Genomic DNA, 69,333 nt, shown 5'->3' on the forward strand with positions numbered 1-69,333 from the left:
GGCCCCAGCAGCCGTCGAGCTACCGGCCCAGGCCCCAGCAGCCGTCAAGCTACCGGCCCAAGCCCCAGCAGCCGTCGAGCTACCGGCCCAAGCCCCAGCAGCCGTCGAGCTACCGGCCCAAGCCCCAGCAGCCGTCGAGCTACCGGCCCAAGCCCCAGCAGCCGTCGAGCTACCGGCCCCAGCAGCCGTCGAGCTACCGGCCCAAGCCCCAGCAGCCGTCGAGCTACCGGCCCAAGCCCCAGCAGCCGTCGAGCTACCGGCCCAAGCCCCAGCAGCCGTCGAGCTACCGGCCCAAGCCCCAGCAGCCGTCGAGCTACCGGCCCAAGCCCCAGCAGCCGTCGAGCTACAAGCCCCAGCAGCCGTCGAGCTACCAGCCGAAGCCCCAGCAGCCGTCGAGCTACCAGCCGAAGCCCCAGCAGCCGTCGAGCTACCAGCCGAAGCCCCAGCAGCCGTCGAGCTACCAGCCCCAGCAGCCGTCGAGCTACCAGCCCAAGCCCCAGCAGCCGTCGAGCTACCAGCCCAAGCCCCAGCAGCCGTCGAGCTACCAGCCCCAGCAGCCGTCGAGCTACCAGCCCAAGCCCCAGCAGCCGTCGAGCTACCAGCCCAAGCCCCAGAAGAAGTCTGGAACTCCAAGCACAGATGACATGTGGGACTTTGCGCTTTCCCATGATGTCGCTTTTGACCCATATGAGGAGTTGCCCACTTACCCTGAAGTGAATGTTGGGCCTAGAAATTTCAGACCAACTTATATGGTGGCACCAAACCATCCTGGATGGCAGCAGCGAGTGGCACGTTAGTGACTTCATTGAGTTTGACTACATGTAAGTTCACTTCAGTGTTTACCTCTTTGCAAGTGAATGTAAATGACTTGTTTTCTTGCTAATGGTGTTTCTGTTCACAGGCGACTCTTCAGGAGACTCAGGCATCTTTGAGAAATTCAATAAAATATTTGAACTACACTTGCTGCCTATGACTGTTATTTGAGTGGTGCTAAACAATCTTGGGAAGAATTGTCTTGAATATGATCTAAACTGTTAGATTCTGAACACTGATGATCTTTGGTACAAGGCCAACATTATGAAAACAAACTTCTATACTAAACGTTCTCCTTATAGAAGTGAATTGTCTGAAAGTAACTAAACTTTAAGCAGTCAGTGACACATTCTTGTATTTACTGACACAACACCAAGTTAAACTTGAAGGAACATGTACCTCAAACATAACTGTACAGCTTAGCATTTTTCAAGTTTTCTACTCTGCTGCAGAAACTACTTCAGATTGGGTCTAAAACAAGCAGATGCCCAACTAGAGATGAGGCGTTTTGCCAAGTGGGAGGTCGCACTGAGTCAAATTACAGAGGACGGACATCAAGAGTCTGAGTCTCTGCAATGGACTGAAAATCAGACGAGGACTGATCCTGGATCAAGCTATTGATCTGCAGTATCTATAGCACAATACATGGCTTCTCAATATTCATATGCAAGAATACAATTGCATTCTGTGTTTGAACTCTGACCTTTCCCTCAGCTCCAAATTTAAATTGTCCACAACTTAAGAAACACCAGCTAGTTCAAATCATTTAAACTACTGTAGCTATGGAGCCTACTTTCAGTTACAGGGATCACATTTTGTGTGTGCAGAGTAAGACGGGTGCGTTGGAGGGTCCTGAGGTCGATGGATTTGTCAAAGACATGATGGAGCTGGCGAAGGTAAAACTACAAGATGTTTGAATGAATCATAAAAATCTTTTACTTCAAAGTATTTAATGAAAATAAAATGTCAAAGGTATTATGTGTAACTTGTTTTGCGTTGACCTCCGACCTCTCACCCCCTCTTTCCTCTCCAGCCCAGCATCAGTGGCACAGACCTGGACCAGTTCAGGAAAGCTGTGCTCGGCCACTGTGACATCAACGGAGACGGAAAGATCCAGAAGAACGAGCTGGCTCTCTGCCTCGGCCTGAAGCTCAGCTAACGTTCACAGGCTTTTCTTTCTTTCCTCCATCTGTCTGTTACTTCCTCTCCTCTTCCCTACTCTTCCTCCTTCTCTTTCCTCCATCTCTCTGTTACTTCCTCTCCTCTTTCACTCTTCCTCCTTTCTTCCCCTTCCTCCCACAGTATCTCCTTATTTTACGCCCATGAGCAAAGTATATTCCAATAGTTTTACATATTTTTCTGTATTAAATATTTGAAGAGAAGTGATGACGATAATTAATATCGATCGATGTCATAACCTTGAGTCCTGATGTGCAGCTGGTGACTTGTGATGCACGACGTGATTTTCCTTTGTGATGTGGTTAATAAAATATATTTAATCTTTGTCACGTATGTCGTTCTTCAAATTTAATGCTTTTAACTAAACACATCATCCGCTAAGATAAAGTTCATGAGGAGGAAGCTGCTCCGACACTGCACCTCATGAGTGTGACACACATTATCTACATGTGTCACATTGTAAATATCTATCATTCATATTGCTAATTTCTTTCATCTCTATATACTTTACACTGCTCTCTATTTGTATTATTTATGCACAAACGCACCACAGCAAATCTCTATGTATGAACCTACTTGGCGATAAACCCAGATTGTGATGAGACTTGGTGCAGACTGGATGGAGCAGTTGGGTGTTGGTGGAGGTTTGAGCTCCAGAGTGAGGTTCTCATCTTCTTGTTGAAGCACCAGACTCTGTGTAAATACTGAATATATCCTTAAGGAAGTTTTTATTGCATTTCAAAATATAAAGTCACTCAAAGAGTTCAAACCTCTGCTGAGACGCAACGGTCTCCTTGTGAAAACACTTAAATTCACATGATACACATTTTATCTGTTTTTTAACCTTGTTATTTTTCATCAAGATCCACTAAATAGTAAAGTAAATTAAATAGGGAAGGGAAAGTAAAAATATACAAATTCAAAATGCTAAGATGTGAACAACCCCTGGAGTTTTCTTTTGAAGTTCCCTGTGTTCGTTGTTTTTAAGGAAAACTTCAACACAATACTTTGCATTATTTTCAGGCTCATATTCACAATCTGACCAGTTTTCAAGATTCTCCAGAGAAGCTGGATGTTGGAACTACTTTGTTAGTTCCACTGTTCTTATTGAAGAAATAGTCCGTATGACATATGACGACATGCTCTGTCCGAGCTTTGTGCGTCAGGAGATTCATTCATCGTCCTCCACAGACAAACTCCAACACAACATCTGAAATGTTTCAGTTGCAGCAGAAATCCCAGAGGTGGAGGAATCGAGCCTCATCACGACCCTTGAAACAGGCGGATGAAGCCACTTCAGAGATCTTTCTGCTGAGGCTTCAAACCTGAGTCCAATCATCTCATCAGTGTTCATGCAGCTCAGGCTCCTGCAGATAAAAGCACTGCGCTGGCTGCAGGCGTCAGAAAGCTGAATCGGAAGTTTCTTTTTCTGTTGTTTGATGTCAAGCAGCACAAGTTGTGTTGGTTGTTTGGCTTCAGCTTTCAGAAATGGCTTCTGGACTTTGTGTGAGGTACGATCAATTTGTTTTGTTAAGTCTTGAAAGTTCATTGTCTGTACCAAGTTGGTTTTCTTTAGTTCACATGTGAAATGATCTGCTTCCCAGGGTGCTCTTGCTCTCACTCTTAGCCTTTGGGCCACATGCTGAGGGTAAGTGAATTATTCTACACAAACCTCAGGTCCACTTCTGGTTATTTCTTAAATACTGACATGTTGTATCTCTCCAGCTCCGAGCTACAGAAGTGGAGGCTCCAGTGGAGTTGCACCGTACTTTAAGTCACCTAGTGCTTTGCTCGGAGACCAAAATCCAGGTTTAGCCTCTTCCAGTTACGAGAGCTCTGCACAGGCTGATGGATCTCAAGGTGGCTCTGGACCCAGTTACCCTGAAGGTGGCTCATCTGATGAACTGGAGCCTGCTGGTGCTGGTGGTGATACTGGTTATTATGGAAGGCAAGTAGATGGTAACAGTCAGGAAAGAAGTGTTTCTAGTTACAGGCCTGACCCAATAATTCCTTCAAAACCCAAAGAGAACCTGATGCAGCCCAGTCACCAAGCTATCCTTCAGACCAAAAAGGGCATGTGGAATTTATCTCCCAATAATGGAACCGCATTTCAGTTAGGCGAAGTTTCAAGTCCTGGAATAATGACAGACTATGCGCCGTCGAGCGACCAGCCCAAGCCCCAGCAGCCGTCGAGCTACCGGCCCAAGCCCCAGCAGCCGTCGAGCTACCAGCCGAAGCCCCAGCAGCCGTCGAGCTACCAGCCCCAGCAGCCGTCGAGCTACCAGCCCAGGCCCCAGCAGCCGTCGAGCTACCAGCCCAAGCCCGAGCAGCCGTCGAGCTACCAGCCCAAGCCCCAGCAGCCGTCGAGCTACCAGCCCAAGCCCGAGCAGCCGTCGAGCTACCAGCCCCAGCAGCCGTCGAGCTACCAGCCCAAGCCCCAGCAGGCGTCGAGCTCATCTGATGAACTGGAGCCTGCTAGTGCTGGCAGTTATACTGGTTATTATGGAAGGCAAGTAGATGGTAACAGTCAGGAAAGAAGTGTTTCTAGTTACAGGCCTGACCCAATAATTCCTTCAAAACCCAAAGAGAACCTGATGCAGCCAAGTCACCAAGCTATCCTTCAGACCAAAAAGGGCATGTGGAATTTGTTTTCCAATAATGGAAACCAGCCCAAGCCCCAGCAGCCGTCGAGCTACCAGCCCAAGCCCCAGCAGCCGTCGAGCTACCAGCCCAAGCCACAGCAGCCGTCGAGTTCCCAGCCGAAGCCCCAGCAGCCGTCGAGCTACCAGCCGAAGCCCCAGCAGCCGTCAAGCTATCTGCCCAGGCCCCAGCAGCCATCGAGCTACCAGCCCAAGCCCCAGCAGCCGTCGAGCTACCAGCCCAAGCCCCAGCAGCCGTCGAGCTACCAGCCCAACCCCCAGCAGCCGTCGAGCTACAAGCCCCAGCAGCTGTCGAGCTACCAGCCGAAGCCCCAGCAGCCGTCGAGCTACCAGCCCAAGCCCCAGCAGCCGTCGAGCTACCAGCCCAGGCCCCAGCAGCTGTCGAGCTACCAGCAGAAGCCCCAGCAGCTGTCGAGCCCATCTGATGAACTGGAGCCTGCTGGTGCTGGCAGTTATACTGATTATTATGGTAACAGTCAGGAAAGAAGTGTTTCTAGTTACAGGCCTGACCCAATAATTCCTTCAAAACCCAAAGAGAACCTGATGCAGCCAAGTCACCAAGCTATCCTTCAGACCAAAAAGGGCATGTGGAATTTGTTTTCCAATAATGGAAACGCATTTCAGTTAGGCGAAGTTTCAAGTCCTGGAATAATGACAGACTATGTGCCGTCGAGCGACCAGCCCAAGCCCCAGCAGCCGTCGAGCTACCAGCCCAAGCCCCAGCAGCCGTCGAGCTACAAGCCCCAGCAGCCGTCGAGCGACCAGCCCAAGCCCCAGCAGCCGTCGAGCTACCGGCCCAGGCCCCAGCAGCCGTCGAGCTACCAGCCCAAGCCCCAGCAGCCGTCGAGCTACCGGCCCAGTTCCCAGCAGCCGTCGAGCTACCGGCCCAGGCCCCAGCAGCCGTCGAGCTACCGGCCCAAGCCCCAGCAGCCGTCGAGCTACCAGCCCAAGCCCCAGCAGCCGTCGAGCTACCGGCCCAAGCCCCAGCAGCCGTCGAGCTACCGGCCCAAGCCCCAGCAGCCGTCGAGCTACCAGCCCCAGCAGCCGTCGAGCTACCGGCCCAAGCCCCAGCAGCCGTCGAGCTACCGGCCCAAGCCCCAGCAGCCGTCGAGCTACCGGCCCAAGCCCCAGCAGCCGTCGAGCTACCGGCCCAAGCCCCAGCAGCCGTCGAGCTACCGGCCCAAGCCCCAGCAGCCGTCGAGCTACCAGCCCCAGCAGCCGTCGAGCTACCAGCCGAAGCCCCAGCAGCCGTCGAGCTACCAGCCCAGGCCCCAGCAGCCGTCGAGCTACCAGCCGAAGCCCCAGCAGCCGTCGAGCTACCAGCCGAAGCCCCAGCAGCCGTCGAGCTACCAGCAGAAGCCCCAGCAGCCGTCGAGCTACCAGCCGAAGCCCCAGCAGCCGTCGAGCTACCAGCCGAAGCCCCAGCAGCCGTCGAGCTACCAGCCCCAGCAGCCGTCGAGCTACCAGCCCAAGCCCCAGCAGCCATCGAGCTACCAGCCCAAGCCCCAGAAGAAGCCTGGAACTCCAAGCACAGATGACATGTGGGACTTTGCGCTTTCCCATGATGTCGCTTTTGACCCATATGAGGAGTTGCCCACTTACCCTGAAGTGAATGTTGGGCCTAGAAATTTCAGACCAACTTATATGGTGGCACCAAACCATCCTGGATGGCAGCAGCGAGTGGCACGTTAGTGACTTCATTGAGTTTGACTACATGTAAGTTCACTTCAGTGTTTACCTCTTTGCAAGTGAATGTAAATGACTTGTTTTCTTGCTAATGGTGTTTCTGTTCACAGGCGACTCTTCAGGAGACTCAGGCATCTTTGAGAAATTCAATAAAATATTTGAACTACACTTGCTGCCTATGACTGTTATTTGAGTGGTGCTAAACAATCTTGGGAAGAATTGTCTTGAATATGATCTAAACTGTTAGATTCTGAACACTGATGATCTTTGGTACAAGGCCAACATTATGAAAACAAACTTCTATACTAAACGTTCTCCTTATAGAAGTGAATTGTCTGAAAGTAACTAAACTTTAAGCAGTCAGTGACACATTCTTGTATTTACTGACACAACACCAAGTTAAACTTGAAGGAACATGTACCTCAAACATAACTGTACAGCTTAGCATTTGTCAAGTTTTCTACTCTGCTGCAGAAACTACTTCAGATTGGGTCTAAAACAAGCAGATGCCCAACTAGAGATGAGACATTTTGCCAAGTGGGAGGTCGCACTGAGTCAAATTACAGAGGACGGACATCAAGAGTCTGAATCTCTGCAATGGACTGAAAATCAGACGAGGACTGATCCTGGATCAAGCTATTGATCTGCAGTATCTATAGCACAATACATGGCTTCTCAATATTCATATGCAAGAATACAATTGCATTCTGTGTTTAAACTCTGACCTTTCCCTCAGCTCCAAATTTAAATTGTCCAGAACTTAAGAAACACCAGCTAGTTCAAATCATTTAAACTACTGTAGCTATGGAGCCTACTTTCAGTTACAGGGATCACATTGTGTGTGCAGAGTAAGACGGGTGCGTTGGAGGGTCCTGAGGTCGATGGATTTGTCAAAGACATAATGGCGCTGGCGAAGGTAAAATTAAAGACGTTTGAATAAATCTTTAGAACTTTTACTTCAAAGTATTTAATGAAAATAAAATGTCAAAGGTATTATGTGTAACTTGTTTTGCGTTGACCTCCGACCTCTCACCCCCTCTTACCTCTCCAGCCCAGCATCAGTGGCACAGACCTGGACCAGTTCAGGAAAGCTGTGCTCGGCCACTGGGACATCAACGGAGACGGAAAGATCCAGAAGAACGAGCTGGCTCTCTGCCTCGGCCTGAAGCTCAGCTAACGTTCACAGGCTTTTCTTTCTTTCCTCCATCTCTCTGTTACTTCCTCTCCTCTTTCACTCTTCCTCCTTTCTTCCCCTTCCTCCCAGTGTATCTCCTTAGTTTACGCCCATGAGAAAAGTATATTCCAATAGTTTTACATATTTTTCTGTATCAAATATTTGAAGAGAAGTGATGACGATAATTAATATCGATCGATGTCATAACCTTGAGTCCTGATGTGCAGCTGGTGACTTGTGATGCACGACGTGATTTTCCTTTGTGATGTGATTAACGTGATGTGGTTAATAAAATATATTTATTCTTTGTCACGTATGTTGTTGTTCAAATTTAATGCTTTTAACTAAACACATCATCCGCTAAGATAAAGTTCATGAGGAGGAAGCTGCTCCGACACTGCACCTCATGAGTGTGACACACATTATCTACATGTGTCACATTGTAAATATCTATCATTCATATTGCTAATTTCTTTCATCTCTATACTTTACACTGCTCTCTATTTGTATTATTTATGCACAAACGCACCACAGCAAATCTCTATGTATGAACCTACTTGGCGATAAACCCAGATTGTGATGAGACTTGGTGCAGACTGGATGGAGCAGTTGGGTGTTGGTGGAGGTTTGAGCTCCAGAGTGAGGTTCTCATCTTCTTGTTGAAGCACCAGACTCTGTGTAAATACTGAATCTATCCTTAAGGAAGTTTTTATTGCATTTCAAAATATAAAGTCACTCAAAGAGTTCAAACCTCTGCTGAGACGCAACGGTCTCCTTGTGAAAACACTTAAATTCACTTGATACACATTTTATCTGTTATTTAACCTTGTTATTTTTCATCAAGATCCACTAAATAGTAAAGTAAATTAAATAGGGAAGGGAATGTAAAAATACACAAATTCAAAATGCTAAGATGTGAACAACCCCTGGAGTTTTCTTTTGAAGTTCCCTGTGTTCGTTGTCTTTAAGGAAAACTTCAACACAATACTTTGCATTATTTTCACGCTCATATTCACAATCTGACCAGTTTTCAAGATTCTCCAGAGAAGCTGGATGTTGGAACTACTTTGTTAGTTCCACTGTTCTTATTGAAGAAATAGTCCGTATGACATATGACGACATGCTCTGTCCGAGCTTTGTGCGTCAGGAGATTCATTCATCGTCCTCCACAGACAAACTCCAACGCAACATCTGAAATGTTTCAGTTGCAGCAGAAATCCCAGAGGTGGAGGAATCGAGCCTCATCACGACCCTTGAAACAGGCGGATGAAGCCACTTCAGAGATCTTTCTGCTGAGGCTTCAAACCTGAGTCCAATCATCTCATCAGTGTTCATGCAGCTCAGGCTCCTGCAGATAAAAGCACTGCGCTGGCTGCAGGCGTCAGAAAGCTGAATCGGAAGTTTCTTTTTCTGTTGTTTGATGTCAAGCAGCACAAGTTGTGTTGGTTGTTTGGCTTCAGCTTTCAGAAATGGCTTCTGGACTTTGTGTGAGGTACGATCCATTTGTTTTGTTAAGTCTTGAAAGTTCATTGTCTGTACCAAGTTGGTTTTCTTTAGTTCACATGTGAAATGATCTGCTTCCCAGGGTGCTCTTGCTCTCACTCTTAGCCTTTGGGCCACATGCTGAGGGTAAGTGAATTATTCTACACAAACCTCAGGTCCACTTCTGGTTATTTCTTAAATACTGACATGTTGTATCTCTCCAGCTCTGAGCTACAGAAGTGGAGGCTCCAGTGGAGTTGCACCGTACTTTAAGTCACCCAGTGCTTTGCTCGGAGACCAAAATCCAGGTTTAGCCTCTTCCAGTTACGAGAGCTCTGCACAGGCTGATGGATCTCAAGGTGGCTCTGGACCCAGTTACCCTGAAGGTGGCTCATCTGATGAACTGGAGCCTGCTGGTGCTGGCGGTGATACTGGTTATTATGGAAGGCAAGTAGATGGTAACAGTCAGGAAAGAAGTGTTTCTAGTTACAGGCCTGACCCAATAATTCCTTCAAAACCCAAAGAGAACCTGATGCAGCCCAGTCACCAAGCTATCCTTCAGACCAAAAAGGGCATGTGGAATTTATCTCCCAATAATGGAACCGCATTTCAGTTAGGCGAAGTTTCAAGTCCTGGAATAATGACAGACTATGCGCCGTCGAGCGACCAGCCCAAGCCCCAGCAGCCGTCGAGCTACCGGCCCAAGCCCCAGCAGCCGTCGAGCTACCAGCCCAACCCCCAGCAGCCGTCGAGCTACCAGCCGAAGCCCCAGCAGCCGTCGAGCTACCAGCCCAGGCCCCAGCAGCCGTCGAGCTACCCACCCAAGCCCCAGCAGCCGTCGAGCTACCAGCCCAAGCCCGAGCAGCCGTCGAGCTACCAGCCCAAGCCCGAGCAGCCGTCGAGCTACCAGCCCAAGCCCCAGCAGGCGTCGAGCTCATCTGATGAACTGGAGCCTGCTGGTGCTGGCAGTTATACTGGTTATTATGGAAGGCAAGTAGATGGTAACAGTCAGGAAAGAAGTGTTTCTAGTTACAGGCCTGACCCAATAATTCCTTCAAAACCCAAAGAGAACCTGATGCAGCCAAGTCACCAAGCTATCCTTCAGACCAAAAAGGGCATGTGGAATTTGTTTTCCAATAATGGAAACCAGCCCCAGCAGCCGTCGAGCTACCAGCCCAAGCCCCAGCAGCCGTCGAGCTACCAGCCCAAGCCACAGCAGCCGTCGAGCTACCAGCCGAAGCCCCAGCAGCCGTCGAGCTACCAGCCGAAGTCCCAGCAGCCGTCGAGCTACCAGCCGAAGCCCCAGCTGCCGTCGAGCTACCAGCCGAAGCCCCAGCAGCCGTCGAGCTACCAGCCGAAGCCCCAGCAGCCGTCGAGCTACCAGCCGAAGCCCCAGCAGCCGTCGAGCTACCAGCCGAAGCCCCAGCAGCCGTCGAGCTATCTGCCCAGGCCCCAGCAGCCGTCGAGCTACCAGCCCAAGCCCCAGCAGCCGTCGAGCTACCAGCCCAAGCCCCAGCAGCCGTCGAGCTACCAGCCCAACCCCCAGCAGCCGTCGAGCTACAAGCCCCAGCAGCCGTCGAGCTACCAGCCCAAGCCCCAGCAGCCGTCGAGCTATCTGCCCAGGCCCCAGCAGCCGTCGAGCTACCAGCCGAAGCCCCAGCAGCCGTCGAGCTACCAGCCCAAGCCCCAGCAGCCGTCGAGCTATCTGCCCAGGCCCCAGCAGCTGTCGAGCTACCAGCCCAGGCCCCAGCAGCCGTCGAGCCCATCTGATGAACTGGAGCCTGCTGGTGCTGGCAGTTATACTGATTATTATGGAAGGCAAGTAGATGGTAACAGTCAGGAAAGTGTTTCTAGTTACAGGCCTGACCCAATAATTCCTTCAAAACCCAAAGAGAACCTGATGCAGCCAAGTCACCAAGCTATCCTTCAGACCAAAAAGGGCATGTGGAATTTGTTTTCCAATAATGGAAACGCATTTCAGTTAGGCGAAGTTTCAAGTCCTGGAATAATGACAGACTATGTGCCGTCGAGCGACCAGCCCAAGCCCCAGCAGCCGTCGAGCGACCAGCCCCAGCAGCCGTCGAGCGACCAGCCCAAACCCCAGCAGCCGTCGAGCTACCAGCCCAAGCCCCAGCAGCCGTCGAGCTACAAGCCCCAGCAGCCGTCAAGCTACCAACCCAAGCCCCAGCAGCCGTCGAGCTACCGGCCCAGGCCCCAGCAGCCGTCGAGCTACCGGCCCAGGCCCCAGCAGCCGTCGAGCTACCGGCCCAAGCCCCAGCAGCCGTCGAGCTACCGGCCCAAGCCCCAGCAGCCGTCGAGCTACCGGCCCAAGCCCCAGCAGCCGTCGAGCTACCGGCCCAAGCCCCAGCAGCCGTCGAGCTACCGGCCCAAGCCCCAGCAGCCGTCGAGCTACCGGCCCAAGCCCCAGCAGCCGTCGAGCTACCGGCCCAAGCCCCAGCAGCCGTCGAGCTACCGGCCCAAGCCCCAGCAGCCGTCGAGCTACCGGCCCAAGCCCCAGCAGCCGTCGAGCTACAAGCCCCAGCAGCCGTCGAGCTACAAGCCCCAGCAGCCGTCGAGCTACCAGCCGAAGCCCCAGCAGCCGTCGAGCTACCAGCCGAAGCCCCAGCAGCCGTCGAGCTACCAGCCCCAGCAGCCGTCGAGCTACCAGCCCCAGCAGCCGTCGAGCTACCAGCCCAAGCCCCAGCAGCCGTCGAGCTACCAGCCCCAGCAGCCGTCGAGCTACCAGCCCAAGCCCCAGCAGCCATCGAGCTACCAGCCCAAGCCCCAGAAGAAGCCTGGAACTCCAAGCACAGATGACATGTGGGACTTTGCGCTTTCCCATGATGTCGCTTTTGACCCATATGAGGAGTTGCCCACTTACCCTGAAGTGAATGTTGGGCCTAGAAATTTCAGACCAACTTATATGGTGGCACCAAACCATCCTGGATGGCAGCAGCGAGTGGCACGTTAGTGACTTCATTGAGTTTGACTACATGTAAGTTCACTTCAGTGTTTACCTCTTTGCAAGTGAATGTAAATGACTTGTTTTCTTGCTAATGGTGTTTCTGTTCACAGGCGACTCTTCAGGAGACTCAGGCATCTTTGAGAAATTCAATAAAATATTTGAACTACACTTGCTGCCTATGACTGTTATTTGAGTGGTGCTAAACAATCTTGGGAAGAATTGTCTTGAATATGATCTAAACTGTTAGATTCTGAACACTGATGATCTTTGGTACAAGGCCAACATTATGAAAACAAACTTCTATACTAAACGTTCTCCTTATAGAAGTGAATTGTCTGAAAGTAACTAAACTTTAAGCAGTCAGTGACACATTCTTGTATTTACTGACACAACACCAAGTTAAACTTGAAGGAACATGTACCTCAAACATAACTGTACAGCTTAGCATTTTTCAAGTTTTCTACTCTGCTGCAGAAACTACTTCAGATTGGGTCTAAAACAAGCAGATGCCCAACTAGAGATGAGGCGTTTTGCCAAGTGGGAGGTCGCACTGAGTCAAATTACAGAGGACGGACATCAAGAGTCTGAATCTCTGCAATGGACTGAAAATCAGACGAGGACTGATCCTGGATCAAGCTATTGATCTGCAGTATCTATAGCACAATACATGGCTTCTCAATATTCATATGCAAGAATACAATTGCATTCTGTGTTTGAACTCTGACCTTTCCCTCAGCTCCAAATTTAAATTGTCCACAACTTAAGAAACACCAGCTAGTTCAAATCATTTAAACTACTGTAGCTATGGAGCCTACTTTCAGTTACAGGGATCACATTGTGTGTGTGCAGAGTAAGACGGGTGCGTTGGAGGGTCCTGAGGTCAATGGATTTGTCAAAGACATGATGGAGCTGGCGAAGGTAAAACTACAAGATGTTTGAATGAATAATAAAAATCTTTTACTTCAAAGTATTTAATGAAAATAAAATGTCAAAGGTATTATGTGTAACTTGTTTTGCGTTGACCTCCGACCTCTCACCCCCTCTTCCCTCTCCAGCCCAGCATCAGTGGCACAGACCTGGACCAGTTCAGGAAAGCTGTGCTCGGCCACTGTGACATCAACGGAGACGGAAAGATCCAGAAGAACGAGCTGGCTCTCTGCCTCGGCCTGAAGCTCAGCTAACGTTCACAGCCTTTTCTTTCTTTCCTCCATCTGTCTGTTACTTCCTCTCCTCTTCCCTCCTCTAACCTCCTCTTTTCTTTCCTCCATCTGTCTGTTACTTCCTCTCCTCTTCCCTACTCTTCCTCCTTCTCTTTCCTCCATCTGTCTGTTACTTCCTCTCCTCTTCCCTACTCTTCCTCCTCTTTCCTCCATCTGTCTGTTACTTCCTCTCCTCTTCCCTCCTCTTCCTCCTCTTTTCTTTCCTCCATCTGTTACTTCCTCTCCTCTTTCACTCTTCCTCCTTTCTTCCCCTTCCTCCCAGTGTATCTCCTTATTTTACGCCCATGAGCAAAGTATATTCCAACAGTTTTATATATTTTTCTGTATTAAATACTTTAAGAGAAGTGATGAAGATAATAAATATCGATCGATGTCATAACCTTGAGTCCTGATGTGCAGCTGGTGACTTGTGATGCATGACGTGATTTTCCTTTGTGATGTGATTAACGTGAAGTGGTTAATAAAATATATTTATTCTTTGTCACGTATGTTGTTCTTCAAATTTAATGCTTTTAACTAAACACATCATCCGCTGAGATAAAGTTCATGAGGAGGAAGCTGCTCCGACACTGCACCTCATGAGTGTGACACACATTATCTACATGTGTCACATTGTAAATATCTATCATTCATATTGCTAATTTCTTTAATCTCTATATACTTTATACTGCTCTATTTTCATATTTATGCACAAACGCACCACAGCAAATCTCTATGTATGAACCTACTTGGCGATAAACCCAGATTGTGATGAGACTTGGTGCAGACTGGATGGAGCAGTTGGGTGTTGGTGGAGGTTTGAGCTCCAGAGTGAGGTTCTCATCTTCTTGTTGAAGCACCAGACTCTGTGTAAATACTGAATATATCCTCAAGGAAGTTTTTATTGCATTTCAAAATATAAGGTCACTTAAAGAGTTCAAACCTCTGCTGAGACGCAACGGTCTCCTTGTGAAAACACTTAAATTCACTAGATACACATTTTATCTGTTTTTTAACCTTGTTATTTTTCATCAAGATCCACTAAATAGTAAAGTAAATTAAATAGGGCAGGGAAAGTAAAAATATACAAATTCAAAATGCTAAGATGTGAACAACCCCTGGAGTTTTCTTTTGAAGTTCCCTGTGTTCGTTGTTTTTAAGGAAAACTTCAACACAATACTTTGCATTATTTTCAGGCTCATATTCACAATCTGACCAGTTTTCAAGATTCTCCAGAGAAGCTGGATGTTGGAACTACTTTGTTAGTTCCACTGTTCTTATTGAAGAAATAGTCCGTATGACATATGACGACATGCTCTGTCCGAGCTTTGTGCGTCAGGAGATTCATTCATCGTCCTCCACAGACAAACTCCAACGCAACATCTGAAATGTTTCAGTTGCAGCAGAAATCCCAGAGGTGGAGGAATCGAGCCTCATCACGACCCTTGAAACAGGCGGATGAAGCCACTTCAGAGATCTTTCTGCTGAGGCTTCAAACCTGAGTCCAATCATCTCATCAGTGTTCATGCAGCTCAGGCTCCTGCAGATAAAAGCACTGCGCTGGCTGCAGGCGTCAGAAAGCTGAATCGGAAGTTTCTTTTTCTGTTGTTTGATGTCAAGCAGCACAAGTTGTGTTGGTTGTTTGGCTTCAGCTTTCAAAAATGGCTTCTGGACTTTGTGTGAGGTACGATCCATTTGTTTTGTTAAGTCTTGAAAGTTCATTGTCTGTACCAAGTTGGTTTTCTTTAGTTCACATGTGAAATGATCTGCTTCCCAGGGTGCTCTTGCTCTCACTCTTAGCCTTTGGGCCACATGCTGAGGGTAAGTGAATCACTCTACACAAACCTCAGGTCCACTTCTGGTTATTTCTTAAATACTGACATGTTGTATCTCTCCAGCTCTGAGCTACAGAAGTGGAGGCTCCAGTGGAGTTACACCGTACTTTAAGTCACCCAGTGCTTTGCTCGGAGACCAAAATCCAGGTTTAGCCTCTTCCAGTTACGAGAGCTCTGCACAGGCTGGAGGATCTCAAGGTGGCTCTGGACCCAGTTACCCTGAAGGTGGCTCATCTGATGAACTGGAGCCTGCTGGTGCTGGCAGTTATACTGGTTATTATGGAAGGCAAGTAGATGGTAACAGTCAGGAAAGAAGTGTTTCTAGTTACAGTCCTGACCCAATAATTCCTTCAAAACCCAAAGAGAACCTGATGCAGCCCAGTCACCAAGCTATCCTTCAGACCAAAAAGGGCATGTGGAATTTATCTCCCAATAATGGAACCGCATTTCAGTTAGGCGAAGTTTCAAGTCCTGGAATAATGATGGACTATGCGCCGTCGAGCGACCAGCCCAAGCCCCAGCAGCCTTCGAGCTACCAGCCCCAGCAGCCGTCGAGCTACCAGCCCAAGCCCCAGCAGCCGTCGAGCTACCAGCCCAGGCCCCAGCAGCCGTCGAGCTACCAGCCCAGGCCCCAGCAGCCGTCGAGCTACCAGCCCAGGCCCCAGCAGCCGTCGAGCTACCAGCCCAAGCCCCAGCAGCCGTCGAGCTACAAGCCCAGGCCCCAGCAGCCGTCGAGCTACAAGCCCCAGCAGCCGTCGAGCTACCAGCCCCAGCAGCCATCGAGCTACCTTCCGAAGCCCCAGCAGCCGTCGAGCTACAAGCCCCAGCACCCGTCGAGCTATCTGCCCAGTCCCCAGCAGCCATCGAGCTACCTTCCGAAGCCCCAGCAGCCGTCGAGCTACCTTCCGAAGCCCCAGAAGCCGTCGAGCTACCTTCCGAAGCCCCAGCAGCCGTCGAGCTACCTTCCGAAGCCCCAGCAGCCGTCAAGCTACCTTCCGAAGCCCCAGCAGCCGTCGAGCTACCTTCCGAAGCCCCAGCAGCCGTCGAGCTACCTTCCGAAGCCCCAGCAGCCGTCGAGCTACCTTCCGAAGCCCCAGCAGCCGTCGAGCTACCAGCCCAGGCCCCAGCAGCCGTCGAGCTACCAGCCCAGGCCCCAGCAGCCGTCGAGCTACCAGCCCAGGCCCCAGCAGCCGTCGAGCTACCAGCCCAGGCCCCAGCAGCCGTCGAGCTACCAGCCCAGGCCCCAGCAGCCGTCGAGCTACCAGCCGAAGCCCCAGCAGCCGTCGAGCTACCAGCCGAAGCCCCAGCAGCCGTCGAGCTACCTGCCCAGGCCCCAGCAGCCGTCGAGCTACCTTCCGAAGCCCCAGCAGCCGTCGAGCTACAAGCCCCAGCAGCCGTCGATCTATCTGCCCAGGCCCCAGCAGCCGTCGAGCTACCTTCCGAAGCCCCAGCAGCCGTCGAGCTACAAGCCCCAGCAGCCGTCGAGCTACAAGCCCCAGCAGCCGTCGAGCTACCGGCCCAAGCCCCAGCAGCCGTCGAGCTACCGGCCCAAGCCCCAGCAGCCGTCGAGCTACCAGCCCCAGCAGCCGTCGACCTACCTGCCCAAGCCCCAGCAGCCGTCGAGCTACCTGCCCAAGCCCCAGCAGCCGTCGAGCTACCAGCCCAAGCCCCAGCAGCCGTCGAGCTACCAGCCCAAGCCCCAGAAGAAGCCTGGAACTCCAAGCACAGATGACATGTGGGACTTTGCGCTTTCCCATGATGTTGCTTTTGACCCATATGAGGAGTTGCCCACTTACCCTGAAGTGAATGTTGGGCCTAGAAATTTCAGACCAACTTATATGGTGGCACCAAACCATCCTGGATGGCAGCAGCGAGTGGCACGTTAGTGACTTCATTGAGTTTGACTACATGTAAGTTCACTTCAGTGTTTACCTCTTTGCAAGTGAATGTAAATGACTTGTTTTCTTGCTAATGGTGTTTCTGTTCACAGGCGACTCTTCAGGAGACTCGGGCATCTTTGAGAAATTCAATAAAATATTTGAACTACACTTGCTGCCTATGACTGTTATTTGAGTGGTGCTAAACAATCTTGGGAAGAATTGTCTTGAATATGATCTAAACTGTTAGATTCTGAACACTGATGATCTTTGGTACAAGGCCAACATTATGAAAACAAACTTCTATACTAAACGTTCTCCTTATAGAAGTGAATTGTCTGGAAGTAACTAAACTTTAAGCAGTCAGTGACACATTCTTGTATTTACTGACACAACACCAAGTTAAACTTGAAGGAACATGTACCTCAAACAAAACTGTACAGCTTAGCATTTTTCAAGTTTTCTACTCTGCTGCAGAAACTACTTCAGATTGGGTCTAAAACAAGCAGATGCCCAACTAGAGATGAGGCGTTTTGCCAAGTGGGAGGTCGCACTGAGTCAAATTACAGAGGACGGACATCAAGAGTCTGAATCTCTGCAATGGACTGAATCAGCAGTATCTATAGCACAATACATGGCTTAATATTCATTTGCAAGAATACAATTGCATTGTGTTTGAACTCTGACCTTTCCCTCAACTCCAAATTTAAATTATCCAGAACTTAAGAAACACCAGCTAGTTCAAATCATTTAAACTACTGTAGCTATGGAGCCTACTTTCAGTTACAGGGATCACATTTTGTGTGTGTGCGGAGTAAGACGGGTGCGTTGGAGGGTCCTGAGGTCGATGGATTTGTCAAAGACATGATGGAGCTGGCGAAGGTAAAACTACAAGATGTTTGAATGAATCATAAAAATCTTTAGAACTTTTACTTCAAAGTATTTAATGAAAATAAAATGTCAAAGGTATTATGTGTAACTTGTTTTGCGTTGACCTCCGACCTCTCACCCCCTCTTCCCTCTCCAGCCCAGCATCAGTGGCACAGACCTGGACCAGTTCAGGAAAGCTGTGCTCGGCCACTGTGACATCAACGGAGACGGAAAGATCCAGAAGAACGAGCTGGCTCTCTGCCTCGGCCTGAAGCTCAGCTAACGTTCACAGCCTTTTCTTTCTTTCCTCATCTGTCTGTTACTTCCTCTCCTCTTCCCTACTCTTCCTCCTCCTCTTTTCTTTCCTCCATCCGTCTGTTACTTCCTCTCCTCTTTCACTCTTCCTCCTTTCTTCCCCTTCCTCCCAGTGTATCTCCTTATTTTATGCCCATGAGCAAAGTATATTCCAACAGTTTTATATATTTTTCTGTATTAAATACTTTAAGAGAAGTGATGAAGATAATAAATATCGATCGATGTCATAACCTTGAGTCCTGATGTGCAGCTGGTGACTTGTGATGCATGACGTGATTTTCCTTTGTGATGTGATTAACGTGAAGTGGTTAATGAAATATATTTATTCTTTGTCACATATGTTGTTCTTCAAATTTAATGCTTTTAACTAAACACATCATCCACTGAGATAAAGTTCATGAGGAGGAAGCTGCTCCGACACTGCACCTCATGAGTGTGACACACATTATCTACATGTGTCACATTGTAAATATCTATCATTCATATTGCTAATTTATTTAATCTCTATACTTTACACTGCTCTCTATTTGTATTATTTATGCACAAACGCACCACAGCAAATCTCTATGTATGAACCTACTTGGCGATAAACCCAGATTGTGATGAGACTTGGTGCAGACTGGATGGAGCAGTTGGGTGTTGGTGGAGGTTTGAGCTCCAGAGTGAGGTTCTCATCTTCTTGTTGAAGCACCAGACTCTGTGTAAATACTGAATATATCCTTAAGGAAGTTTTTATTGCATTTCAAAATATAAAGTCACTCAAAGAGTTCAAACCTCTGCTGAGACGCAACGGTCTCCTTGTGAAAACACTTAAATTCACTTGATACACATTTTATCTGTTTTTTAACCTTGTTATTTTTCATCAAGATCCACTAAATAGTAAAGTAAATTAAATAGGGAAGGGAAAGTAAAAATATACAAATTCAAAATGCTAAGATGTGAACAACCCCTGGAGTTTTCTTTTGAAGTTCCCTGTGTTCGTTGTTTTTAAGGAAAACTTCTACACAATACTTTGCATTATTTTCACGCTCATATTCACAATCTGACCAGTTTTCAAGATTCTCCAGAGAAGCTGGATGTTGGAACTACTTTGTTAGTTCCACTGTTCTTATTGAAGAAATAGTCCGTATGACATATGACGACATGCTCTGTCCGAGCTTTGTGCGTCAGGAGATTCATTCATCGTCCTCCACAGACAAACTCCAACGCAACATCTGAAATGTTTCAGTTGCAGCAGAAATCCCAGAGGTGGAGGAATCGAGCCTCATCACGACCCTTGAAACAGGCGGATGAAGCCACTTCAGAGATCTTTCTGCTGAGGCTTCAAACCTGAGTCCAATCATCTCATCAGTGTTCATGCAGCTCAGGCTCCTGCAGATAAAAGCACTGCGCTGGCTGCAGGCGTCAGAAAGCTGAATCTGAAGTTTCTTTTTCTGTTGTTTGATGTCAAGCAGCACAAGTTGTGTTGGTTGTTTGGCTTCAGCTTTCAGAAATGGCTTCTGGACTTTGTGTGAGGTACGATCAATTTGTTTTGTTAAGTCTTGAAAGTTCATTGTCTGTACCAAGTTGGTTTTCTTTAGTTCACATGTGAAATGATCTGCTTCCCAGGGTGCTCTTGCTCTCACTCTTAGCCTTTGGGCCACATGCTGAGGGTAAGTGAATTATTCTACACAAACCTCAGGTCCAGTTCTGGTTATTTCTTAAATACTGACATGTTGTATCTCTCCAGCTCCGAGCTACAGAAGTGGAGGCTCCAGTGGAGTTACACCGTACTTTAAGTCACCCAGTGCTTTGCTGGGAGACCAAAATCCAGGTTTAGCCTCTTCCAGTTATGAGAGCTCTGCACAGGCTGATGGATCTCAAGGTGGCTCTGGACCCAGTTACCCTGAAGGTGGCTCATCTGATGAACTGGAGCCTGCTGGTGCTGGCGGTGATACTGGTTATTATGGAAGGCAAGTAGATGGTAACAGTCAGGAAAGAAGTGTTTCTAGTTACAGGCCTGACCCAATAATTCCTTCAAAACCCAAAGAGAACCTGATGCAGCCCAGTCACCAAGCTATCCTTCAGACCAAAAAGGGCATGTGGAATTTGTTTTCCAATAATGGAAACCAGCCCAAGCCCCAGCAGCCGTCGAGCTACCAGCCCAAGCCCCAGCAGCCGTCGAGCTACCAGCCGAAGCCCCAGCAGCCGTCGAGTTACCAGCCGAAGCCCCAGCAGCCGTCGAGCTACCAGCCGAAGCCCCAGCAGCCGTCGAGCTATCTGCCCAACCCCCAGCAGCCGTCGAGCTACAAGCCCCAGCAGCCGTCGAGCTACCAGCCGAAGCCCCAGCAGCCGTCGAGCTACCAGCCCAAGCCCCAGCAGCCGTCGAGCTACCAGCCCAAGCCCCAGCAGCCGTCGAGCTACCAGCCCAAGCCCCAGCAGCCGTCGAGCTACCAGCCCAACCCCCAGCAGCCGTCGAGCTACAAGCCCCAGCAGCCGTCGAGCTACCAGCCGAAGCCCCAGCAGCCGTCGAGCTACCAGCCGAAGCCCCAGCAGCCGTCGAGCTATCTGCCCAAGCCCCAGCAACCGTCGAGCCCATCTGATGAACTGGAGCCTGCTGGTGCTGGCAGTTATACTGATTATTATGGAAGGCAAGTAGATGGTAACAGTCAGGAAAGAAGTGTTTCTAGTTACAGGCCTGACCCAATAATTCCTTCAAAACCCAAAGAGAACCTGATGCAGCCAAGTCACCAAGCTATCCTTCAGACCAAAAAGGGCATGTGGAATTTGTTTTCCAATAATGGAAACGCATTTCAGTTAGGCGAAGTTTCAAGTCCTGGAATAATGACAGACTATGCGCCGTCGAGCGACCAGCCCAAGCCCCAGCAGCCGTCGAGCTACCAGCCCAAGCCCCAGCAGCCGTCGAGCTACCAGCCCAAGCCCCAGCAGCCGTCGAGCGACCAGCCGAAGCCCCAGCAGCGGTCGAGCTACAAGCCGAAGCCCCAGCAGCCGTCGAGCTACAAGCCCCAGCAGCCGTCGAGCTACCTTCCGAAGCCCCAGCAGCCGTCGAGCTACAAGCCCCAGCAGCCGTCGAGCTACCTTCCGAAGCCCCAGCAGCCGTCGAGCTACAAGCCCCAGCAGCCGTCGAGCTATCTGCCCAAGCCCCAGCAGCCGTCGAGCTACCTTCCGAAGCCCCAGCAGCCGTCAAGCTACCTGCCCAGGCCCCAGCAGCCGTCGAGCTACAAGCCCCAGCAGCCGTCGAGCTATCTGCCCAAGCCCCAGCAGCCGTCGAGCTACAAGCCCCAGCAGCCGTCGAGCTATCTGCCCAAGCCCCAGCAGCCGTCGAGCTACAAGCCCCAGCAGCCGTCGAGCTATCTGCCCAAGCCCCAGCAGCCGTCGAGCTATCTGCCCAAGCCCCAGCAGCCGTCGAGCTACAAGCCCCAGCAGCCGTCGAGCTATCTGCCCAAGCCCCAGCAGCCGTCGAGCTACCTTCCGAAGCCCCAGCAGCCGTCAAGCTACAAGCCCCAGCAGCCGTCGAGCTACCTGCCCAGGCCCCAGCAGCCATCGAGCTACCTTCCGAAGCCCCAGCAGCCGTCGAGCTATCTGCCCAGGCCCCAGCAACTGTCGAGCTACCAGCCCAAGCCCCAGCAACTGTCGAGCTACCAGCCCAAGCCCCAGCAGCCGTCGAGCTACCAGCCCAAGCCCCAGCAGCCGTCGAGCTACCAGCTCAAGCCCCAGCAGCTGTGGAGCTACAAGCCCCAGCAGCCGTCGAGCTACCAGCTCAAGCCCCAGCAGCCGTCGAGCTACCAGCAGAAGCCCCAGCAGCCGTCGAGCTACCAGCCCAAGCCCCAGCAGCCGTCGAGCTACCAGCCCAAGCCCCAGCAGCCGTCGAGCTACCAGCCCAAGCCCCAGCAGCCGTCGAGCTACCAGCCCAAGCCCCAGCAGCCGTCGAGCTACCAGCCCAAGCCCCAGCAGCCGTCGAGCTACCAGCCCAAGCCCCAGCAGCCGTCGAGCTACCAGCCCAAGCCCCAGCAGCCGTCGAGCTACCAGCCCAAGCCCCAGCAGCCGTCGAGCTACCAGCCCAAGCCGCAGCAGCCGTCGAGCTACCAGCCCAAGCCCCAGCAGCCGTCGAGCTACCAGCCCAAGCCCCAGAAGAAGCCTGGAACTCCAAGCACAGATTTCATGTGGGACTTTGCGCTTTCCCATGATGTCGCTTTTGACCCATATGAGGAGTTGCCCACTTACCCTGAAGTGAATGTTGGGCCTAGAAATTTCAGACCAACTTATATGGTGGCACCAAACCATCCTGGATGGCAGCAGCGAGTGGCACGTTAGTGACTTCATTGAGTTTGACTACATGTAAGTTCACTTCAGTGTTTACCTCTTTGCAAGTGAATGTAAATGACTTGTTTTCTTGCTAATGGTGTTTCTGTTCACAGGCGACTCTTCAGGAGACTCGGGCATCTTTGAGAAATTCAATAAAATATTTGAACTACACTTGCTGCCTATGACTGTTATTTGAGTGGTGCTAAACAATCTTGGGAAGAATTGTCTTGAATATGATCTAAACTGTTAGATTCTGAACACTGATGATCTTTGGTACAAGGCCAACATTATGAAAACAAACTTCTATACTAAACGTTCTCCTTATAGAAGTGAATTGTCTGAAAGTAACTAAACTTTAAGCAGTCAGTGACACATTCTTGTATTTACTGACACAACACCAAGTTAAACTTGAAGGAACATGTACCTCAAACATAACTGTACAGCTTAGCATTTTTCAAGTTTTCTACTCTGCTGCAGAAACTACTTCAGATTGGGTCTAAAACAAGCAGATGCCCAACTAGAGATGAGACGTTTTGCCAAGTGGGAGGTCGCACTGAGTCAAATTACAGAGGACGGACATCAAGAGTCTGAATCTCTGCAATGGACTGAAATTCAGACGAGGACTGATCCTGGATCAAGCTATTGATCTGCAGTATCTATAGCACAATACATGGCTTCTCAATATTCATATGCAAGAATACAATTGCATTCTGTGTTTGAACTCTGACCTTTCCCTCAGCTCCAAATTTAAATTGTCCACAACTTAAGAAACACCAGCTAGTTCAAATCATTTAAACTACTGTAGCTATGGAGCCTACTTTCAGTTACAGGGATCACATTGTGTGTGCAGAGTAAGACGGGTGCGTTGGAGGGTCCTGAGGTCAATGGATTTGTCTAAGACATGATGGAGCTGGCGAAGGTAAAACTACAAGATGTTTGAATAAATATTTAGAACATTTACTTCAAAGTATTTAATGAAAATAAAATGTCAAAGGTATTATGTGTAACTTGTTTTGCGTTGACCTCCGACCGCTCACCCCCTCTTCCCTCTCCAGCCCAGCATCAGTGGCACAGACCTGGACCAGTTCAGGAAAGCTGTGCTCGGCCACTGGGACATCAACGGAGACGGAAAGATCCAGAAGAACGAGCTGGCTCTCTGCCTCGGCCTGAAGCTCAGCTAACGTTCACAGCCTTTTCTTTCTTTCCTCCATCTGTCTGTTACTTCCTCTCCTCTTCCCTACTCTTCCTCCTCCTCTTTTCTTTCCTCCATCCGTCTGTTACTTCCTCTCCTCTTTCACTCTTCCTCCTTTCTTCCCCTTCCTCCCAGTGTATCTCCTTATTTTATGCCCATGAGCAAAGTATATTCCAACAGTTTTATATATTTTTCTGTATTAAATACTTTAAGAGAAGTGATGAAGATAATAAATATCGATCGATGTCATAACCTTGAGTCCTGATGTGCAGCTGGTGACTTGTGATGCATGACGTGATTTTCCTTTGTGATGTGATTAACGTGAAGTGGTTAATAAAATATATTTATTCTTTGTCACATATGTTGTTCTTCAAATTTAATGCTTTTAACTGAACACATCATCCGCTGAGATAAAGTTCATGAGGAGGAAGCTGCTCCGACACTGCACCTCATGAGTGTGACACACATTATCTACATGTGTCACATTGTAAATATCTATCATTCATATTGCTAATTTCTTTCATCTCTATATACTTTACACTGCTCTCTATTTGTATTATTTATGCACAAACGCACCACAGCAAATCTCTATGTATGAACCTACTTGGCGATAAACCCAGATTGTGATGAGACTTGGTGCAGACTGGATGGAGCAGTTGGGTGTTGGTGGAGGTTTGAGCTCCAGAGTGAGGTTCTCATCTTCTTGTTGAAGCACCAGACTCTGTGTAAATACTGAATATATCCTTAAGGAAGTTTTTATTGCATTTCAAAATATAAAGTCACTCAAAGAGTTCAAACCTCTGCTGAGACGCAACGGTCTCCTTGTGAAAACACTTAAATTCACTAGATACACATTTTATTTAACCTTGTTATTTTTCATCAAGATCCACTAAATAGTAAAGTAAATTAAATAGGGAAGGGAAAGTAAAAATACACAAATTCAAAATGCTAAGATGTGAACAACCCCTGGAGTTTTCTTTTGAAGTTCCCTGTGTTCGTTGTTTTTAAGGAAAACTTCAACACAATACTTTGCATTATTTTCAGGCTCATATTCACAATCTGACCAGTTTTCAAGATTCTCCAGAGAAGCTGGATGTTGGAACTACTTTGTTAGTTCCACTGTTCTTATTGAAGAAATAGTCCGTATGACATATGACGACATGCTCTGTCCGAGCTTTGTGCGTCAGGAGATTCATTCATCGTCCTCCACAGACAAACTCCAACGCAACATCTGAAATGTTTCAGTTGCAGCAGAAATCCCAGAGGTGGAGGAATCGAGCCTCATCACGACCCTTGAAACAGGCGGATGAAGCCACTTCAGAGATCTTTCTGCTGAGGCTTCAAACCTGAGTCCAATCATCTCATCAGTGTTCATGCAGCTCAGGCTCCTGCAGATAAAAGCACTGCGCTGGCTGCAGGCGTCAGAAAGCTGAATCGGAAGTTTCTTTTTCTGTTGTTTGATGTCAAGCAGCACAAGTTGTGTTGGTTGTTTGGCTTCAGCTTTCAGAAATGGCTTCTGGACTTTGTGTGAGGTACGATCAGTTTGTTTTGATAAGTCTTGAAAGTTCATTGTCTGTACCAAGTTGGTTTTCTTTAGTTCACATGTGAAATGATCTGCTTCCCAGGGTGCTCTTGCTCTCACTCTTAGCCTTTGGGCCACATGCTGAGGGTAAGTGAATTATTCTACACAAACCTCAGGTCCAGTTCTGGTTATTTCTTATATACTGACATGTTGTATCTCTCCAGCTCTGAGCTACAGAAGTGGAGGCTCCAGTGGAGTTACACCGTACTTTAAGTCACCCAGTGCTTTGCTCGGAGACCAAAATCCAGGTTTAGCCTCTTCCAGTTACGAGAGCTCTGCACAGGCTGATGGATCTCAAGGTGGCTCTGGACCCAGTTACCCTGAAGGTGGCTCATCTGATGAACTGGAGCCTGCTGGTGCTGGCAGTTATACTGGTTATTATGGAAGGCAAGTAGATGGTAACAATCAGGAAAGAAGTGTTTCTAGTTACAGGCCTGACCCAATAATTCCTTCAAAACCCAAAGAGAACCCGATGCAGCCCAGTCACCAAGCTAACCTTCAGACCAAAAAGGGCATGTGGAATTTATTTCCCAATAATGGAAACGCATTTCAGTTAGGCACAGTTTCAAGTTCTGGAATAATGATGGAATATGCGCCGTCGAGCGACCAGCCCAAGCCCCAGCAGCCGTCGAGCTACCAGCCCAAGCCCCAGCAGCCGTCGAGCTACCAGCCCAGACCCCAGCAGCCGTCGAGCTACCAGCCCAGACCCCAGCAGCCGTCGAGCTACCAGCCCAGGCCCCAGCAGCCGTCGAGCTACCAGCCCAAGCCCCAGCAGCCGTCGAGCTACCAGCCCCAGCAGCCGTCGAGCTACCAGCCCCAGCAGCCGTCGAGCTACCAGCCCCAGCAGCCGTCGAGCTACCAGCCCCAGCAGCCGTCGAGCTACCAGCCCAAGCCCCAGCAGCCGTCGAGCTACCAGCCCCAGCAGCCGTCGAGCTACCAGCCCCAGCCCCAGCAGCCGTCGAGCTACCAGCCCAAGCCCCAGCAGCCGTCGAGCTACCAGCCCAAGCCCCAGCAGCCGTCGAGCTACCAGCCGAAGCCCCAGCAGCCGTCGAGCTACCAGCCGAAGCCCCAGCAGCCGTCGAGCTACAAGCCGAAGCCCCAGCAGCCGTCGAGCTACAATCCCCAGCAGCCGTCGAGCTATCTGCCCAAGCCCCAGCAGCCGTCGAGCTACAAGCCCCAGCAGCCGTCGAGCTACCTTCCGAAGCCCCAGCAGCCGTCAAGCTACAAGCCCCAGCAGCCGTCGAGCTACCTGCCCAGGCCCCAGCAGCCATCGAGCTACCAGCCCAAGCCCCAGCAGCCGTCGAGCTACCTGCCCAGGCCCCAGCAGCCATCGAGCTACCAGCTCAAGCCCCAGCAGCCGTCGAGCTACCTGCCCAGGCCCCAGCAGCCGTCGAGCTACCAGCCCAAGCCCCAGCAGCCGTCGAGCTACCTGCCCAGGCCCCAGCAGCCATCGAGCTACCAGCTCAAGCCCCAGCAGCCGTCGACCTACCAGCCCAGGCCCCAGCAGCCATCGAGCTACCAGCCCAAGCCCCAGCAGCCGTCGAGCTACCAGCCCAAGCCCCAGCAGCCGTCGAGCTACCAGCCCAAGCCCCAGCAGCCGTCGAGCTACCAGCCCAAGCCCCAGCAGCCGTCGAGCTACCAGCCCAAGCCGCAGCAGCCGTCGAGCTACCAGCCCAAGCCCCAGCAGCCGTCGAGCTACCAGCCCAAGCCCCAGAAGAAGTCTGGAACTCCAAGCACAGATGACATGTGGGACTTTGCTCTTTCCCATGATGTCGCTTTTGACCCATATGAGGAGTTGCCCACTTACCCTGAAGTGAATGTTGGGCCTAGAAATTTCAGACCAACTTATATGGTGGCACCAAACCATCCTGGATGGCAGCAGCGAGTGGCACGTTAGTGACTTCATTGAGTTTGACTACATGTAAGTTCACTTCAGTGTTTACCTCTTTGCAAGTGAATGTAAATGACTTGTTTTCTTGCTAATGGTGTTTCTGTTCACAGGCGACTCTTCAGGAGACTCGGGCATCTTTGAGAAATTCAATAAAATATTTGAACTACACTTGCTGCCTATGACTGTTATTTGAGTGGTGCTAAACAATCTTGGGAAGAATTGTCTTGAATATGATCTAAACTGTTAGATTCTGAACACTGATGATCTTTGGTACAAGGCCAACATTATGAAAACAAACTTCTATACTAAACGTTCTCCTTATAGAAGTGAATTGTCTGGAAGTAACTAAACTTTAAGCAGTCAGTGACACATTCTTGTATTTACTGACACAACACCAAGTTAAACTTGAAGGACCATGTACCTCAAACATAACTGTACAGCTTAGCATTTTTCAAGTTTTCTACTCTGCTGCAGAAACTACTTCAGATTGGGTCTAAAACAAGCAGATGCCCAACTAGAGATGAGATGTTTTGCCAAGTGGGAGGTCGCACTGAGTCAAATTACAGAGGACGGACATCAAGAGTCTGAATCTCTGCAATGGACTGATAATCAGACGAGGACTGATCCTGGATCAAGCTATTGATCTGCAGTATCTATAGCACAATACATGGCTTCTCAATATTCATATGCAAGAATACAATTGCATTCTGTGTTTGAACTCTGACCTTTCCCTCAGCTCCAAATTTAAATTGTCCACAACTTAAGAAACACCAGCTAGTTCAAATCATTTAAACTACTGTAGCTATGGAGCCTACTTTCAGTTACAGGGATCACATTGTGTGTGCAGAGTAAGACGGGTGCGTTGGAGGGTCCTGAGGTCAATGGATTTGTCTAAGACATGATGGAGCTGGCGAAGGTAAAACTACAAGATGTTTGAATAAATATTTAGAACATTTACTTCAAAGTATTTAATGAAAATAAAATGTCAAAGGTATTATGTGTAACTTGTTTTGCGTTGACCTCCGACCGCTCACCCCCTCTTCCCTCTCCAGCCCAGCATCAGTGGCACAGACCTGGACCAGTTCAGGAAAGCTGTGCTCGGCCACTGGGACATCAACGGAGACGGAAAGATCCAGAAGAACGAGCTGGCTCTCTGCCTCGGCCTGAAGCTCAGCTAACGTTCACAGCCTTTTCTTTCTTTCCTCATCTGTCTGTTACTTCCTCTCCTCTTCCCTACTCTTCCTCCTCCTCTTTTCTTTCCTCCATCCGTCTGTTACTTCCTCTCCTCTTTCACTCTTCCTCCTTTCTTCCCCTTCCTCCCAGTGTATCTCCTTATTTTATGCCCATGAGCAAAGTATATTCCAACAGTTTTATATATTTTTCTGTATTAAATACTTTAAGAGAAGTGATGAAGATAATAAATATCGATCGATGTCATAACCTTGAGTCCTGATGTGCAGCTGGTGACTTGTGATGCATGACGTGATTTTCCTTTGTGATGTGATTAACGTGAAGTGGTTAATAAAATATATTTATTCTTTGTCACATATGTTGTTCTTCAAATTTAATGCTTTTAACTGAACACATCATCCGCTGAGATAAAGTTCATGAGGAGGAAGCTGCTCCGACACTGCACCTCATGAGTGTGACACACATTATCTACATGTGTCACATTGTAAATATCTATCATTCATATTGCTAATTTCTTTCATCTCTATATACTTTACACTGCTCTCTATTTGTATTATTTATGCACAAACGCACCACAGCAAATCTCTATGTATGAACCTACTTGGCGATAAACCCAGATTGTGATGAGACTTGGTGCAGACTGGATGGAGCAGTTGGGTGTTGGTGGAGGTTTGAGCTCCAGAGTGAGGTTCTCATCTTCTTGTTGAAGCACCAGACTCTGTGTAAATACTGAATATATCCTTAAGGAAGTTTTTATTGCATTTCAAAATATAAAGTCACTCAAAGAGTTCAAACCTCTGCTGAGACGCAACGGTCTCCTTGTGAAAACACTTAAATTCACTAGATACACATTTTATTTAACCTTGTTATTTTTCATCAAGATCCACTAAATAGTAAAGTAAATTAAATAGGGAAGGGAAAGTAAAAATACACAAATTCAAAATGCTAAGATGTGAACAACCCCTGGAGTTTTCTTTTGAAGTTCCCTGTGTTCGTTGTTTTTAAGGAAAACTTCAACACAATACTTTGCATTATTTTCAGGCTCATATTCACAATCTGACCAGTTTTCAAGATTCTCCAGAGAAGCTGGATGTTGGAACTACTTTGTTAGTTCCACTGTTCTTATTGAAGAAATAGTCCGTATGACATATGACGACATGCTCTGTCCGAGCTTTGTGCGTCAGGAGATTCATTCATCGTCCTCCACAGACAAACTCCAACGCAACATCTGAAATGTTTCAGTTGCAGCAGAAATCCCAGAGGTGGAGGAATCGAGCCTCATCACGACCCTTGAAACAGGCGGATGAAGCCACTTCAGAGATCTTTCTGCTGAGGCTTCAAACCTGAGTCCAATCATCTCATCAGTGTTCATGCAGCTCAGGCTCCTGCAGATAAAAGCACTGCGCTGGCTGCAGGCGTCAGAAAGCTGAATCGGAAGTTTCTTTTTCTGTTGTTTGATGTCAAGCAGCACAAGTTGTGTTGGTTGTTTGGCTTCAGCTTTCAGAAATGGCTTCTGGACTTTGTGTGAGGTACGATCAGTTTGTTTTGATAAGTCTTGAAAGTTCATTGTCTGTACCAAGTTGGTTTTCTTTAGTTCACATGTGAAATGATCTGCTTCCCAGGGTGCTCTTGCTCTCACTCTTAGCCTTTGGGCCACATGCTGAGGGTAAGTGAATTATTCTACACAAACCTCAGGTCCAGTTCTGGTTATTTCTTATATACTGACATGTTGTATCTCTCCAGCTCTGAGCTACAGAAGTGGAGGCTCCAGTGGAGTTACACCGTACTTTAAGTCACCCAGTGCTTTGCTCGGAGACCAAAATCCAGGTTTAGCCTCTTCCAGTTACGAGAGCTCTGCACAGGCTGATGGATCTCAAGGTGGCTCTGGACCCAGTTACCCTGAAGGTGGCTCATCTGATGAACTGGAGCCTGCTGGTGCTGGCAGTTATACTGGTTATTATGGAAGGCAAGTAGATGGTAACAATCAGGAAAGAAGTGTTTCTAGTTACAGGCCTGACCCAATAATTCCTTCAAAACCCAAAGAGAACCCGATGCAGCCCAGTCACCAAGCTAACCTTCAGACCAAAAAGGGCATGTGGAATTTATTTCCCAATAATGGAAACGCATTTCAGTTAGGCACAGTTTCAAGTTCTGGAATAATGATGGAATATGCGCCGTCGAGCGACCAGCCCAAGCCCCAGCAGCCGTCGAGCTACCAGCCCAAGCCCCAGCAGCCGTCGAGCTACCAGCCCAGACCCCAGCAGCCGTCGAGCTACCAGCCCAGACCCCAGCAGCCGTCGAGCTACCAGCCCAGGCCCCAGCAGCCGTCGAGCTACCAGCCCAAGCCCCAGCAGCCGTCGAGCTACCAGCCCCAGCAGCCGTCGAGCTACCAGCCCCAGCAGCCGTCGAGCTACCAGCCCCAGCAGCCGTCGAGCTACCAGCCCCAGCAGCCGTCGAGCTACCAGCCCAAGCCCCAGCAGCCGTCGAGCTACCAGCCCCAGCAGCCGTCGAGCTACCAGCCCCAGCCCCAGCAGCCGTCGAGCTACCAGCCCAAGCCCCAGCAGCCGTCGAGCTACCAGCCCAAGCCCCAGCAGCCGTCGAGCTACCAGCCCAAGCCCCAGCAGCCGTCGAGCTACCAGCCGAAGCCCCAGCAGCCGTCGAGCTACAAGCCGAAGCCCCAGCAGCCGTCGAGCTACAATCCCCAGCAGCCGTCGAGCTATCTGCCCAAGCCCCAGCAGCCGTCGAGCTACAAGCCCCAGCAGCCGTCAAGCTACAAGCCCCAGCAGCCGTCGAGCTACCTGCCCAGGCCCCAGCAGCCATCGAGCTACCAGCCCAAGCCCCAGCAGCCGTCGAGCTACCTGCCCAGGCCCCAGCAGCCATCGAGCTACCAGCTCAAGCCCCAGCAGCCGTCGAGCTACCTGCCCAGGCCCCAGCAGCCGTCGAGCTACCAGCCCAAGCCCCAGCAGCCGTCGAGCTACCTGCCCAGGCCCCAGCAGCCATCGAGCTACCAGCTCAAGCCCCAGCAGCCGTCGACCTACCAGCCCAGGCCCCAGCAGCCATCGAGCTACCAGCCCAAGCCCCAGCAGCCGTCGAGCTACCAGCCCAAGCCCCAGCAGCCGTCGAGCTACCAGCCCAAGCCCCAGCAGCCGTCGAGCTACCAGCCCAAGCCCCAGCAGCCGTCGAGCTACCAGCCCAAGCCGCAGCAGCCGTCGAGCTACCAGCCCAAGCCCCAGCAGCCGTCGAGCTACCAGCCCAAGCCCCAGCAGCCGTCGAGCTACCAGCCCAAGCCCCAGAAGAAGTCTGGAACTCCAAGCACAGATGACATGTGGGACTTTGCTCTTTCCCATGATGTCGCTTTTGACCCATATGAGGAGTTGCCCACTTACCCTGAAGTGAATGTTGGGCCTAGAAATTTCAGACCAACTTATATGGTGGCACCAAACCATCCTGGATGGCAGCAGCGAGTGGCACGTTAGTGACTTCATTGAGTTTGACTACATGTAAGTTCACTTCAGTGTTTACCTCTTTGCAAGTGAATGTAAATGACTTGTTTTCTTGCTAATGGTGTTTCTGTTCACAGGCGACTCTTCAGGAGACTCGGGCATCTTTGAGAAATTCAATAAAATATTTGAACTACACTTGCTGCCTATGACTGTTATTTGAGTGGTGCTAAACAATCTTGGGAAGAATTGTCTTGAATATGATCTAAACTGTTAGATTCTGAACACTGATGATCTTTGGTACAAGGCCAACATTATGAAAACAAACTTCTATACTAAACATTCTCCTTATAGAAGTGAATTGTCTGGAAGTAACTAAACTTTAAGCAGTCAGTGACACATTCTTGTATTTACTGACACAACACCAAGTTAAACTTGAAGGAACATGTACCTCAAACATAACTGTACAGCTTAGCATTTTTCAAGTTTTCTACTCTGCTGCAGAAACTACTTCAGATTGGGTCTAAAACAAGCAGATGCCCAACTAGAGATGAGATGTTTTGCCAAGTGGGAGGTCGCACTGAGTCAAATTACAGAGGACGGACATCAAGAGTCTGAATCTCTGCAATGGACTGATAATCAGACGAGGACTGATCCTGGATCAAGCTATTGATCTGCAGTATCTATAGCACAATACATGGCTTCTCAATATTCATATGCAAGAATACAATTGCATTCTGTGTTTGAACTCTGACCTTTCCCTCAGCTCCAAATTTAAATTGTCCACAACTTAAGAAACACCAGCTAGTTCAAATCATTTAAACTACTGTAGCTATGGAGCCTACTTTCAGTTACAGGGATCACATTTTAAATCATTTGTTCCAAATATTTGTGTTCATTTTGCTCTCCTCCCTCAGACTGTACTTCATTGGAGCTTCAGGACAAACTGAAGCTCAAACGTTGTTTTAAGAGACCTGAGACGATGACGACCTCATGTATGATCTGAAGACACAGACTTCATGATGCTGTGAATCTCCAGCTTCTCGTCTTTCCTCCCACTGCCTCCCTCTCCCCCCCTCTCTCTGATAGCTGTTATTAGTTTAGTCTCCTGTTTTTGGGGGAGATAATAACAGACTGTTGTTGCTGCCTGTCATTACACACTGAGTCTCTGTGGTTAAAATGACTCGGCTCTGCCAGCTTCACCATCTGATCCCTCGGCGAGCTGGTCGGCCTCAGTCCAGCCGCCGACGCCTCAGCAGAGCAACACGTCTGCAGCTTCTCAGTCTGCACATCAACGTTCACGACACCAAAGTCCCAATGAATTTCTTTATTTATGATTCCATGTCTGAACAATCCTCTAAACTCAACCTGTATTTGCACCAGGATCCAAAATCGTCATCACATTATAAAAGCAAACAAGTAAAATGCTGTAAAAAATAATTATCTTAGTGTTCAAATGTTTTTACTATATATATTTTCTGTTTTAATTGTTTATGGTCCAAAATTAATTTGATTTTTAGCATTGTGATAGAAATGTTCAACCTTTCCAGCTGTGCCACGAAAATCTCTTAAATAAACTAACTTAAAAATATATATGTAATATATACTTTAAGGGAATTTGTTTCCTTTAGTTTGATTCCTCATCAAGGACAAATCATTCAATTAAGGTTTGATGGTCTCAGTAAAGTTATTCATTACCAGGAGTCACTTTAATTTATATATTTGACAAATGTATTAACAGTTATAATAATGAAACTAAAACAATACAGAAATAAATAAGTGCTTGGGGGATTTATCTCCTGAGGATACAACTGGAGGTTTACTGACTAGATTTTGCCACAAGGTGTCGTCACACTCACACAATCTTCACATGAATTCCCATGAATCCAGAGTGAAGAGATGAAACGTGCTGTTCCACCTGAATTTATCAGGTGCAGATAACAAGACAAAACCGAGGAGGCGTTCAGGAGTGAAACTTGAGAAAACACTCTTCTTCCAATAGACAGCATGGGAATGTGCGCGTGGCAGCAGTGCTCACAGTTTGCACACAGACCAAAGTGTCAGGATCAGATCGAGTAGCTTGTCTACAAATGTGCAGTGAAAATACAACTTTATATAACTGTTTTGTTCTTGTGTTAAACTGCAGGGGACCCGACGGAGCGTTCACATATGTTGTTCACATGATGAGTCTCTGCAGGATTACACTCACTAGGTGGCGCTGCAGTTTTAAATATGAGAGTGAGCAGCTCTTTGTCTCTTTATAAACTGACAACAGGTTCAGTAATGAAGCCTGTTGATGTCCAGGGAAATAAAATACTACTACTACTACTACTACTACTAGTACTACTACTAATAATAATAATTCAATTTGTAAAGTTGCAGTGAGAGGAAGAAGCTCAGGACAAACCTCATCTATAACACATTGACACATTCTGCATGAACATTTGATTTCAATAACTTTGAAATACTTTTTAATTATAAGTTTGATGAATACTTAGTTTTCACAAATTATATTTCTCTTATATTTATTTTTCAATTACTTTATCATGATTTTGAAACATTTGTGATCATAAGTGTCATTTTAACAATCATACAACCTTTATCATTGATCTTATTTGTCATACAGTTATGCCAGAATCCTTAATTTCATTTCATTTCATTTATTATATTTTATTAGCAGTATTTAAACTCCACCTTTGTCCATTAACAAAAAACCGCTCCCTCAGCTGAGGGCGGGGCCAGGCGAACCTGCGCGTAAACGCCCCTGTGAAGCGCGCTCCCGTGTCCTGTGTGTGTGTGTGTGTGTTTCAGTGTCAGTGGTTCTGTGCGCAAAGTTGGTTCCTGCGGTTCTCCTGGTTCTGCTGGGTCTCCTGGTTCTGCTGGTTCTTCCTCCTCCTCCTCCTCCTCTTCCTCCTCCAACATGCGGTCGTGGGCTCCACCTGCCCGGGCGGGGGTCTGAGCGGCTCTGCTGCAGCGTGTGTCCGCCCTGTGGTGCGTGTGAGCCGGGGGAACTCAGCAGCGACCCCCTGAGGCGCGTCTCCTCTTCTCCTTTGTCAATCATCGTCCTTCTCTCTTTTCCTGTCGCGTCATTTATGGAACCGACGCGCTCTGGCTGAGCCCGTCGCTGTTTTCCGTGCACACGCAGCCGAAGATGGAGACGGTGATGGAGCGGGAGTGCAGCGCGCTGGGGGGGCTCTTCCAGACCGTCATAGGAGACATGAAGGTAACGTCCCCTCGCTGTATTACCATCGGTACTTCAGGTTATTGTGTTCCTGCTCCCATTGAACCTGCCTCCTGCGGGAAGAAGCGGTTTGCTCATGAGCAGCGATGAAGAGGGCAGGGCAGCTGCTGCATCACACCCTGCAGCTCCTCTTCATCAAATCTGTTGCACAAAGCTCTGCTGGAGGAGACGCGTCTTCACTGGATCATCCATCACTACCATTACTGTTATTATTATTGTTATGGATGAGGAAGAGGAGGATGAGGGTGAGTGTGTCCAGGAGGAAGATGAACAACCACCACACACACACACACACACACACACACACACACACACACAGGAAAGGCAGTGATGCAGTGACACAGCAGGAGGTGAAGAGCAGATTCAGCAGAGTCATGATCTTCACTGACAAACTGAGAGACTCAGACTCAGAGCTTCAAGAGACAACCTCCAACAGTTCTTCATCACAACGTGTAAGAGCAACGAGACCTGAGAGTCGGGTTCTGTCCACTTGTGCTCGTCCACGGTCCAAACGCAGGGAAATGTCCTCATGTCTTTTAACAGGCAACTTTTAATTTGAAAAAACAAAACACTAACGCGTTGCTCAGTTAGTTGAGCAAACGTCTGGTTTCTTCCTACAGACAGATACTGGATGTATTATGATATGTTATGATATATTATGTTATATTATGCAACATCACGAGGACTTGAGAGGACGCAGCAGATGTAGTTGAGTTCTGGTCTGTGGTGGCTCCTCCTCTGTCTCACGGGCCTAAAGTTAAAGTAAAGTTTACAAACAGCTTTGTTCGTTAATTTGTGAGATTTCTAAACCTGAAAATCGTCCATACTCCGCTTGTGTCGTGGCTTTGGTGTCGGGACTGTCTGCTCAGGATGTCTCTGCTTGCTAGCATCCTCCGTATTTCGTAGCAAAACAACGTAGCATTACATGTGACAAGCTACTTCAGAGCTGACTGTGTGTATTTTTTATTTAAAACAGGAAATTTCAGGTAGAATATGAACGTTTCTTCAAATTAAAGCTCTAGTACACGTTAAATAAAAATGAAAACCGTCCAAAAGGCCTCATGCCACTAACGCCTTTTGGTCTGGGGCCCCCCAGGTCCATTTGCCCGGGGTCCCTGAAGAACCTTGATACACTCCTGATCCAACCCCAGCCTGCTGGTTTTGTGTTCGCTTCTTTCTTCACTTTTGTATTTTGTATCATCAGTGATTAAAAACTGAACGGCAGGAAAACAGAGAGTAGTTGTTTTCGTCTTCTTCTTGCTGACTGGATAATGGTGACGATACAAAGCCGCTGATGTCTGATTGATGTTTGAACGTGTAGAGATTTGACGGAGTCACGGAGGAGGAGGAGGAGGAGGAGGAGGAGGCTGCTGCCACATGTGTTTGATTCCTCAGCCTCAGGTGACAGACGCCTGCTTTCACCCTCTAATCCGTCAGATTCATTAAAGCAGCTCAATGAGACGTTTACAACCTCTGGATTAATGAAGTCAGGACGAAATGTCCACTCAGAAACAATCGTTTTTATGAGACGTTGAAGTCTCTGAGTGTTTATCCACAGCGGGAACATGTGGGAACCTGTCGACTTCACCACCAGGAACTTCCCTGACTCCCACTGTGTCTTACAGGCGGCAACATTTTCAATAATGTCTCCTGCTGCCTCCAGGAAAACTCTGACTATGACGGGTTTCCAGACATGTCTTCATATGAGAGGATCTGGAACCAGAGAATCTAACTTTCATTGCTCAATAAACAACACAAACAAATGAATCCACTAATTCAGAAATAAATACGTGTTGGCTCTTAACAGTCGTTGGTTTTGTCGTCCGTCCGTGAGGATTGTGTGTGTGCAGAAAGCAAAACATGACAATATGAAATATGTGTTGACGGAACAAACTGGAACAGAACCTGCAGATGAATCATGGGAAAAGATGATGGATGAGTGGAAATATTAATAAGTCTTAACTACCGTTTAACCCTCTTGTTTCTATTCTGTGTGTGCGTGCCTGCGTGTGTGTGTGTGTGTGTGTGCGTCGTTAGGCCATTGAGTGTGTTAGCTGAATGCTAATCACCATTTATCTTGGACTGAGCCGTTGTCCTAATCACCTCTGAGCTAAAATAATCCTGCCCTCATTGTGTGTGTGTGTGTGTGTGTGTGTGTGTGTGTGTGTGTGTGTGTGTGTGTGTGTGTGTGTGTGTGTGTGTGTGTGTGTGTGTGTGTGTGTGTGTGTGTGTGTGTGTGTGTGTGTGTGTGTGTGTGTGTGGCTCTGTCAACTGGTTTATCACTATCGATATCACCATGGAAACATCACGGTCAGAGGTGTTGCGTTGGCTTTGGTCCGACAGCCAAATGGGTCACTGTGTTGTTGTTTGTGGAGATCAGCTGACGTGCATCGCTTCCTGTTGTGACGTCAGCTGACGGTGAACTGGTTCTGTTCTGGTTCTGTTCTGATGTCAGATTAACTCAGAGCTGAAGGTCGGTTCAGTTTGAGAAGGCGGAGTTTTAGCAATTATTCCTGTTTTTGTGAAATCGTACGAAGTTGTTGATTTGATGACGTACAAACAGGCGGAGGCGTCGTGATTGACAGCTGAGACTCAGGTTACTGAACAGACTCTCGCTCCAAATCACTTCATCGGCGCAAATGGCCTCATTTTTATCCGAGATATTTCGACGTCATTTCTGTAAAGTGCGAGGAGGAGGAGATGTGTCTGGGATGAAGCCTAACGACTTGATTATTGTGTACGTGTCAGCACAGTGTGACCTTTGTGTTTCATTCTGACACTGAAAGAGGGTTCGACGGTTCGGAGCTGGTGAAACGCTCCAGACCTCGATGCTCGGAGAAGAGAAGAAGTTCATGTAAATATTCATTAATTTCCTCCGTTTTCTTCCCAGTAGCTTTAACGTCACATTAAAAGCTGAGAGGAGTCGGGTCTGTGTTGTTTCATGTGATCAGAGGAAGAAACAAACAGGGATTCCTCCGTTTAAATCCTGGGATTCTTCACTAAGTCCAACAGAGCCGAGGATTCCTGAAGGACCGGCTGCCGCTGCCGCTGCCGCTGCTGCAGCTGCCGCCGCCTCTGGTTGTTGCCACGGTGACAATTCATGTCCTCTGTGACTGATGGATGCAGTAGCCCTGCCGTGTGTGTGTGTGTGTGTGTGGCTGCACATGTGACCCCGCCCCCCCCACACAAATCCTTCTCTGTCTGAAGCCTCTCTGCAGCAGCAGCAGCAGCGTTACCGTAGCAACGGTAGCCAGGCGATGACGCTGGGCTGAACACACCCGGCTGCAGAGGGACCACGGTGACGACGCCCACAAAGAGACGTCACATGATCGTGGTTCTTCCCACATTTAGCTCGAGGGACTGAGAACATTCTCTCAACGACAATTTAGATTTTACTTTTCACAGCTAATAGAAACATATTAATAGAAACATATTCTGCTCATATTCAGGTTGATAATGTCAATCAGTGTTATGACTGTAAAATGTTTTCATGTTCAGAAAGTGTGTGTGTGTGTGTGTGTGTGTGTGTGTGTGTGTGTGTGTGTGTGTGTGTGTGTGTGTGTGTGTGTGTGTGTGTGTGTGTGTGTGTGTGTGTGTGTGTGTGTGTGTGTGTGTGTGTGTGTGTGTTGGCTCGCTGCAGCGTCTGATCCTCAGGATTTATGTGTTTTGGCCGAGCGGCCGAACACGAGCAAACTTTTTATGGAGTGGAATTTATTGTGTGTGTGTTTTGTGTCTGACCGCACACAGTGTGTATTCAGTGTGAATCAAAGTTGAACAAAATGACGAGTGTGAGTCTGTTGGAGGACATATTGATGGAGACGATCAGTCATCGAACTTGTGCTGTTGGTTTTTGTAAGATCACATTTCTCTCTGATCCACATTGAATGTGTCCCTGCAACTTGAGATTCAACATGGTCACACAACAGTAGAGCCCATCGGTGCTTTGTGTTGTAAATTGTGTCATTCAAATATTTGTCGTCTTCTCATCTCTTCTCTCTCAGGGAAGTTACCCTGTGTGGGACGACTTCATCAGCAAGGCCAGCAAACTGCAGTCCCAGCTCAGGTAACACACACACACTAACACACACACACACACACACACACACACACACACACACACACTAACACACACACACACACACTAACACACACACACACACACACACACACACACACTCCTGCTGCTTTCTTCATCTGTGAAAGACACACTCTGGACCCAATTCTCATCACTAGCTCTGGAGATCATGTCTGAAAAGGGCTTCAGGTTAAACTCCACCATAAAAGACTTTACACAGACACACAGACACACACAGACACACACAGACACACACACACAGACACACACAGACACACACACACTGAGACTGTGAACAACCTGAGCTTGAGAAAATCCAATCAGTCGGCTTCATTAAGTGTTTAAATGTCAAGCTCACCTCGTCCCCGACGCTGTGGTTCACTGGGTCTACAGACACACACACACACACACACACACACACACACTCACGTGCACACCTCGATGGCAGAGATTAATGACATTATCAGTGAGACGGATCCGCAGCAGCCTCCAGAGTCTCTGCAGCGGCCCAGAGGTCACCAGAGGTCAACACTGATTACAAACATTAGGTATAGATTCATGAATATTGTTGTGCTTCCTGTTTCCAGGTCGACGGTCGTGGCGGTGGCGGCCTTCCTGGACGCCTTCCAGAAAGTGGCCGACCTGGCAACAAACAGCCGAGGTAGGACGCTGCTCGTTTGTGTGTCTGTGTGTCGTGTTGGGTTCTTTGTCCACATGAATATTGTGTCGCGCACTGATGAGAAGAGACTGAAGCAGTTTACTGTCACAGCTCCGGGACGTCTCAGGGCTTTCTAGCCGTTTGCACTTTCTCTATTGATTATGTACTTTTCCGTTATTGACAAATGATCAGAGGTGTCGATCAGCGAACTGGATCCTCGACGGAGGGGGAGGAGCTCACGTCCTGGAGGGAGGAGCTAAAGCAGAGAGTTCGGCTGCAAGTGTTTGATTCTCTGATTTTATTTATCTCATCGGTGAAGAGCTTCAGTTAATCCTGTGTGTGTGTGTGTGTGTGTGTGTGTGTGTGTGTGTGTGTGTGTGTGTGTGTGTGTGTGTGTGTGTGTGTGTGTGTGTGTGTGTGTGTGTGTGTGTGTGTGTGTGTGTGTGTGTGTGTGTGTGTGTGTGTGTGTGTGTGTGTGTGTGTGTGTGTTGGTTACACACCTGGAACATGTGTAACCCTAACCCTGTCTGTCGACCTGTTTGGACAATCACAGGTTTGTTTTCTCCTGGAAACCAAACTAAAAAACTATATATTTGTATTCACAGAATATGTGTCAATGTGTTTTTGAGCTGTAAACTGGTTTTAATTTCACATTTATAAAAAAATCTACATTCATGGGTTTCAACATGGCTCATAGCGCCACCTAGAGTTTCAAACCGCGTTGGAGCTAATGTATATAAATATGAAAACATTAACACTCTCTAATCAAAGGTGCCAGCGACCACTCGTGAATCTGAAAAGCTCGTCTTCACACTAACCCCCTGAATAAAGGAAGTGAGACAGAGAGAAGCAGCGTTTCAGAATATGGGGAAATGTTTTTGGGCAGATTGGATGAAAAACAACACGAGGGAGGAATATGTAGCTGGGAAAGGAGAGGGGGGGGGGAGGGGGAGGATGGAGGGCAGATGGTGATGGAGGGGGGGGTTACCGTTGGCTGTCATGTCCAGTCGACTGCTCCTGGTGGTCATAGCAACAAGACGGAAATCACTGCAGGAAGATTCAGTGTGAGCAACGAGATGGATGATGGATGAATAGATGGATGGATGATGAATTGATGGATGAATAGATGGATGAATAGATGGATGAATAGATGGATGAATAGATGGATGATGGATGAATAGATGGATGAATAGATGGATGAATAGATGGATGAATAGATGGATGAATAGATGGATGAATAGATGGATGAATAGATGGATGATGGATGGAGACAAAAACGATTGGTGTGTGATTCTTTTTGCAGCCGTGCCACAGGAAGTTCCCGTGTTGGTAGAGGAAGTGGAAACAGTCGGAGCAGATGCTAACGTTGTGTTTGTGGTGGAGAGTTTTATCTGATCGTATCCAACACAGTGTGGAGATAAAACACAGCAGGGGGTCCTCCTTTCTCTATCTGTTAGTGTGTGTCTGTGTGTGTGTGTGTGCGCGCACTGGGCCGTGGTTGCCGTAGTAACCTGCTGCCGGGGGGGGGGGGGGGATTTGGTTCCCTCTTAAAGGGCCGGCGAGGGCCACCGCTTTGACGGGGCCTCGTCAATATGTCAACATCTGGTAACAGGAAGCAAAGGTGGAGGAGGAAAGTAGAGAGAAGGATGAAGAGGGGATGAGAAGGGGAAATGGGAAGAGAGAGAGAGGAGGTGTGATGGAGGAGAAGAAAAGAGGAAGAGAATAGTGTGAGACGAAGAGGGAGAGATGGAAGAGGGCAAGAGGAAACATGAGGCTCTCACTCATTTCATTCTCACATATGTGGACAAATCCTTGAAACTCGCCTCCTGGTCGAGAGTGAAACCGTTTCTGCAGTAAACTGAAGCGGCTTCTTGATTCTTCACATGTTCTCGGAGCTTCTGTTTCCATCTGCAGGCAACATCTGGCTGTAAAAGCTCTGGTAGCCAGATGTTGTTTGTGGAGTTAAAACGCGGTGTTTGTGTTGAGCTGCAGCATCTGGAGCTGATATAAAAACTCCCGCTGGTCACTTGAGCTGCAAATTAAAACCGTTTTCATACAACAAAATCATTTAGTGTTACAATGAATGAAACGTTTCATCATAACGATTTGAGCTTTAATCCGCTGCAGAAGCTGACTTCACTGAGTCAGTTTGTCTTGTCTTCGACTTCACTATCTGACTCCCAGTTCCTGTCGGCACAGAGCCTTCTTCAGACTTCAGTTTGTGGGACCATCAGCGGCTGTGTGGACATTTCTCTCAAAGGTCAAAGGTCATCTACAGTTGTTGATCCTAACTCAATAATTAATCTATTTAGATAAAACGATGAAGTGATGCTAGAACACTTTTTCTGGACGTTATTGAAAAAGGAGTCAGTGTCTCTGGACATTTTCTGGAACTTTTCCAGCTGCCAGTCTGAAAACATCTTCACTGCCACTTCATATTATGTTTGGAATAAAAGTGACATTTTAGTGACGTTCACAAAACAACGTGAACTTTAAAGAAATAGTAACAATAAATGTGTACCTGTGTGATTGTGCACAGACTGTGAGGTGAACGTATGTGACGGTAGTGAAGTGAATCCCTGTGGAGGCTGCTGCAGTGTGTGTGTGTGTGTGTGTGTGTGTGTGTGTGTGTGTGTGTGTGTGTGTGTGTGTGTGTGTGTGTGTGTGTGTGTGTGTGTGTGTGTGTGTGTGTGTGTGTGTGTGTGTGTGTGTGTGTGTGTGTGTGTGTGTGTGTGTGTGTGTGTTCAGTCACAGATGGCCTCCTTTGGCAGCTCCTCATTTAATGATATCATCTCAGGCGCAGGGTTGTGATGTCATATCTGCAGTGTCCACACGCCAGCGTTTTTTAGGATTTTCATCAAGGTCAGATCGAGTTGCAGCGTCCAGACACTAAAACAACACACTCAGCTTTTTGAGCAGGGGACTGTTGCATCTTGGGTAATGTAGGCACCAGGTTGTGGCGTTTAAGAAGAGAGTGTGGAATTAGAAGAGATGAAAACTCTGCTGCATCAGTTTTAGATAAACTGCTCATTTCTAATGATTCCAGACATTAAAAGGAAACGTTAAAACTTAGAAGCAGCTTCTACTTTCCAGCCGTGGAAAGAAACATCTGACCTCACGTGTTTATTTGCCAGAACGCAGCAGCTCGGAGACGTCGGCCGTTAAAAGGAACAAGAACCCGGTCACACGGAACCAGGACACATAAAAGCTGAACCCGATCAGAGTTGAATCAACAGAGAATAAGATCCTGAGTGAGATCACAGAACTGGACCAGAGTCAAAGTCCTGCAGCTCTGAGCTTCTATTTGTATTTCTCACTGCTGCGACGAGGCTGCGGCAGCAAACTGGACGACTTCGTCCCTTTCATGGTTCACGTGGTTGTTTTAGACGTTTCAGGCAGAAACTTCCAGCGGCTCTGAAATGAAAAGTTTAATTTTCTGCTGCAAGAAGCTTCGGATGTTGTAGCAACGGCTTTTCTCCATTTTCCATTTATTGGTGATGTTCAGTAATTCTAAACCGTGGAGGAGGAAGCAGACTAAAGATTCTCTCCTCAGGACACGTGCTGTGAAAGATAAAGTCACTGTTTAATATTTTAGTATTTAATATTTACTTATTTCTGACTGTGATATAACTTCAGAACCGTTTGAGACTCAAAAGAAAATCCCATATTCCAGATTAAATGTTTCCTCCTATCACACAAAGACCCGGCCGCCTGTGGTTTTATTGGTGGGAAACTGGAAGTGAGGACAAATGAAACAACAGGTGGTAACGCTGGTTCAAACTGGAAACCACAACCAGACTGGAGGTGGACTTCATTACCCACAAGCCCCTGGGGCACGACTCCTCCTCACAGACTCAACATCAGATCTTATTAACCAGGTTTTCCTCGTCACATGATCTGCTTCATGCGAGAGCTGCAGTCATTATGGTATGGCAACACCACGGCAACAGCAGCAGCACACACACACACACACACACACACACACACACACACACACACACACACACACACACACACACACACACACGGCTGCTCCTGTACTGGGACTGAACCTGGAGCTCCATCACGTTTATCAGTGAGATTAGTGACAGTTAAGAGAAATAACAAGTTCTTTACACAGATTAAATATTTCCTAACGTTTCAGTAGAAAGACAAAATCCAATATATTTTAAAAGCTGCTGTTTTCCGAGTGTAGTGATAAAGAACAGGGGAGTCAACCTGATGTCAGCCCGAGGGTGTGTTTGAATTATTAAGCAGGGACGCCCAGCAGGTGAGACTGTGTGTGTTCTTTTCATCTCCTCATTAGTTATGAGGCTCCACCCGGGTGAGGACAAGGGAGCGCTCCCTCTGCAGGTCTGGACCGGAGCGTGTGCAGGTCTCTGTGGAGGAGGGAGGAGACGCAGATGTGGTCCTCGCTCGTAACACGAGGTTTATCTTGACTTGATCATTCAAAGAAAGAGGAAATGAGAAGGAGGAAAGAGGAAAGACCAGAGAGGTGAAGATGAGAGCCGGCCGGGTGGGGGTCACTCAGGGGTCACTCAGGGGTCACTCAGGGGTCACTCAGGGGTCCAGGTCACCAGCAGGAGGCCGCTGGCGTTTGTAAAGGTTGAGCGGTTGTTAAATAATTCACCGTTACAGCTTCACACTCCAGAGACAAAGTGTGATTCACTTTGTTTCATCCTCAGAAACTAAATCTGCTGTTTCCTCACACGTCGTTTTACAGAAGAACCGACTGTCTGAGTAGTTTTAGTTTTTATTTGCTGACTTGTGTGGTTTCACCAAACCATCAGCCAATCAGAGCTCTTATCAACGTGCTTTGGCAACAAAAACCTGGCACACGTCGTCTCTGCCCGGCGGCGAGCTGACGGCCATGACAGCTCCCAGACAGGAAGCTGCTCAGGAGGGAGATGATGTGACGGCGGTTAATTCACAGTTGGTTTACACGCTGTGTGTGTGTGTGTGTGTGTGTGTGTGTGTGTGTGTGTGTGTGTGTGTGTGTGTGTGTGTGTGTGTGTGTGTGTGTGTGTGTGTGTGTGTGTGTGTGTGTGTGTGTGTGTGTGTGTGTGTGTGTGTGTGTGTGTGTGTGTCTCCAGGGAGCAATGGGAGGATCAAAGTGTGTCTGGTTTAACAGACAACAACCAATCAGCAGAGACAGAGACCTGCCCGAACAAGCTACACACACACACATATATAAATACATACATACACACCTACACACCTGAGTACCCTGGCAAAATCACCAGTGGACCTCCCACACAGACACACACTGTTACAGACACACACACACACACAGCTGTCATTACATTAACTTTTCATGTTTTATTATGTTCGTCTAACAACTATAATCATAGTATAATTAGCAAAGTTGTTTTTATACGTAACTTTATACATTAACATCTAATAAATCGTGTTAGAGTCACAGTCAGTCTCTGCCTGTTTTAATAAAAAATAATAAAATAATCATTAAACTTTTGTCACCTCCACCAAGGAGCTCACATCAGTGTTGGGACGTAAGAAAGTTATTTAGAATCTGACACGGTGGGAAAGTACAGTTCTGTTCTCTGTTAATTTGAGTGTTTAGTGTTTTTCAAACAGCAAGAGAATGAAACTGTAAACAGACGCTGCTGCAGCATCGAGTGACTGAAGCTTTTAGTGTTGAGACACACACACACACACACACACACACACACACACACACACACACACACACACACACACACACACACACACACACACACGCCTCCAGAATACAGATTAGTGGTGGAATAAGAGTCTGGTTTCACTCAGGAGGTCTGCCAGCGTCTCAGGTCAAACAAATGAAACACACACTTTACTTTGTTTTAGTCTCAGTTCAGTGTGTGTGTGTGTGTGTGTGTGTGTGTGTGTGTGTGTGTGTGTGTGTGTGTGTGTGTGTGTGTGTGTGTGTGTGTGTGTGTGTGTGTGTGTGTGTGTGTGTGTGTGTGTGTGTATATTTGTGTGTGTGTGTGTTGGCTTCAGACGATACCATTGGCTTTCTTTTAAAATGTTTGGATTAAAGAGCCTCTGATATCATCGGGATCTTGTTTCTACATTCCTGTTCCTCTGTAGATCGAAGCATGTTTCCTCACGCTTCTTTGTGTGTGTGTCTGTTGTGTGTCTGTTGTGTGTCTGTTGTGTGTGTGTGTGTGTGTGTGTGTGGTCAGCCTTCACTCAGTGTGAGGGAGTAAGACTGTGAAATGCCCAGTGGCTCCTGTGAGCTGCTGTTTTCTCAGCTGCCCACAGAGGAGAAGAAATAACCGTTGGTCTCAATCCACCGACGTGTTAACGGAAGTTCATCCTGATCCAGACGAGGTCGATAAATCTGCCGTCGTCTGCGTGAGACTCCGACGAAACACGGGAGAGAACCAGACCAGTGACGCAGCGTCGTTCACATCTTATTTTGGATCCTTAGTATGAATCTTTGGGTTTAATTTGAACTTCTGTACTTGACGGTGGGCGTGGCTAAAGCTGGGAGCACTGGTGCGTTCAGAGCAGCGAAGCCTCGGACATCAGAACAATGTTTCATTTAACTGTTAATAGAACAGAAAGTCTAATTACTGTGAGGAGGAAGTTTGGTTCATTGTCAAACATCCAGGTTCTTTAAATGTCTTATTTTCATTGAGCTGAGGTCGGAGCAGCTGACTGGACGGCAGCTGTCTCACTGGAGATGATTGACAGTTGTCTCTGCCCATGAGCACCCCCCCCCTCCCCCCCCCCCTCGTGGAGCAGTGACAGCTCAGCGGAGACAGAGTTTGTAAGATTCACTGAATCTGTTCGATGAGAGCGTTGAAGGCAAAGTGATCCAGAACTGAAGGACCAGTCTAAGTCCTGGAGGCGACCGGAGAGGGGAGATGTTCCCAGGGATATCTACGTATTAAAAGAATCTGCACACACACACACACACACACACACACACACACACACACACACACACACACACACACACATCCTCAGACTGCAGCCTCCTCACTCAGGCATCTGAGGACTGCTCCCCTCCCTGGTTCAGTGTGTGGTATTCCAGGACTTTACGACCTCATCGTCCCGCAGGAGCTGCTCGGAATTCAGTTTACTCCTGTAACGGGACCCCCCCCCCCCCCCCACACACACACACACAGATAGACACACACACACACACACACACACACACTGTAACCTAGTTAGACGTGAATGCCAACAAGTTTTGAAATGTTTTCTCTTTTTTAAATATAGAATCACCCAGAAATGCACGAGGCTGAACAGCGTCTGCAGGTGAAGATGATTTTCAGTTTCCTGCACAAACTGAAAATCTTTGAGTCTTTATAGTTTTTAGCCTTTGAGGAGAAATCCAGGACAAAAAGCCATTAAATCACTGAGGATGTAAAATTAATGTTGCTGTGATTGTACAGTCATAACTGGAGCAGAATCAGATTATCAGCGTTTTCCACCGATTTCAGATTTTCTTATAAACGACATCAGGTGTATTTTATTAAACACGTATTTGGACTGATGTCATCTACCTTCGTTAGAGTCGAGCTGCTACAAGTGTTTCAGGAGCTTCAGTGTTTTCTGTGCAGCGGAGGAACTTTTTTAACTTTGCAAAACTTGTACATTCACAAGAAAAACTTTATAACACACTTAAGGAAAGAAAGACTGAAACAGGATGTAGCTGAGGGATCCAGGGAGGAAGTGAAAACCAATCAGATGTCAGATAATTTGATTTGATCCAAGTCAGGATTGATTGGAGTTTATATAAAATTCATAGTATATCAAATCATTGTGATTTTTTTGCTTCTGCTACATCTTCATATTTTACGTTATCACATGAGCAACACGTCTCTTCTCTGTTGCAGCTTTTGTTGAGAGAGAGAGAGAGAGAGAGAGACAGAGAGAGAGGGAGGGAGAGAGGGAGGGAGAGAGAGAGAGAGAGAGAGAGAGAGACAGAGAGACAGAGAGAGAGGGAGAGAGAGAGAGAGGGAGAGAGAGAGGGAGAGAGAGAGAGAGGGAGAGAGAGAGAGAGAGAGAGAGAGAGACAGACAGAGAGAGACAGACAGACAGACAGTCAGAGAGAGATAGAGAGAGCGAGAGAGAGTGAGTGGGAGAGAGAGGGAGAGAGAGAGAGAGAGAGAGAGCGAGAGAGAGAGAGGGATGATGCAACCACCAGGCAAAACCACACAACTTTATTTAACATCACCTGATTGGTTCAGCTCCACCCGCCTGTCACCCACGTTTCCACTTTGACTCTAAAACACCACGATGTGTTTGTTAAAGGACGAAGTGAATTAACTTTATACTGTAAATAAAGATGAACCACACGTCTCCACTTCCTCCTTCTGTCCAGAAATGAAGCCAAAATATCTCGCAGACGAACGCTGCCATCTTGTGGTGACGTCATCCGGAGTCAGAGTCTGTGCAGTAGTGGTCGTGGAGAGGGGCGGAGACATCAAGGTCCCAGGAGACACGGCCCGACCAATCACGAGTCTCAGCTGTTTGGTTTAAATCAGGACCTCGACTCCACGGCTCAGACTCTTACGTCCGTATCGGAGATATTTTAGATTCAGATCGAGACGCGTCGTTATCTTTAGTTACTGAAATTTCCTCAATCGTCACCTTGTCGTCCCAAACTCTGTTGGACGGACAAGATGAGGCCTGAAGTGCTCTGGTCACTAACAGCGCCCCCTACAGAGACGAAGGTGTGGCTGCACCATGTCACAGACTTATTTCCTAAAGGACGTGAAGAACAAAACTGAGGATGAAATAAAAAATGTGAAGTTCTGACAGATTTCAACATGTTTTATTTCAATCTTCTTCTCTTTCTTTAACTCTGTGCTTTCATCCTCTTCACCCTCCTCTTCCTCTCCCCTCACGCACCAGTTCTCAAAAATAGCTCCCCAGTCATAACCTCCCTGCAGCAACAAGACAAGAAATATAGTCTCATGCAACAGGACAGTGATTTACTGCTGCACCACTGAGTGTGTGTGTGTGTGTGCGTGCGAGTGTGTGTCTGTGTGTGTGTGTCTGTGTGTGTGTGTGTGTGTGTCTCAGCTGCTCCGGTTCCTCAGCCCAGTTCCACCAGTGATCATGTGGAGCGACTCCTCCGGTGGGAATGTGACGGCCGAGTTCACGTCCCAGTCGGTTGGAGGGAGACGGCTTTAAATTCCAGTCTTAGATTCCAGGTCAACAACTCTTCCTCGACGCCACCGTCCTCCGGTTACAGAGTCGAGAGCAGCGACGCCCCCCCCGACTGTCTCGGAAACCACGAGAGTCGAGGATTTAAGGAAAACACAAACTTGCATGAATCTGATTCGTCAACATCATCGAGGAGAATGAAGGGATTTGTGTTTTCAGACAGAATCAGATTTAAATTGTACACAGGTCAAGTTCAGGAGCCACATTAGAGACAAAGAGGCGTTTGTGGGAGTTGAGGATTTTTCCACATGAGGGAAAGTTGCGCTTCTCTCAGAGAATCCTGAGGAGACGAGAGGAGAGAGTCTGGTTAGATCAGGGTGAGATGGTCGTTACACTTGTATTTCGTGCTTCCTGTTGTTTTATGGTTTGCCACACGCCACATAACGAACCTTCGTCTTTTTCAGGTTTTAATCGATGTTTTGACAGTTCGTCTCAGACCTCAACTCATTCGTCTCCTCCGCACATTATACCGATCTTTGATAATCGCTTGTTTCCTGCACGTTGACGTGTCCACGCTTCCTCTGACGGTCGCGCTCGGTCTCGTGTGCAGCGGCCGAGCCTCGAGGCCTCGATCAGAGCCAACCGGCTGCAGGTCAGACAGAGACGCCCGGAAAAGTGGGTCAACCACACACACACACACACACACACACACACACACACACACACACACACACACACACACACACGCCCAGTGTGAGTCCACAGTTGGGTCAATCAGCTGAATTGACCAGGAACTAATCGACTGTCTGTGACCTGCAGGAACTCAACTCGTCTAATCACAGGAAACTCCAGCAAACTGTGTCACTAACTATGTGTGAATGAGGAAAATGATCTGTTCCGTGTAGAACGTTTTCACATCAGTGAACACAGATACAGATGTGTCTCTGAATAGAGTCTAGAAACGGGTCGTTGAGTTACATCCACAAAGTGATGTTATTAAAGTCTTTAAACATCCTGCAGCGTCGAGTGGAATCACTGGAACGACACTGGGAGAGAACAAACCTCCACGGAGCTGATCGGCCACTTCAGCACCAGATAGCACTCACTGCATCAACATGCATTTACCATGTGCACAGGAGTTTCCTGCAGACCTTTCACACTGAACACAGGTCAGATATCCAGTCTCTGATACAGCTGAATGGAAGATTTGTGACTGAACAGCAACTGAATAACAATTAAAAACCAAATCCAGATCAGAATCACACACGATTTCACCCGTTCATATATTCAGTCGGCAGGATAACGCAAATGCACTGGAAGGATTCACACAGAGCTCGGTGGAAGGATCCGACCGGTCAGGAGACACCTCGTGGAATCCTGCAGGAACATTGTAATTTCTCTCAGACAGATTTCGAGGAGCGATGTTTGTGTGTGACTTGGAACAGCTTGAGTGACGCTCTATTTACCACAGAGGGGAAATCAGGAACATTTTGATCATTAGGTTGATATAAGTCCTGGTCGCTGCTCCTTCTTAAAGGAGGCCGAAGAAAAGAAAAGACGAAGGAGGAGGAATATGGAGGCGTTGGGTGTGACAGAGGAAGAGGAGGAGGAGGAGAAGGAGGGAGAGGAGGAAGGAAAGTGAACATGTGGAGAGGAGAAGAGGGAAGAGCAGAGGAGAGAAAGAGGTGTCAGTGGTGCAATGCAGTGCTCTCTACCCCACCCCACACACACACACACACACACACACACACACACACTCTCTCTCTCTCCACTATACTTGTGAGGACGCTACACAGACACAGGACAGTGAAAAAGTTCAACTTAAAGAGAAGATGTGAGAGAATGTTAAAGATCATATCAAATAAAACATGTGAGGCAGAGTATCTGTTCTTTAAGTTTATCTTTTATTTCAACTTAAAGGATTTAAATTTTGGTTTGAAGTGGATATCATTGGTCCTCACATGTGTAGGAAGATGAGTGTTAGCGTGTGCGTGTGCGTTAGCGTGTGCGTGTGCGTGTGCTGGAGGTTGTTGTTGGAGCTCCAGGCTGACAGGCTGAGCTCTGGTGACCTCTTCCCCAGGAGGGAGTGCTCTGTCTCGGGGAGAGAGAGGACGACCATCTGGCCCCTTGGCGAGCCGTCCTGGCTCCTGCTGTCTGCGCCCTGCCCGAGTGTCCTTGAGCAAGACAAACAGGGTGAATCCCTAATCATGACCTCTGACCTCATTTAATGATGAGAAGACAAGGAAAAGGTCTTCCTCCTCTTCTCGTCGCTCGTTTTTATGTGACGGCTCGTGTTGATCTTCTGGACGATGTCACTTCCCTGTTGTGACGTTTTTAAAGTCTCATTGCGGTGGAGTGTCGGTGGAGTGTCGGTCGAGTGTCGGTCGAGTGTCGGTCGACTGTCGGTCGAGTGTCGGTCGAGTGTCGGTCGACTGTCGGTCGACTGTCGGTCGAGTGTCGGTCGAGTGTCGGTCGAGTGTCGGTCGAGTGTCAGTCGAGTTGTTGAGGCAGAACAACATGTGAGTGGTTGTTTGAACTCGACAGATATTTGTCATATTGCTGTATATTGATGTTTCTGTCGCATGTCTTCTTATCATGTTAAACCTGAAATGTCACTTCTCAACTGTCTGCTGCTTCCAACACATTTATCAATATATTGTGTGTGTTTGTCTCTGTGTGTGTGTGTTTGTCTGTGTGTTTGTCTGTGTGTGTGTGTGTGTGTGTGTGTGTGTGTGTGTGTGTGTGTTTGCAGGCGGGACGAGGGACATCGGTTCAGCTCTCACCAGGATGTGCATGAGGCACCGAAGCATCGAGGCCAAGCTCCGCCAGTTCTCCATGTGAGTAGGTGTGTGTGTGTGTGTGTGTGTGTGTGTGTGTGTGTGTGTGTGTGTGTGTGTGTGTGTGTGTGTGTGATGAACAGGTGTAGCATCTCCATGGCAACCTGCTCCTCCTCTTCCTGCTCCAACTCTTCATCTTCCATCTTGCTCTCTCTCTCTCTCTCTCTCTCTTCAGTGCAGGACTAAAAAAAACAATTATCCTGATTAATTTGACTATTTTATAATTAATTATTACTCTTATTATCATTATTATTATTGTGTGTCTGTTTGTTTCCCTGCATGTTTACCTGTTATAACTGTGTCATGAGCCCCTCGTCCTCCTCTTCGTTCCCTCTTCATCTTCCTCTCCTCCTGACCCAACTCCTCCCTCCCTCCTCTTCTTCATCTTCCTCTCCTCCTGACCCAACTCCTCCCTCCCTCCTCTTCTTCATCTTCCTCTCCTCCTGACTCAACTCCTCCCTCCCTCCTCTTCTTCATCTTCCTCCCTCCATTAGCTCTCTCAGGACGGAGGGAGGGAGTCGATCAGAGTGAAATGAGAGGATGAGACATCCAGCTGAGTTTCAGAACAGCTGGAGGATGTAAACAATCCACACATGCCAACATATAAGTGTGTGGGCGTGTGCGTGTGTGTGTGTGTGTGTGCGTGTGCGTGTGTGTGTGTGTGTGTGTGCGTGTGTGTGTGTGTGTGTGTGTGTGTGTGTGTGTGTTTCCAGGGTGTTTCTGGACTGTCTGATCAACCCACTCCAGGAGCAGATGGAGGAGTGGAAGAAAGTCGCCAACACTCTGGACAAAGACCACGCCAAAGGTACACACACACACACACACACACACACACACACACACACACACACACACACACACACACACACACACACACACACACACACACGACCTCTAACTGACAACTACTTGCTCCCCGATGATTCCGTGTGATTTCTCTGTGTCTTTTAAATGTGTTGATCAGTTTCTGTCTGTACTTCACACACTGACACTGATGTGTTTCCTCTGCAGAGTATAAGAAGGCTCGTCAGGAGATCAAGAAGAAGTCGTCCGACACTCTGAAGCTGCAGAAGAAAGCAAAGAAAGGTCTGTGATCTGTGGCTGCTCATGAAACGTCTTCACTATGAGTCAGTTCTAATGAAACAATCAGTGTTCGGGGGGGGGGTTCAATCTGCAGGGTTATTTAAAGGCTCTGATCTTCTGAGGAAATCCGAGTTTAAAACATCCTATTTCTTTCTCCTCCCGTTCTGCTGGTTCCCTTCGTGCTCTGCTCTGCACAGCTGATGTTTTTGGTGAGTTTACACCCTCACATCACCTGCCACAGAAACTCCCGTCCAATCAGTAAGGACAATATGAGATGGAAATTGTGTGTGTGTGTGTGTGTGTGTGTGTCCAGGCCGTGGAGACCTGCAGCCTCAGCTGGACAGCGCCATGCAGGACGTCAGTGATAAGTATCTGTTGCTGGAGGAGACGGAGAAGCAGGCGGTGAGGAAGGCTCTGGTGGAGGAGAGGACTCGCTTCTGCTGCTTCGTCTCGATGCTGAGGCCGGTTGTGGTCAGTGACAGAAACACTGAGAGAATAAAATCACAACAGTCACAGAAATGGACTGAGGGTGATTTCTCTCTGAGTCTGAAGCTTCATGTGTTTGTTCCATAGTTTCATCTGATCTGTTAGTTCTGCTTTCACATTGTAATGTAGGGACTAAAGAGTTCCACGTGGGCGGAGTCCACACACACTGATGAGGAGTTACTGTGTGTTTGTGTGTCAGGAGGAGGAGATGTCCATGTTGGGGGAGATCACTCACCTGCAGACGCTGAATGACGACCTGAAGGCGTTGACCATGGACCCTCACAAGCTGCCCGCCTCCAGCGAGCAGGTACGACCGTCTGAAAGTTTACGTTTCTGCACATTTATCTGGTGCATCATAAAAAACACACGGGTAATTTGTTATTTTCGATTATAAATGTCACAAAACAGTAATAAGTTGTCGTTATAATTCACCACAGCACAAACAGATGTGTTCAAATTCCTCTTTGGATGAGAAAGAAATGTTCTGGTTGTGTTTTTCTTTAAAATGATGAATTGATTATCAATGTTGATGTTTTCAAGGACACTTTCACTTTCTGATCAAATATCCAAACTCTCATTTCCCAGAGTTCATAGCAGGTCATAGGTCACAGGCAGTAGAGTGACAGCTTCACCTTCAGACTGAAGGAACCTGATTCTATTGAACTTCTGATTTGTTCTCTCAGGTAATCGAGGACCTGAAGGCCTCAGACTGCACCTGGTCGTACCAAACTCCGCCCTCATCGCCGAGCACCACAGTCTCCAGGAAGTCCAGCATGTGCAGGTAGGTGACTGGTTACCATGGCAGCAAAGAGAAGAACTACCCCTCCTGTGTCACACTGCCACCCTGTGGTCCTCTGGTGTATTCATAGTTAAGGTGGAGGGAAGAGACGCTGATCACTCATTTACTTCTATTGTAGTTTATTAAGTGTGGACGTCTTTTTGTTTCATCAGAGATCAGAGTGTTGAGAGACTTGTTTCAAACGTTTCTCTGAATTCATCCAGTGAAAAGTGTTTCTGAATAAATCTGAGGTCAGAATTCATTCACATCTGCACAGAACCAGGCAGCTTGTAACGTCCTCTTCGTCCCACAGCAGCCTGAACAGCGTGAACAGCAGCGACTCTCGCTCCAGCGGCTCACACTGTCACTCCCCCACCTCCCACTTCCGTTACCGCGCCTCCTCCTCCTCCTCCTCCTCGGTGCTCCCCCAGCAGACACCGGCCCGCCTGTCCTCGGTCTCCTCCCACGACTCTGGCTTCATCTCCCAGGACGCCTTCCAGTCCAAATCGCCTTCGCCGATGCCTCCGGAAACCTCACAGGTACGTGTGTGTGACGCTGCTGTGGAGGAAGACCAACTTCCAAAGTGATGAAGATTATCTGTTGACTCCAAATAAACAGGTTCATCAGACACAATTAGCAGAAAACTGACAATAACTTTAATCATGAGGTCATTTTTAGCTTCTCTAATATGAATCTTTGCTACTTTTGCATTTTGATAAACGTAAAGCAATGTGAAGTCAGGTGGGTCATTCAATCATCTGCTATTGGCTTTAAAGAGACTGTCCTGTGATTGGTCATTGAAATCTCAAGATGGCGGCGAAGGTCAAAGGTCAAATGTCACGGTGACCTCACAAAACATGTTTTGACCTTTTGAGCCTGACGAGTCTGTCTTTAGAGAATTTCGTCATATTTTGACCAGTTGTCACTCGGACTCAAAGATGAACTGATTAGATTTCAGAGGTCGAAGGTCACAGTGACCTCATCTGGGTCTGGGAATAAGTGAACGGGACTGAAACTGCTCTGGTTTGCAAACGACCACAGGGACGTGATTCCAGTTATTCTCACATATCAGAGACTTTATCTCTTTATATTTCTCTTCACTCCATCTGCTGAAGCTGCTTCATCTAACACGTCCGATGTTTGTGCTGCAACAGCTGCTTCTTCTCCCCGTGTCTGTGACTCATGGTTATATTTTCAGATTCTCACTTCACGTTGTTCTGACTAATCTGTCGCTCTTCCTCTGCTTCTTCTGTTCCTCTGTGTTTTTATCTGCTGTCGTGGCTTTTCTCTGTGCATCCTGCAAACTGCTGACTGTGTGTGTGTCTGTGTGTGCGTGTGTGTGTGGTTGTGTGTGTGTGCATGGTTCTGCTGCAGTCATGCGTCTCTCCTATACGCTGTCAGTCTGTCAATGAGGAGCTTTCCTCTTCCTCATCTTCCTCACCCTCGCACCATGACCCTCGCTCTGCAACACAACAGGTGAACGTCTTCATGTGAACACACACACACACACACACACACACACACACACACACACACACAGACACACACACACAGGCAGGATTCCTTCAGTCACTTCCAGTGTAGAATGTTTAAATCTGTGCATCAGGTTTTCATCGTCCACAGTCAAAACCATCTTTTTGAATATTTTGATTCTTTTCTCATCCACTCATGTTCAGTTGTCGAACGGTTTTGAGCATCACGCTGCCCTCTGTCTGCACGGAGTGGTACATCCGGCCCAGGACACCCACCTCCACCCTCCATACTTCACCTCCTTCACCACCACCACCACCTCTCCCATCTCCTCGCCCTCCTATTCGTCCGTTTCTCCCACGTGGTCGTGGTCTCGTTCAGGCTCCGGCCAATCAGGAGAGTTCCCGCCACTCAGCCCCCCGGGGCCGGGACCGGTCCCGCCAGCTCGAGTCCCGTCCTGGAAGGTTTGATCCTCGTGGTTCCTCATGTCGTCCTCCTCTTTCCTTCAGTTCATCCTTCTGTCGTCTCCTGATGGAGTTTTATTACTTCTTGTCGTCTTTTGAATTTTGTTTCTTTGCTCAGTTTGAAAGTGAACAGAGATAAAATGAGTCTGTTTGGTTTTCATCTCATGTCGACATCAGTCAGCTTCATAACAACATTTACTGTTATATCACCAACAACACAATGTGAGATCCATGTCATTTTATTTTTTGTAACGTCGAGTTCACATTCACGCTTTTCTGAACCATGTCTCTACGGACGTGGTCTGGAAAAACAAAAGATTAGTCAAATCCTGATTTTAATAAACATTCACTATTAATTACAATTGTAAGAATCCCAAGTATTTGCTGGCTACATCCTCAAAGTGCAATGACATCTTAATAAGTTAATACAGAACTATGTCAGGATCCTATTAATAAGTAACAGTGTCGTCATTAGTGTTTAAATTGTTTAAACAAATGATTAATCAAAAACAATCAATAAACTGATCAGTATCAGGACCAACAAGCCCGTTTATTAGTGTTTCTATTCAAATCTAGATTTAAAATGAACGACCAAATTTCCATCAAACATCAGAAAATGGTCTGAAGTGTAATCATGACCAGATCTGAGTTTTCCTGTGCGGTGAGACGTGGCGCTCTGTTTTACCTTCACGTCTCTGTCTTCTGTGCAGGACTGGGCCAAACCAGGTCCGTACGACCAGCCGATGGTCAACACCCTGAGGAGGAGCAAGGACCGGAGAGAGACTACAGATCCCAGCAGCCACCAGGGCGCGGATGTCACTGCACCAGGGGAGGAGCCACACGGGGTTAAAGGAAGCCACTCCCTGACATCGCCCAAGGTCAGATGGCGTTTAATAGAAATCTGACCTTGTGTTTAGTTCATTTCAGTTCACACTGACCGGAGGAGAGCCAATCACGTCTGAGTAATAACCTGTGTGTGTGTGTGTGTGTGTGTGTGTGTGTGTGTGTGTGTGTGTGTGTGGCAGGAGGACAGGGAGGTCCATGAGGAGCTGGCCCGAGTTCTGGCCCGTGGTCTCCAGCTGGACATCCACGGCTCCAGTAGAGACTCGCTGCAGGGCTCCAGTGGCTACAGCAGCCAGACCCACACACCGTGCTGCTCAGAGGACACCATCCCCTCACAAGGTACACACACACACACACACACACACACACACACACACACACACACAGACACACACACCATCTTCTGAAACGTATAATAAATAAATAATGAATCATAAAACATTTAATATACTATAATGCAGTTCTTGTTGATTGGCCCGATATCCATCTACAACATCTACAGACTGTAAAGAAAAGATGGACGACGTATCTCCACTGTCGCCCACTATCAAGAAATTAAGCAAAAATATTTTTAGATTCGGACGCTGCCATCTTGTGCCAATGACGTCATTTCGTGATGTGGTATCGAGTTCCCAAACTCATGAGTCGGTCTCAGCTGTCAATCATCTCAGCCCGTTTTTACAGGATCAAATAACTAATAAAAACCAAACTGATAAGAACTACCTAAGGTTATAGAACCATCTTTGAGAAACATGTGTTAACCTTGTGAAAAGCCGTGGAACTTTTTAGTTTGCACCACATAGTTACAAGCAAAAAACTGGGAAAGTCGTAGATGATAAAACACTTTGTATGTTAAAGTATAAAAGGAGGCGTGTCTGTCAGATTGAACTTGTGTTCTGTTCACTGCAGTGTCGGACTGTGACTACTACACGGTGGGATTGGATCAGGACAGCGAGCAGCAGTCGTCTGACTTCGATAAATCCTCCACCATCCCCAGAAACAGTGACATCAGTCAGTCGTACCGCCGCCTGTTTCAGTCCAAACGTCCCGCCTCCACTGCCGGCCTGCCCTCCAACCCTGCCGCTGTAAACACCCCCGGAGTTGCCACCATCCGACGGACGCCGTCCTCCAAACCTAACCTGCGTCGACCCTCCGGGGGCCTCAACCTGGGCCCCATCCCCATCAAGCCCCCCATGATCCCCGTGAAGACCCCCACAGTGCCTGAACATCCCGGTTTCCCCAGCAGGGCGCTGTCAGAGGACGGCAACACGCCGCGGACCCCACTCAGCCCCGCGACCACACCTCTGTCACCGGGCAGCAACGGGCCGTTTTTGCCAAAGACCCGCCCCTGTGACACCCCGCACCTCTTAAAGGGGTCCGATCCTCCAACCCCACCGCCGCAGCCCGGTGGGCGGGTGTCAGAGTGGGAGCGCCGGCCTCTCCCAGAGCTCCTGGAGGAGTCGGAATACGGTGAGGTGGAGGACTTTCTGGTGGCCATACGGCGAGGAGTCAAACTCAAGAAGACGACGACCAATGACCGATCAGCGCCGATAATTTACTGAGAGGAGAAGGGTTTGTTTGACGTCCCTGACTGAGTTTCAGTTAATATACTGTTAAAGGGACACGAGGTGGTTACTGTCAAGGAAAAGCAAACGGAAACTACGACGTCAAATGAAGGTCAAGAATAAGAAGTTGCCCAGAGACGCTGGTCGAGGATCAGTGTAATAATGTGATGTCATTTTGGTCTTGTGAGGACGTTTTTGATTTAAAGGTTAAAAATGCACCTTCCCTGTTTGGCCATGTTATTAATTTAATGGATAAGTGGTTCAGAGTTTACATCCATATGCTCATACTGGAGTTTGAACGTTTCTTCTCTGATGCAAACTGAAGGCAGTCCTTCAAAATCCGTCCTGAACATCCAACCTTCTGTAAAGTATCAGACGTCTTCAGGCTGAGAATTCTGTTGCTGGAGAAACAAAGTGAAAACCTTTAGCTTCTTAAAGTTAACAATTCAAATTGCACTTGACTAATCTCAGTAAAGTTCCGCTGTGAGTTTCCCACTGGGATCATTGATCCGAGATCATTTCCTCAGGGCAACTTGAAAAGGTGTGAACGTTGTGAACGAGGTCTTTCTTCATGGAGCAGAAGCGACTGAATCTAAACTAAATCTGACTGCGTGTATTAACGGGAAGAAGTGACGATTGATGAAGTCGAGGAAAAACTCTCAAAGAGATGACGGAGTATTTTCAAAAGATCAAAATTGATTTGTATATACATATTTATAATTTGACGTGTTTGTATGTTTTGTCATATGCTCCCTTTACACCTAATAGTCCCATTTCCCCATTAAAGGTGCCAAAAGCCTTCGTGCTGAATTTAACTTAAATATTCTCTATTTAATTGAAACGATGCTGGATTTGTTTTCCTGTAAAAACATAGATATGGTGTTTGAAAGAGAATAAAAACAGCCTGAAGAAATCCCTGAGCTCCTCCTGAGCTGAGAGGACTTGTATATGTCGGGTTAGCAGAGTGGAGAGGGGCATGGAACCATTTTAATAGCACATAAGGTTTTTTTTGTTGTTGCAGCCATTAACACATAAAGTAGATTGACCTGCATGTTGTTAAAGTTCGCCCCAGTTCCAACCATCAGTGTGGCTCTTAAGTCAGTCACTTACGTTTCTAAAGTTCGTGCAACAGAAGCAGAACTCACAATGCGGAGGCCTACAACTCGCTAAATTGACGAATATCAAAGATTTTGAAGGAATGTTTGTTATTTGTTCATTATTTGGCTTTTTTATTTTCTGTGAAGCAACAAATCGGGAGTCGACTCCACCGATCACAGCTCCTATTTGTACGTTTGTCATCGTGTAGTTTGACCACACACCTCTGTCCCTGTTCATCGTTACTTTAACATGTTGCAAACCCACCACCGGGGGAGCAACTGTACAGAGTGTGTTAGCGTACACTTCAGAGTCCATGGTAGTGTTACTACAGGTTCCTTGTTACTACCTAGACGTAGTATTTGGAGTAATGTGGATTAGTGTATGGGTCTGTGGTAGTGAGGCCTGTGTTCTGTATTTACCTGGCACAGATGTACACAGTGATGGACTAGTTCAACTATTCTTGTAAAGCTTTAGTATTGGGACAGTATACTACAGTTGCAGTATTTTCATCCTGTCACACTCGTATTAAAGATACGCTCCCTGATTCTGCTATAGCGTTGAAGAGTATCTCCAAATCTACGTAAAGGTTTTAAAGAACCTTCGTTTTGACTTTGTTTTTGTAGAATAATTGTAATTTATGTTCGTCATTTCTATGGTCTCACGTGGAAGCCAATTCAAAATTCACAAAACGATGAAGAGATACTTAAATTGAAGTGTATTTCAATTCAGACACTTTAAAATATCTTAAAACTTAAATTCTGATCTTATAAAAGCATCATATTTTGAAGCTTTATTCCACAAAAGTTCAGGTACTTTATTCACCCTAATGCACTCACACAATATATTCGCATATTAATTATTTTTTTTACCTAATATCGTTATGTGTAGCTTTAACCACACAGTGAAATTCCCTTGTTGAGTTTTATACATTGGAAGGCTAGCATATCTGACCTAGCTAAACTAGCTAAAGCAGAGCTAGCCAGGCAACTAGCCACCCTGCTAACTACTGTAGCACAAGTCCTGCTGATACATGAAAGTACATTCACACTGTTAGTTCACTGTCCCTGTAAATGTAACATGGAGGCTGATCCAAATATACCACAAGAAAATGTACATGTTTCTGGTTTAAGATGGTACGAAATATTCTTCACGGTATATAAACAGGTCTGCAGTTTAGCAACTTAGCTTTAGCCCTAGCTGTCTGTGCTAACTGGCCATCAGACACTAAGGGTACCGTACAGTGTTGGCCGGTCTATACGCTCCCTGGCGGCCATGTTGGAGGCCCTTGGCTGTTCGGCTGAAACATTATGGCTACGTTCCGTAATGCGCTGTTTGGTTCTCCCAGCAAAATTCAAAAAGGACATTTTAGAACTTCACTATTCAAGTTTTAGCTGCAAGTTAATTTCAACTAAATTTGAGTTTTAGGTGGTTAGCTGGCTAGCAGTTAGCTAAAAGTCATCAAGCTGAAATGTATCATTTGTGCGCAAGCTAACAAGTAACATTGTAGCAAAAGAAAGATATAAAATGTCCCCTTTCGGTTTGTTTGAGAATGTTATTGAAACTTACGACAAGATTTCTCATTTGTTCATTTCCACTACGTAGACAAAGAGACTGTTGATTTCAAGTTTGATATTTTCATTAATGTTTGCTAAATAATCGCTTGCTAAACGTTCAATTTGGATTAAATTCATGGATTTTGGACGCTAGCTGAGGTTCTTATGTAGAATGTAGCAATGATCCTTCAGATCCGTTGCAACGAGTCCTTTAAGCTAAACCTCCATATTGGTGCCAGACGAGGCTAACACGATTAGCTGTGGACAAACAGTTACAACAGACCACCAGTAGGCTCTGCTGTGTATTAATATCAATGTGTCACTGCAACAAATATATAATAACCCTATGTTAGCTTGTAGGCTAATTACTAAATGTCAAATAGCCCGTTGAGTTAAAAACCTAACTTGTGTTAGCGGGTGATTAACAAGCTGAAATACTCTAAACTCCCTTGTTGCTACTTAGATACTCGTCACCACAAGTCAAATGATTTATATATTTATTCAATTGAATATTATAATTCATTTCATTTGTTGTTTACCAGGTTTTAATCTCCAAACTGTACTATTGAGCATATGAAACCTAATGTATTTAATATGCATGTTATTTTTTAGTTAAAGATTTAATATAGACAGCTTTTTTTCTACTGAAACGTTTCTTTGTCCACCTCAGTTGGTCTAATGGACCAGGAAGCATTTTAGATACCGTCCATCGCCTGCTCCGTTTCCCTCCAGGGATCGTTGGTGTTTCATATTCTGCGTGACGGCAGTTTGACGCCCTATATGATGACTGAAGTCGGTTTCATATTCGCTCTGTGGATTCTCCAGGTTAACGAATACAATCGTGAAGCTGATGCGATAAAACGCGCGTGAAGCTGAATGTTCGGGCCTGTGAGGAACTGTGTGTTATCAGTGACCTGAATGATGCCGACACACACTGACCGTTCGAAACGTGACGATAAGGAATCACATTTAATTATTTTTAACATTATTAAAATCACTTTTGATCTAAAATCACTGGTCCGGTCGTCGGTGTGTGTCGAGGTCATTCGGTCTCTGAGCTGTAAGTATCAGCAGCTGTCTGTGTGTTTCTGCCCTTTAATGTTTAACTTTTCATTTGAGACAAGTTGCCAAACGTTTTTACAGTATATTCGAAAATGATGCTCTGGGTTTGATTTTTCCTTTTTGTTAATATTTTCTACATAATGTTCTTAATTCAGGAGAAGCTTTCCCTCGTGCGTTTCATTGATGGATGTTTCCTGTTTGAGTCAATCTGTCACTTGATGCAGCCACATTTTAAAAATCTTTATTCACTTTTTTGCAATAGCAGGAATATTTACATTTTTTTTTAGGATTATCTAATTTTGGAATGAAGGTAGAACTGATGCAGGACTGTCACTGTCTTAGAATTCTCAGAGCCTTGAAATTTCAGTTTGTCAGGAGTTTTATGAAATGTCTTTGGGAATGAATATTAAAAATATAAACACAACAGATGGTAGAATATCTTCTTTACTTCTTAGCAAGTAGAGGAGTCAGAGAACTAAAATGTTGAGAAGGGTTGAGTTTGGCCCAAATGTTTGAAAATCTGAAACCACAGAATGTTGGATGAGTTTCATTGATGAAATATTGATTAACCAATATTTGGAGTCCTGTGGATTGATATTAAAAAGTAGTTTCTAGTGTGAGTAAGAAAAGAGCTAAAATTAGGTTTATATCAAACCTCACTTCAGGACATTGGGTTCCCACACAATATAAAAACACATTTTGATTTGGTATTTTGGTTAAAATAAAATTAACGAAACTACCCTTCAAATTCTTATAGTATCATTAAAAAAATCCTATTAATTTAACAAGAATAAATGTAAATCCTGTTAACATAGAATCAACTATCCCATTAACAAGATTAAAAATGAATTTTAATCCTGATTTATTTGGTCTCATGTAAAACTGAAGAATTAATTAAATAAAAACATTTGAAATTGAAATAAATTTTAGCTAAAACTCAGATTAATATTCTTTTTGTCACGTAAATGTAAAATATTTTATCTGACGTCTCAAAACAATAAAATGTTCAGATTACAAATCATAATCTAAGACGACAGCTATTCGTCCGATCCACTTAATCCATGAACATTACATTTCTAAGCATTTAGGAGGGAAACATGAATTATTGAATAGCAGGTGTCAGACTTGATCTGTGGCGTTAGAAGTGATGCAACCTGTTAATATTATTTTTTTAATGTTTCACCTCTTGTATGTAATGTTTCATGGTCATTTCCTGAAAACTAACTGTCTCCTGTTTTCTATGTATACCAGCTTTTTTGGCTAAATAATAAAATCGTCGCAAACGATGTGCATCTGATGACGAAGACTTTGCTCTTTCTTACTAGCACATCACAGATTTTTATTTCAGATCAAAGCATAAGTGTGCAGTTAAATTGAAACAGGAGTCTGATGAACGATTTAGTTTGACTGACTTTAGAGGAGGATCAGTAACGGACGACCTTTCAACTGTGATGTCATTGTCCTTAAATAGGGTTTAGGTTAAAAACACAAGAACCTGTGTATTTGTTAAATCAAACTTGGTGTCAATGTTACCAGGAAGTTTATCTCCACATGATTAACCTTTAAAGCTGTTACGACCCCGCCCAGGAGAAAACCCAGTCCCCCCCTTTCCCAGCTCCCAAGAAGAACCAGCAACAAACAATTTACAGCCCGTTTATGTTTCTTAACTCTTTTGGTTCAGGGTGGGCTAACAGCAAAACAATAAACGAGAACAACCTTAAGGCGAACAACCTAAACTTAAAAGACATGGTACTGACCTAACTCCTCAACCAAAAACAGGAGAAAACATGGCTTAAACAAAAATGCTACCCACCCCTACCAAAACCGGGCTGGTACACAAAGAACAGTTCTTACAACGCTTCACAAGGTGATTCCGGCTGGAGGTCTGGCTGGCAGTGGCGAAAGGAGAGAGCGCAGGAGCTGGGGGAAGCCATTAAACTAGAATATTATGTCCATATATAAATTCAACACACACATCATATCAAAAGTTATTATAACATATTTCATACAAACTAATCTCAATGTGATTTAAACTCAAACCTGTAAAAATGGCGGCAGAGGGAGTCGGACACGTCATGGACACAGACGGAGACGTGTCCATGACGTGTCAGCTCCTCATACACAACCACCACCTCAAATACTCAGAGGACACTGCAGTTCTGGCTCTGATCACAGACTTACATTATCATACTTCTGTGTTGGTTGGTTAATGGAAACTGAAACTGACGTCATCATCATCATCATCATCATCATCATCATCATTATTATTATTATTATATTAACTGTCACTGCTCATTAATAACATCTATACATATATAGATATCACTCTCATTATTTTTTTATGATAACAACTAGTCTGTCAGCGCTGAAACAGAATGGTTACACAAGTAGTCTCTGTCTCTCAGAGACTGTATATAAAGATGATCAGTGACTGTATATAAAGATGATCAGTGACTGTATATAAAGACCATCAGTGACTGTATATAGAGATGATCAGTGACTGTATATAAAGACCATCAGTGACTGTATATAGAGATGATCAGTGACTGTATATAAAGATGATCAGTGACTGTATATAAAGACCATCAGTGACTGTATATAGAGATGATCAGTGACTGTATATAAAGACCATCAGTGACTGTATATAAAGAGGATCAGTGACTGTATATAAAGATGATCAGTGACTGTATATAAAGACCATCAGTGACTGTATATAGAGATGATCAGTGACTGTATATAAAGACCATCAGTGACTGTATATAAAGATGATCAGTGACTGTATATAAAGAGGATCAGTGACTGTATATAAAGAGGATCAGTGACTGTATATAAAGATGAACAGTGACTGTATATAAAGATGAACAGTGACTGTATATAGAGACGATCAGTGACTGTATATAAAGATGATCAGTGACTGTATATAAAGACGATCAGTGACTGTATATAAAGATGATCAGTGACTGTATATAAAGACGATCAGTGACTGTATATAAAGATGATCAGTGACTGTATATAGAGATGAACCTTGTGAGTCTATCTTAACAGTATATTCTCTATATATAGTTTCTACAATTGCAGTTTGTCTCTGTGCCGTCATGTCACATGTCTGAAATATATAGCTGGTGAAACATTCCACCATGATGTAATTAACATGTTATACAATTGGGTTCAAACAATGTGTGAAAGCTGCTTTCATCTTTTTTCAACCACTTAGATGCAGGACTCAATAACTGAACGATATACATCATGTCCTCGTGAAGTTGATCATTGTCTCCTGGAAGACATTCAGCAGATTCCTGTTGAATGTCTAAAATGCACTAATTTGAAGTACGTTTGGTCTTCACCAACTTCTTATATCAATCAGGGCTCCATAACCAAAATAACATATTGAATTAAAGCCCTCAAAAAGCCAAGTCATTTGCCTGAAAAAAAATAAAAATAATAATCCTTACAATTTCAATAAGGCCTCCCACTGTCTCCTACTGTTCGGTGCTCGGGCCATAACAACATAAGGACTTGTGTTAGTTCGTTGCTTAGCAACACGACGCTAACACGACTCCACGACATTCGAACGTGCTACGTCAGCGCCCACACCCTCTGACGCTGGAAGTGACGTCACGGCGGAAGAGCCCAGCAGCTCGTCTCCAGCGGAGCTAACAGCTAACAGCTAACGGCCGGTTCTCCACAGCTGGATCCCCGCAGTGTTGTCTGCCCGCGGCCGGTGCGAGGTGAGCCCTGGGCGGCGGCGGCTCGGAGCCTGTGTCGGTCCTCGCATGGAGGCGGAGCGACACTAAAGAGAAGAGGCAGCAACAGGCGGTCGAGCTGGCGGACATGGCGGCGACCAGATAAACAGCAGGCGAAGCGACACCGAGGAGGAGAGGCGGCCGCTGCGGGAGGACCTTCACTTACTTCGGATGTTACATGGAGGTTAACCGGGGCTGCCCGGGACTATAGCCTCAGACTCAAGCCGCATGGCGTCAACTCAAGCCCGGATAGGCCAGCAGGCCTTAGCGGTGCTGGATGTGGCTCTGCGAGTTCCCTGTATCTTTATTATCGACGCCATTTTTAACTCTTACTACGACCCAGGGTCAGGATGGGCCGGGGCGACGGGCAAGGTGCTGGTCCGAGTCACGGGTGAGTGTTCAAGAGGCTGAATCTGTCACCAGCAGGCGGGGAGCGGGCAGCTGTCCGCCGGCCGCTGACTGCCTCAGCCCGGCGGAGCTCCGGCACCTGTCACCGCGACCAAAGCCGATGAATCCCGGCAGTAGCTCCAGGACGAGCCGGACCGGTCTGACCCGGTGTCTGGCTGGCTCTCCTCCGCCCTGATTCGGTGTAAAGTCGCTAAATACAGCCGAGCTAACCGCTAACCCGGGTCCCAGGTGACGTGTCAGAGTCCAGGGCGTCCTCAGAGCTGTGTGGCGGGCGGAGGGCACCTGTGTGTCGGTCACACTCCTGCTCTCTGCCCCGCGGCCGCTGGACCGCAGCTGGGTGTCTGAACTCCAACTATCCACTTTATCACTTTATTAATCAACCAGACTGTTGATCCATCAGGAGACGAATCAGCTGATCTGGTGTTTAGTTCGTGATTCCTCAGGTTCCTCTATGAAGACAAGTACTGCTGATTTCTATAGTAAACTCGGTATTTGGGGGGATTTGTACTTTAAAGATGAACTGAAGCTACTTTCAGCTCAGTAAACAGATTTGATCACATCGTCCCAAAGCCCAAGAGGACAAATCAGAAAGAACAACACAAATATGTTCAGTTTACTTGTCACAGAAGACGAAGTTAGAACTGCTGCATGTTTTGAATTTGACTTAGAATAAGGTATAAGTGATGAAAAGCCTGAAGTCAGTCCTCTAGATAAATCAGATTGAACATGTCAATAAACATCCGTGTTCACACAGTTAAAGATAAACTAAACCTCCAGTTATGACGAAAAACAAACAGAAAACTTAACCTCTTAAATGGAGATAACGACCACATCTTGACGTCCCCGTCCTAAAACTCATATTAACTCTATTCAGTGGTGTTATTTTTATATTATTATATAATTATTACGGTGCGGTTTCACTTCCCAGTCATTAGGACACAGGAATTTAAGCTGTTGTACATTAAGTTTCTGTTTATTCGATCTTATTCGTTATCATGAAATCTAAAAGCTGTTGTTTGTGTTCTGTGCAGCCCGAGGCACTTTCACTTTGCTTTTCCAAACAAGTCTTTCACAAATCATTGGAACACCGTACTTGTCAAAGCAGTCTCATTATTTGAGTTTAAGTTTTTGTGGCAGACTTGACTCGATTTAAGCTTTTTACTTTTTTTTTACTAACTTGTCTGTTTTCAACACAGATGCTTTAATTCTCCTCACAGAGAATGAAACAGCTGAAGCTTCTCTCCGTGGAGCGATCGCTCCTTTGCTCCCGTAGACAGATAAACAACCAGCCGGTTGCCTAACGTTTGTACAGTTCGTGGACCTTTGAGCGGCTCAGGCGCTTTGCAGTTGGCCGAGAGGTTTGGAAAGACAAGGGGCCAAATCGGGTTCTTTCTGAGTCGGCCAGCGAACCACTGAGTCTCACTTGTCCTCGACCCGCTTCCCTTCATGTTTAGTCCCAGCACAGAAATCCAGTGTAACACCACATTTACCTGGATTTAAAAGTTATAAACAAGACGTTGAAATAAGACGCCGGCAGCGGCTGCTCTAACAACACTCCAGTTCAGTTCATATTGTCCTTGAGCAAAGCTTCTCAGTTAGAGGCGAGCACTGGGGTCACAGGTCAATGTGACTGTGTACAAGGGATCTGGAAACTATATATTAAACTTTAACTTCTCCTCTTCACCAGGTTAGAGGACACGAAGGTTTTGTTTGGCTTGATGATTAAACTAAGTATTAATTTGAATGAGTAAAATATGTTTATTATATTTTTGTCTATAGGCCTTGAAATGCATGAATAAACTTAATAAGAAAACACACATAGAACTTTTCACCTTTATCTTTTAGCTTAAACAAATACATGACTTAACACACAACAACAAAAGGATGGGGTCTGATTGGTGCTGCTCACCTCGGCCAGTGGGTCGAGTTGCTGCTGTAAACATGCTAGTTTTTGCTGTCGTGTCAGATGGATGGATTGTGGTGAGCTTCTGATCGTCTGAGCGTCTGTCTGTCGTGTCTCAGGTGTCCTCATCTCCAGCGTGGTGCTGCTGCTCTCCCAGAAAGCCTTGTTCAAGTTCTACACGCTCTTCTGTGCGGTTCTCCTCGGCATGACGGCGGTCCTCATCAACTACTACGCCACTTCCCACATAGACTTCTACAGCGCCTACTACAAAGCGGCGCTGGGGTTCAGGTTGCTGCCCAGAAACGGCCCGACGCTGTGGCTGGGAATGGCGGCCATCCAGCTCGTGCTCGGCGTGGGCTACGTGTTCCTGCTCAACCTCCAGTCGGTGTTTGCCGCGCTGGTGGTGCTGGACATCATGATTCCTCTGTGGGGGCTGATGATCGAGCTGCCGGCAGACGTGAGACAGCTGGTGGCCGTGTTCTCGGGCCTGGCGTTGGCCCTCAACACGGCCGTGTGCCTCACCATGAGGCTGAAATGGTTCTACTACTCGTGTCGGTACGTCTACCTGCTCGTGCGGCACATGTACAGGATCTACGGACTTCAGCTGCTGCTCGAGGACACGTGGAAGAGGATCAGGTTCCCCGACGTGCTGCGGGTGTTCTGGCTGACCCGGGTCACTGCCCAGGCGCTGATCCTGGTGTACGTGGTGCAGGCGGTGAGGAGGGAGAGCGGTGATGCTACAGGTGGTGCCACAGACGGGGGCTCAAACTCACAGGTAGGATCAGTCTTTATACATTTAATCAGCAAACTTCTGGAATATTTTTGTTTCTTGTGTCTTACATCAGCTTTATTGTTTTGGATGTGGTTGTAAGACGATGACGCACATGTGCTGCAGGAGGTAATGTCTGTGTTAGCAAAGTGTCACTGCTGCTGCTTGACAGGGAGTCTGATGACTACACGGCACTTGAGATGCTTTCAGACCTGCACTTCCTGAAAGTTCCTGACATGTTCCTGTTGTGAACGAGTCGGACGTAGACGATACCGATACCATGATATTTCCACGATTCTCGATACCACCTCGAAAAATCTAAATGCCGATGCAACATATTTTGTACCTGCTCTGAAAAGAACAACACAAAGATAAACCTTGTGGGAGGCAGGAGAGTAAACGTATGTTGACGTGCATCCCTGTTTCCAGGGTTACCTGCTGAGCTGGGACGTGTTCTGGGATCTGACGAGTAACCTGATCATCTCCGGCTGCGACTCCACGCTCACCGTGCTGGGGAT

At 47.1% G+C, this 69,333-nt stretch overlaps 5 protein-coding genes and 2 long non-coding RNA genes across 9 annotated transcripts in view; all 7 read left to right on the plus strand.

Annotated features, from left to right (window-relative positions):
- The first annotated feature begins 3,250 nt into the window (after positions 1 to 3,250).
- Positions 3,251 to 3,749, plus strand: LOC117771080. The gene is made up of 3 exons (XR_004615508.1): positions 3,251 to 3,503; positions 3,597 to 3,640; positions 3,718 to 3,749. It is a non-coding gene; the product is annotated as an uncharacterized LOC117771080 (long non-coding RNA).
- Positions 3,750 to 11,721: 7,972 nt separating this feature from the next.
- LOC117771074 lies at positions 11,722 to 12,796 on the plus strand. Its single transcript, XR_004615502.1, has 2 exons — positions 11,722 to 11,989; positions 12,070 to 12,796. It is a non-coding gene; the product is annotated as an uncharacterized LOC117771074 (long non-coding RNA).
- Positions 12,797 to 14,697: 1,901 nt separating this feature from the next.
- On the plus strand, positions 14,698 to 17,174 carry LOC117771046 (adhesive plaque matrix protein-like). The gene is made up of 4 exons (XM_034601036.1): positions 14,698 to 14,842; positions 14,936 to 14,979; positions 15,057 to 16,903; positions 16,984 to 17,174. Exons 1-3 carry the CDS (start codon positions 14,820 to 14,822, stop codon positions 16,877 to 16,879), a joined length of 1,890 nt encoding a protein of 629 aa, XP_034456927.1. The 5' UTR covers positions 14,698 to 14,819; the 3' UTR covers positions 16,880 to 16,903; positions 16,984 to 17,174.
- A 2,358-nt stretch (positions 17,175 to 19,532) lies between these two features.
- LOC117771064 (adhesive plaque matrix protein-like) lies at positions 19,533 to 23,200 on the plus strand. The gene is made up of 5 exons (XM_034601078.1): positions 19,533 to 19,570; positions 19,664 to 19,707; positions 19,785 to 20,079; positions 22,135 to 22,393; positions 22,474 to 23,200. Exons 1-4 carry the CDS (start codon positions 19,548 to 19,550, stop codon positions 22,367 to 22,369), a joined length of 597 nt encoding a protein of 198 aa, XP_034456969.1. The 5' UTR covers positions 19,533 to 19,547; the 3' UTR covers positions 22,370 to 22,393; positions 22,474 to 23,200.
- A 1,780-nt stretch (positions 23,201 to 24,980) lies between these two features.
- Positions 24,981 to 27,335, plus strand: LOC117771059 (adhesive plaque matrix protein-like). Its single transcript, XM_034601069.1, has 5 exons — positions 24,981 to 25,084; positions 25,178 to 25,221; positions 25,299 to 25,942; positions 26,858 to 27,055; positions 27,136 to 27,335. The coding sequence occupies exons 1-4, from the start codon at positions 25,062 to 25,064 to the stop codon at positions 27,029 to 27,031; spliced, it is 885 nt and encodes a 294-aa protein (XP_034456960.1). The 5' UTR covers positions 24,981 to 25,061; the 3' UTR covers positions 27,032 to 27,055; positions 27,136 to 27,335.
- A 7,156-nt stretch (positions 27,336 to 34,491) lies between these two features.
- LOC117771043 (protein MTSS 1-like) lies at positions 34,492 to 58,565 on the plus strand. 3 transcript variants are annotated; one of them, XM_034601030.1, is made up of 15 exons: positions 34,492 to 34,879; positions 38,899 to 38,960; positions 39,560 to 39,633; positions 51,506 to 51,590; positions 52,304 to 52,395; positions 52,602 to 52,676; positions 52,871 to 52,882; positions 52,987 to 53,144; positions 53,359 to 53,466; positions 53,843 to 53,940; positions 54,251 to 54,476; positions 55,312 to 55,413; positions 56,582 to 56,749; positions 56,897 to 57,053; positions 57,624 to 58,565. In XM_034601030.1, exons 1-15 carry the CDS (start codon positions 34,808 to 34,810, stop codon positions 58,274 to 58,276), a joined length of 2,142 nt encoding a protein of 713 aa, XP_034456921.1. In that variant the 5' UTR covers positions 34,492 to 34,807; the 3' UTR covers positions 58,277 to 58,565. The 3 variants fall into 3 exon arrangements, with proteins under 3 accessions (XP_034456921.1, XP_034456920.1, XP_034456922.1); XM_034601029.1 differs by lacking the exon at positions 55,312 to 55,413 and adding an exon at positions 55,614 to 55,871; XM_034601031.1 differs by lacking the exon at positions 55,312 to 55,413 and having other exon boundaries at positions 34,493 to 34,879.
- Positions 58,566 to 65,583: 7,018 nt separating this feature from the next.
- The window catches only part of rnf139 (ring finger protein 139), a 7,038-nt gene continuing 3,288 nt past the window's right edge, over positions 65,584 to 69,333 (plus strand). The window contains exons 1-3 of the mRNA XM_034601032.1: positions 65,584 to 66,126; positions 68,166 to 68,821; positions 69,245 to 69,333. The exon at positions 69,245 to 69,333 is cut by the window's right edge and continues 59 nt beyond it. Of these exons, the coding sequence (XP_034456923.1) occupies positions 65,964 to 66,126; positions 68,166 to 68,821; positions 69,245 to 69,333 (908 nt within the window). The 5' untranslated portion in view covers positions 65,584 to 65,963. The remainder of the gene's footprint in view (positions 66,127 to 68,165; positions 68,822 to 69,244) is intronic.

Source organism: Hippoglossus hippoglossus, chromosome 11 (assembly GCF_009819705.1).
Source record: "Hippoglossus hippoglossus isolate fHipHip1 chromosome 11, fHipHip1.pri, whole genome shotgun sequence".
NCBI classification, from domain to species: Eukaryota; Metazoa; Chordata; class Actinopteri; order Pleuronectiformes; family Pleuronectidae; genus Hippoglossus; species Hippoglossus hippoglossus.

Coding starts and splice junctions, on each gene's coding strand:
- LOC117771046 (XM_034601036.1), top strand. CDS start 14,820: ATGGCTTCTGGACTTTGTGTGAG. Junction 14,843..14,935: donor GCTTCTGGACTTTGTGTGAG/GTACGATCCATT, acceptor TCTGCTTCCCAG/GGTGCTCTTGCTCTCACTCT. Junction 14,980..15,056: donor CTTTGGGCCACATGCTGAGG/GTAAGTGAATCA, acceptor GTATCTCTCCAG/CTCTGAGCTACAGAAGTGGA.
- LOC117771064 (XM_034601078.1), top strand. CDS start 19,548: ATGGCTTCTGGACTTTGTGTGAG. Junction 19,571..19,663: donor GCTTCTGGACTTTGTGTGAG/GTACGATCAATT, acceptor TCTGCTTCCCAG/GGTGCTCTTGCTCTCACTCT. Junction 19,708..19,784: donor CTTTGGGCCACATGCTGAGG/GTAAGTGAATTA, acceptor GTATCTCTCCAG/CTCCGAGCTACAGAAGTGGA.
- LOC117771059 (XM_034601069.1), top strand. CDS start 25,062: ATGGCTTCTGGACTTTGTGTGAG. Junction 25,085..25,177: donor GCTTCTGGACTTTGTGTGAG/GTACGATCAGTT, acceptor TCTGCTTCCCAG/GGTGCTCTTGCTCTCACTCT. Junction 25,943..26,857: donor AGCCCCAGCAGCCGTCGAGC/TACCAGCCCCAG, acceptor CAGAAGAAGTCT/GGAACTCCAAGCACAGATGA.
- LOC117771043 (XM_034601029.1), top strand. CDS start 34,808: ATGGAGACGGTGATGGAGCGGGAGTGCAGCGCGCTGGGGGGGCTCTTC. Junction 55,872..56,581: donor CTCGAGTCCCGTCCTGGAAG/GTTTGATCCTCG, acceptor TCTTCTGTGCAG/GACTGGGCCAAACCAGGTCC. Junction 57,054..57,623: donor GGACACCATCCCCTCACAAG/GTACACACACAC, acceptor TGTTCACTGCAG/TGTCGGACTGTGACTACTAC.